This window comes from Zalophus californianus, chromosome X, assembly GCF_009762305.2.
Source record: "Zalophus californianus isolate mZalCal1 chromosome X, mZalCal1.pri.v2, whole genome shotgun sequence".
Taxonomy (NCBI): domain Eukaryota; kingdom Metazoa; phylum Chordata; class Mammalia; order Carnivora; family Otariidae; genus Zalophus; species Zalophus californianus.
The window spans coordinates 47,437,342-47,509,430 of record NC_045612.1 but is presented as its reverse complement, the minus strand read 5'-3'; the positions used below and the strand labels follow the sequence as shown (position 1 = coordinate 47,509,430).

Sequence of the window (72,089 nt, the reverse complement as noted above, 5' to 3'; positions counted from 1 at the left end):
TCAGGAGAATAGGTATTAATTCTTCTTTAAATGTTTGATAGAATTCCCCTGGGAAGCCATCTGGCCCTGGGCTTTTGTTTGTTGGGAGATTTTTGATGACTGCTTCAATTTCCTTAGTGGTTATAGGTCTGTTCAGGTTTTCTATTTCTTCCTGGTTCAATTTTGGTAGTTGATACATCTCTAGAAATGCATCCATTTCTTCCAGGTTATCTAATTTGCTGGCATAGAGTTGCTCATAATATGTTCTTATAATTGTTTGTATTTCTTTGGTGTTGGTTGTGATCTCTCCTCTTTCATTCATGATTTTGTTGATTTGGGTCATTTCTCTTTTCTTTTTGATCAGTCTGGCCAGGGCTTTATCAATCTTGTTAATTCTTTCAAAGAACCAGCTCCTAGTTTCATTGATCTGTTCTACTGTTCTTTTGGTTTCTAGTTCATTGATTTCTGCTCTGATCTTTATTATTTCTCTTCTCCTGCTGGGTTTAGGCTTTATTTGCTGTTCTTTCTCCAGCTCCTTTAGGTGTAGGGTTAGGTTGTGTATTTGAGACCTTTCTTGTTTCTTGAGAAAGGCTTGTATTGCTATATACCTTCCTCTCAGGACTGCCTTTGCTGTATCCCAAAGATTTTGAACAGTTGTGTTTTCATTTTCGTTGGTTTCCATGAATTTTTTTAATTCTTCTTTAATTTCCTGGTTGACCCATTCATTCTTTAGTAGGATGCTCTTTAGCTTCCATGTATTTGAGTTCTTTCCAACTTTCCTCTTGTGATTAAGTTCTAGTTTCAAAGCATTGTGGTCTGAAAATATGCAGGGAATAATCCCAATCTTTTGATACTGGTTGAGACCTGATTTGTGACTTAGGATGTGATCAATTCTAGAGAATGTTCCATGGGCACTAGAGAAGAATGTGTATTCTGTTGCTTTGGGATGGAATGTTCTGAATATGTCTGTGAAGTCCATTTGGTCCAGTGTGTCCTTTGAAGTCCTTATTTCCTTGTTGATCTTTTGCTTAGATGATCTGTCCATTTCAGTTAGGGGGGTGTTAAAGTCCCCCACTATTATTGTATTGTTGTCAATGTGTTTCTTTGCTTTTGTTATTAATTGCCTTATATAATTGGCTGCTCCCATGTTACAGGCATAGATATTTACAATTGTTGGATCTTCTTGTTGGATAGGCCCTTTAAGTAGGATATAGTGTCCTTCTTCATCTCTTATTACAGTCTTTGTTTTAAAATCTAATTTGTCTGATATAAGGATTGCCACCCCAGCTTTCTTTTGGTGTCCATTAGCATGGTAAATGGTTTTCCACCCCCTCACTTTCAATCTGGGGGTGTCTTTGGGTCTCAAATGAGTCTCTTGCAGACAGCATATTGATGGGTCTTGTTTTTTAATCCAATCTGATAGCCTGTGTCTTTGGATTAGGGCATTTAGCCCATTTACATTCAGGGTAACTATTGAAAGGTATGAATTTAGTGCCATTGTATTGCCTGTGAGGTGACTGCTACTGTATATTGTCTGTGTTCCTTTCTGATCTATGCTACTTTTAGGCTCTCTCTTTGCTTAGAGGACTGCTTTAATCTTTCTTGTAGGGCTGGTTTCGTGTTTGCAAATTCCTTTAGTTTTTGTTTGTCCTGGAAGCTTTTTATCTCTCCTTCTATTTTCAATGACAGCCTAGCTGGATATAGTATTCTTGGCTGCATATTTTTCTCGTTTAGTGCTCTGAAGATATCATGCCAGTCCTTTCTGGCCTGCCAGGTCTCTGTGGATAGGTCTGTTGCCAATCTAATATTTCTTCCATTGTAGGTTACATATCTCTTCTCCCGAGCTGCATTCAGGATTTTCTCTTTGTCTCTGAGACTCGTAAGTTTTACTATTAGATGTTGGGGTGTTGACCTATTTTTATTGATTTTGAGAGGGGTTCTCTGTGCCTCCTGGATTTTGATGCCTGTTTCCTTCCTCACATTAGGGAAATTCTCTGCTCTTATTTGCTCCAATATACCTTCTGCCTCCCTCTCTCTTTCTTCTTCTTCTGGGATCCCAATTATTCTAATGTTGTTTCATCTTATCGTATTGCTTATCTCTCGAATTCTGCCCTCGTGATCCTGTAGTTTCTCTTTTTCTCAGCCTCTTTATTGTCCATTATTTGGTCTTCTATATCGCTGATTCTCTCTTCTTGCCTCATTTATCCTAGCCGTTAGTGCCCCCATTTTTGATTGCACCTCATTAATAGCCTTTTTGATTTCGACTTGGTTAGATTTTAGTTCTTTTATTTCTCCAGAAAGGGTTTCTCTAATAACTTCCATGCTGTTTTCAAGCCCAGCTAGTATCTTTAAAGTCATGATTCTGAACTCTAGGTCCGACATCGTACTAATGCCTGTATTGAGTAGGTCCCTGGCTGATGGTACTACCTCTTGTTCTTTTTGCTGAGGTGATTTTTTTCATCTTGTCATTTTGTCCAGAGGAGAATAGATGAATGAGAGAACAAAATGCTAACAGGTTAACAACATCCCCAGCAAATATACTTTATACAAATCAGAAAAGACCTGAAACCAGGGGAAAAGAAAGGGAAAGAAAGAAAAAAGAAAGAGAAAAAAACAAAAAACAAAAAGAAAAAGATAAAAACAAAAACAGAACAATACAAAAAAAACCCCAGAATATGATCAAATATGATCAGGCTAGTGCATATATCAGTGCCACACACTAGATTCTGGGCGTATTTTGGTCTGTTAGAAAAAAGTGCTTCCTAAAATTTTAAAGGAAGAAAGACTTATATATACAAAATAAGGGTTGATACAATGAAGGGATGGAAGATGACTGTAAAGATGAAAATTATAAAAGATTTTATAAAAGGAATTGATAAGATAAGAGGTTTTGAAAAAAGAAAGAAGATTTAAAGAAAAAGAAAAAAAAGGGAGAGAATGTGATCAGGCAGGAGACTAGAACAAAGCCATACACTAGTGATTTAGGGTATATTTTGATCTGTTAGAAGAAACTGTATCTCAAAATTCTAAAAAGAGAACAACTTATATATATGCCAAAAATAAGGGTAACTACTATGAAGGGATAAAATGTGACTCTAAAAATGAAAAATAAAAAATGTTTTTTTTTTAAAAGGGATTGATAAGATGTTGGTTGAAAAAGGGAAAAAGAAAAATTAAAAAAAAAACAGTTAAAAAATTAACTTTGAAAAACTAATGAATCATGGTAAAAAAAAAGCCATGAATTCTATGTCCAGTATTCCCCTAGTGCTGGAGTTCTCCCATTCTCCTTGATTGGTAAACTTGATCTTGGCTTGCTGGCTGTTCCTGCTGATCTTCTGGTGGATGGGCCTGTTGCCGTGGTTCCCAAATGTCTTTGCCGGAGGCAGAATTGACCCGTCCTTGTCGGTCCGGGCTAAGCAAGCTGCTCGGGTTTGCTCTCAGGAGCTTTTGTTCCCTGCAAGCTCTGGTACAGCTTTGGAGGACCAGGGTGAAAATGGTGGCCTTTCAATCTCCACTCAGAGGAGCTGAGAACTCGGGGCCCCGCTCCTCAGTGCGCTCCCAGAGAAAAGCAGTCACTCCTGTCTCCCTGGTCTCCGGCCGCACTCCGTGCTCACCTGGTCTGTGACCGAGCATTTCTATCTCTGGCACCTGACCCCATGTGGAGTCTCCAAACCCAGCAGATCCCTGCGGTGCGCTCCCGCGCTGCTCCTCCCGGGGGAGGAAGGGGAGTCTCCCCGGATCTGCTGCTTGTTGGGTCCCTGCTGGAGGAGCAGTGGCCCGACTGTCACTGATCACAGTTCATGGCAACCCCGAGCTGAGAGCCCGCGCCTCAGCTCCGTCTCTGCAGCCAGCTTCCCCGTTCCGATACCTGGGAGCTCTGCTGCACTCAGGCACCCCCAGTCTTTCTGTGACCCCGAGGCTCCTGAGACCACACTGTCCCGCGAGGGTTCCACCCCCCGCTTAGCCACTGGAGCGACGTCCCTCGGCGGAGCAGACTTCTAAAAGTTCCGATTTTGTGCTCCGCGGCTCTATCACTTGCCAGAAGCGGCTGACGGAGGCCCCCTCCCCCGCCGTCTATCCTCCCGATATCGCCTTGGATTCACTTCTCCGCATGTCCTACCTTCCAGAAAGTGGTCGCTTTTCTGTTCAGAGAGTTGTTGCTATTCTTCTCTTCGATCTCCTGTTGAGTTCGTAGGTGTTCAGAATGGTTTGATCCCTACTCAGCTGAATTCCTGAGACCAGACGAAATCCAGGTCTCCTACTCCTCTGCCATCTTGCTCCGCCCCCGCAAATTTTTTATCTTTAAAATACTTCTTATTAAAGTAAAATAAATGCAGAGAAGTGCGAAACTCTTAAGCACACAGCTCAATTAAGTTTCTCAATTTGCAAATACTCATATAATAAGTAGATCAAGACACAGAAGAATAGCAGAATCCCAGAAGCTCTCCTGTGCCCTTCTTAATCTCATCCTGTGTCTCCTTCCCAAAGACAATCACTGCCTAACACCAAAGATTAATTTTTCTCTCCTTATAATGGAAGACTTCATATACAAATTTTGTGTGAGTGGAATTATATGATGTGTATTCTTTTGGGTCTAGCTTTGACATACTCGTGAAGTATGAGATTCACTCATGTTATTGCATATAGATGCAATTTGTTTTCATTGCTCTAGTCTCTTGTATGAACAGACTATAGTTTATTTATCCATTCTACTGTTGATGGACAGTTGGGTAGCTCCAAGGCTGAGGTTTTCATGGATAATTCTTGTACATGTCTTTTAGTACACAAATATATCCCTTGTTGGAGTATAGGGTATGTGTTCAAATTCAGCAGATACTGCCAAAATGTTTCCAATGTGGTTGTACCGGTATTTTCTTCAATTTAACCAGTAACAGTTCTGGCTGCTCCACATGCTTACCTACACATCATATTTTGTGTCTTTTTCTTTGAAATCATGGTATTATCATCTCATTTTGTGGTTTTCTAAAATTATTGAAGTATAATTGACATACAATGTTATAGTAGTTAGAGGTGTACAATATATTGATTTGGCCATTCTATATATTACTCAATGCTCACCACGGTAAGTGTAGTCACCATACAATATTATTACAATATTATTGACTGTGTTTCATATGCTGTACTTTTCATTCCCATGACTTAGTTATTTTACAGCTGGAAATTTGTACCTCTTAATTCCCCTCATCTATTTCACCCATTCCTCACCTCCCCCACTTTCCCTCCGGCAACCACCAGTTATTCTCTGTATTTAAGAGTTTGTTTTGTTTGTTTGTTTGCTTGCTTTGCTTTTTAGATTCCACATAATAGTGAAATCATATGGTATTTGTGTTTCTCTGTCTGATTTATTTCACTTAGCATAATCCCCTCTAGGTCCATCCATGTTGCAAATGGCAAGATTTCACGTTTTTTTAATGGCTGAGTAATATTCCACTATATATATACGTATATATGTATATATATACATATATATATATACACACACACACACACACCACATTTTCTTTATCCATTTATCTACGGATGGACGCCTGGGTTGCTTCCATATCTTGGCTATTGTAAATAATGCAATAAACATAAGGGTGCATATAGCTTTTCAAATTAGTGTTTTCATTTTCTTTGGGTAAATAGCCAGTAGTGGAATTACTGGATCATATGGTATTTTTATTTTTAATTTTTTGAGGAACCTCCATACGGTTTTCCACAGTGATTGCACCAATATACATTCCAACCAACAATGCACAGGATAACCTTTTTTCTACAACCTTGCCAACAAGGATGTCTTTGTTATTTTTTTAAAGATTTTATTTGTTTATTTGAGAGAGAGAGCATGAGAGAGAGAGAGAGAGCAGAAGCAGGGGGAGGGGCAGAGGGAGAGGAAGACTCCCTGTTGAGCAGGGAGCCCAATGAGGGACTCGATCCCAGGACCCCGGGATCACCTGAGCCAAAGGTAGGCGCTTATTTTTTAAATATTTTATTTATTTATTCATAAGAGACAGAGAGAGAGAGAGAGAGAGAGGCAGAGGGAGAAGCAGGCTCCCTGCCGAGCAGGGACCCCCTGATGCGGGACTCGATCCCAGGACTCTGGGATCATGACCTGAGCCAAAGGCAGATGCTTAACTGGCTGAGCCACCCAGGGGCCCCGTCTTTGTTATTTTTTATCTTTGATTCTAACTATTCTGACTGGTGTGAGGTGATATCTCATTGTGGGTTTGATTTGCCTTTCTGTGGTGATTAGTAATGTTGAATATCTTTCCATGTGTCTGTTGGGCATCTGGATGTCTTCTTTGGAAAATGTCTATTCAGGTTGTCTGTTCATTTTTAAATTGCCTTTTTTTTTTTTTGGTGTTGAGTTGTGTAAGTTCTTTTTTTTAAAAGTAGGCTCCATGTCCAACGTGGGGCTTGAACTCATGACTGTGAGATTCAGAGTTTCATGCTCTACCAACAAAGCCAGCCAGACACCTGAGTTGTATAAGTTCTGTATATATTTTTGGATATTAACTCTGGATATATCATTTGCAAAATATCTTTTCTCTTTCACTAGGTTACCTTTTTGTTTTGATGATGGTTTCCTTTGTTGTGCAAAAACTTTTTATTTTGGTGTAGTCCCAATAGTTTAATTTTGCTTTTGTTTCCCTTGCCTCAGGAGACATATCCATAAATATGTTGCTAAGGGCGATGTCCAAGAGATTACTACTTATATTTTCTTTTAGGGATTTTATGGTTTTAGATCTTATAGTTAGGTCTTTATTCCATTTTGAGGTGGGTTTTTTTGGTTTATGGTATAAGAAATTGGTCCAGTCTCATTCTTTGACATGTAGCTGTCCAGTGTTCCCAACACCATTTACTGAAACAAAAACTTTTGATAGGACACAAAAAGTACAAACCATAGCCAATAAATAGGTAAATTGGATTTATCAAAATTAAAACTACTGCTGTTTATAAGATGCTGTTAAGAAAACAAAAAGCCAAACATCAGGTTGGGAAAACATATTTGCAAATCAGCATAGCTAATATAATTCTGGACTTGTATCCAGAACATATATATTAAAAAACTCTCACAGTTCAATAATAATATAACAAACAACTCAACTGAAAAATCTGGGCAAAAGATTAGAATAACCACATCTATTAAAGTGGCTTTAAAAAAATGACAAAACCAAGTGCAGGTGAAGATTGAAGTAACTGGAACTTTCATATAATTCTGGTGGGAATGTAAAATAGTGCAGCCACTTTGGAAAATAGTTTTTTAGAGAGTTGAACGTATCCTTACCATATGACCCCACAATCCCACTCTGAAGTATTTACCCAAGAAGTAAAAACATAACTTCACACAAAGACTTGTATGAAAATATTTATAGCAGTTTCATTGGTAAATCACTCAACCTGGAAACAACCCAAATGTCCATAAACTAGCAAATGGATAAACAAATTGTGCTACATACATACAGTGGAATACTGTTCAGCAAGAGAATGGATCGGGTTATTAATACAAGTAAGAACAGGGACAAGCTCAAAAGCACTATGTTAAATGGGACTCAGACACTAAAAGTCTGATTCCATTTATATAGCATTCTGAAAAAAGCAAAACTAGAGGTACAGAAACCAGATAAGTGGTTTCCAGAGGCTGAGGTTGGGGATAGAAGACTGATTATAAGGGATACAAAGGAACATTTTTGGGATGAAGAAAGTAGTCCATATCTTGATTGTGGTGGTAGTTACATGAATGCATACATTTGTGAAAATTCACAAAAATTTACCTATAAAAAAGTGAATTTTACTGTGTGTAAATTTTACTGCAATAAACCTGACCAAAACAAACAAGCGAACAAACAAACCTGTGAAATTAAAAAAGGTTAGAAATAAACCATCAAAGCATCTACTTCAAGAAGCTAAGGAAAAAACCCAAACAAACTGGGTTAAGCTGGTGATGACATAATTCCTCTTTTGTAAAATTATACTTTTCCCCTCATGACAACCATCTGATGATTTGAACATCTATAGATGATCCTTGCCTGAATCAATTATTTCATTGAGGATCACACAGTGATAATTTCTGAATTCTATCATTCTTCTCTGCTTATTAGCTAACATTCTTCTAATCTATAAGGAAGTGTTTTCCCTCATTGACAGGGCTATTTTGTTACTTGAAATATGTTCCTGCTAGAGAGGTAGGTAAATGCCCAGTTCTTTTCCTTTAATGAAACAGATTGCTCCCAAGGCTTCTGTGCCTTGGTTTTGCTCAGTCTTAGTTCTGTTCAGTCTAATAGTTTTAGAAAATATAAGAAATTTGTTCCAGTTCAAACTGTTGCTTTGAGTGTCATTTAAAGAAGAATTAGCTTGATTGCATAGTGCTAAATTTATAAATTAATTTGAAGAAAAACATAGTACAGAAAAGTATGTATAAGATGACTTTTGTGTTTAACTTACATATTTTCATATAGATCCAAATATATGTGGAATTAAATATATGGTAAAGGTTGTACTTCAAATCAGTGGGACAAATACCATATGATTTCATTTATACGTGGAATCTAAAAAACAAAACAAATGAATAAACAAGCTAAGGCAAAGCAAAAACAGACCCATAAATACAGAGAACAAACTGATGTGTTGCCAGATGGGAGGGGTGGGGGGATGGGCAAAGTGGGTGAAGGGTGTAGAATATACAGGCTTCCACTTATGGAATGAATAAGTCACAGGGATGAAAGGTAGAGCATAGGGAATACAGTCACTGATATTCTAATCGTGCTGTGTGGCAACAGATGGTAGCTACATGTGTGTTGAGCATAGCATAATACACAGACTTGTTGAATCACTATGTTTTACATCTGAAACTAATGTAACACCGTGTGTAGACTATATTTCAATAAAAATATCAGTGGGAGAAAGGATAAACTCTTCAATACATACTTTTGGGAAGCTGGATATCTATTTGGGAAAAATGACGTCAGAGACTATCTATTGTCACTTATTAAATTCTACATTGATTTTTAAAATTTAAAACAGTATCATAACAATATATGAGAGTATTTTTCATAAGCTTTAATTGGGGAAGAAAAAAATCCATAAATGAAAAGATACATTTGATTACATCAAAAGTGAGAAATTTCTGTATGTGGAAACACAAGATAATATCAAAACAAGCTACAAACTGTAAGAAAATATTTATAACATACAAAACAGAGAAACAGGTGTTATCCACACCAAATGCAGCTCTTCTGCAAAAACAATAACAAAGATAATACAACAGGAAAATACGAAAAAGATGTGAGCAGGCAATTTGTGGGACTACAATGGCCAATAAACATGTGAATAGATGTGCGATCTCGCTACTTGATAGAAAAAATGTAATCTACAACATTGGTGTACCACTTCTCAGTTTTCTGATTGGCAAATTTTTCAAAAATAATTTTTGTAACATTGTTTGTTATTGTTAAAAATTAAAGAAAAGCTAAATGTCTATCAGTAAGGGAATGGCTAGGTAAACCTTACTATAGTCACACTATGGAATACAGTATAAGAGTTAAGAAGATCCACGTTTACTGACATGGAAAGAGCTCCAAGATATGTTGGGTGAGTGAAAACTATCAAGTTGTGAAACGTATGTACAATATGATGTCCCCTAACAATATTTCCATAGTACATATACGTATATGAAATTCACAGAAAAAGGTTTGGTATGTTATACCCAAACTAATAATACAACTCTTTCTGGGGAGGAAATTGGGATGTATTGAAGCATAATTTACATGCAGTATACCACGCATATCTTAAAGGTTCAGTTTGAAGAGTTTTAACAATTGCATATAACCATGCAAACACCACACAAAATAAGATATAGAACATTTCCATCATTCCCGGAAAGGTCCCTTATACATCTTTCCAGTTGATTCTCCACTATTCCCCAGACAACTACTTGCCGATTTTTATCACCATGGGTTGTTTTTGTTCTCATATTTCATTTAAATAGAGTCCTATAATACGCATTTGTGTCTGACTTCTTTCATTCAGCATACTGCTTTTGAGATTTATTCATGTTTTTGCATGTATCAGTATTTTATTACTTGTTGCTGAGTAGTATTTTATTGTATGTATGTACAACAATTTGTTTATCTTTTCTCCTATTGTTTTCCTGTCTTCGGCGATTATGAATTAAGCTGATATAAATATTCATGTACAAGTCTTTGTGTGGACATATGTTTTCATTTTTTCTTGATGAAATACCCAGAAATAAACTGGGTATTTCACCATATTATATGGTAAGTGAATATTAAACTTCATAAAAGGCTGTGAGAAAGGTCTCCAAAGTGTTTGTACCATTTTACATCCTTAATGGCAATGTATTAGAGTTCTGGTTTCTCCATTCTTACCAACTTGGTGTTGTTAATCTTTTAGCCATTCTAGTGAGTGTGTGGTGATCTCAGTGTGGTTTCAATGTGCATTTCTCTGATTACCAAAGATGTTGAGGATTGGATATCTTCCTCTGTGAAATTTCCATTCAAGTTTTTGCCTCATTTTACATTGGATTTTCTTTTGATTGATTTGTATGTCTTTATACATATGCTGGATACAAGTCCTTTGTCAGATATATGTACTGCGTATATGTATTTTCTAAGTCTATGGCATGCCTATTCATTTTGTTAATAATGTCTATAGATGAACAGAAAAATTAAATTTTGATAAGGTCTGATTTTCTCTTTTATGATTAATAGTTTTGTATCTTGTCCAAGGCATCTTTGCCTACCCCAATGTCATGAAGATATTCCCCTATGTTTTATTCTAGAAAACTTATGGTTTTGGCCATGTCTCCTGACATTGCCAAATGTCCCCTGGTGGATAAAATTGTCCTTGTTTAAGAAACACTGATCTATGGGGCGCCTGGGTGGCTCAGATGGTTAGGCATCTGCCTTTGGCTCAGGTCGTGATCCCAAGGTCCTAGGATCGAGTCCCGCATCGGGCTCCCTGCTCGGCGGGGAGCCTGCTTCTCCCTCTGCTTCTCTTTCTCTCTCTTTCTCTGTCTCTCATGAATAAATAAATAAAATCTTAAAAAAAGTTATATCTCAAAAAATAACTTAAAAAAAAAGAAACACTGATCTAAAAACTGATATGTGTTGGATTTCCTATTAATAAAAAAAGTAGCAAAAATAAATTAAAAAAAAAGAAAACTCTGAGAGGCTAGTATAAAGATGTTAACAATGATGGCCTCAAGGGTGATTTTTATTCTTTTCCTCTGTTCTAATTTTCCACAACAAACACATTGCTTTTCCAAAAAAATAATAAAGCAATTTTATATAACAAAAAAAGAAACACAGATCTAACACTGATATGTGTTACATTTCCTATTACTCTAAAATTGATAATTGTAAGTAAAATAAATAAATAATTGAAAATAAAATTAAAAAAATATGTCTAATAAAAATATTTGCAAAAGAAAAAATTTTCATGGCTGACAAAAAGGATGGAATAAAAATCAAATGTGATAGCCTCCAGACCACTATAGGTAAAATAAATTGATTCAACATAAAGCAGGGTGGGGAAGAGCAACAAAAAGCATGGTAAACAGAGAATATAAAAACAGGTAACAGAAATAAATCCAAACATATCATAATTAATCAATTAAACTAACTTAAAAAGAGAAAGAGACTCTCAGATTGTGTTGAACCTAAAAGTAAAGACCCACTTCTATATTGTATTAAATAAAAAGATAAATGAAGAAAAAACAAATAAAAAGAAAGCAAATGTAACATAATCTCAGGTAGAGTAAAACTTCAGACAGAAAGGGCAAAAAGGATCAAAGAGGGATATTTAATATTAACAAGCATGGTTATATCACCTAGAAAACACAGCAGTTACAATCTTTTGTGTAATTAGTCATATAGCTTCAAAATACATAATGCAAAATATAATTTAAATAGAAGGAAAAATTGTTACAACTACAGTCATAATGAAAAGCTAACCATACCTCTTTCAGTAATCCACAGATTAGCAAGTATATAGAGGATTTAGATTACACAATCAATAAACTTTAACTAATCTCCCAAATATAAACAACTTTGCACACAACAGAAAATAACATTCTTTTCAAGAGCACATGATTCACAAATTTTGTTCATGTATTAGAACATGCTCACTCAACAGTTAAAATCCACCAATTTCATTAAAAAGAAATGGAAATAATAATCATAGGGTTCATACTTATTGACCATAATTTATTTGTTCAGCAAATATTTATTGCGTGCCTATTGTATTCCAGGCCCTGTTTTAGGTACTGAAAATGTGGTGGTGAATAAGACAATGTTCCTGTTCCCAAAGAGTTTACATCTTAAAGAAAGGAATCAAATAATACCTAAACATATAAACAGGTGATAAATCCTTTACTGGAAATCCAACTGGATGACGTCGTAGAAGCAGGGGGGATATTTTAAATTGCATGTTTAAGGAAAGCCTAGAAGAGGAGGTGACATGATATGATGAATAAAATTTGACATTAATACAAAAAATTCTAACCCAACCCAAAACGAAAAACAACTTTTCTAAATGGCTCTTGGGTTCAAGAGGAAACAAAAATCAACACTTCTTATTATGTAGAGAAGAATGAAAATGAGAACACCATTTGTAATACCTGCAGGATGTGGTTAGAGGAATATCAAGAGGGTAATTTATAGACTCAAATACATATTTGAATACAAGAAAGATTTTAGATAAATGAATTAAGTGCTCAACTCAAGAATACAGAAAAGGGACAATAGACTGAATCCAAAGGAAATAGAAGGAAGGAAAAACAATAAAAATTGAAAACAAGATAAGAAACAAAACAAAAAGCACAGTGCAATTGATTGATAAAACCTGACCTTATTCTTAGAGAAACAAATTTGGCAAATCTGATTAAGAAAAGAAACATTAGGAACCGTAGTTGCAAATATAGAAGACATTTGGAAAAAAATATAAGAAAATGTCATAATTTTTTACCACAAATTTAAAATTCAGACAAAATAGATATTTTAAGAAAATATAAGTTATATGGGGCGCCTGGGTGGCTCAGTTGTTAAGCGTCTGCCTTTGGCTCAGGTCATGATCCCAGGGTCCTGGAATCAAGCCCCACATCGGGCTCCCTGCTCCGCGGGAAGCCTGCTTCTCCCTCTCCCACTCCCCCTGCTTGTGTTCCCTCTCTCGCTGTGTCTCTCTCTGTCAAATAAATAGATAAAATCTTAAAAAAAAGAAAAAAGAAAATATAAGTTATCAACATTGGTTCCAGAAGTAGAAAATTTGAATAGATCAATAACCAATGAAGATGTCAAAAAATAATTAAAGACCTACTACTTTAAAAGGAAAAAATACAATTATCATCTTCAGACTGTTTTCTAGCAAAGCTCTTCCGACATTCAAGGAGTAGAAAATTTTCTGGTTATATAAACTATTTCCAGAAAATAGACAACTTTCCAATTCATTTTACAAGGCTAGTGTAATTTTAGCAGCAAAAACTGGAAAAGGATGATGCACAAAAAAGGAAACTATCTCATCAACAAACATGTACAAAAAATAGGAATTCAAATACTAGCAAATTGAAATCCAGCATTGTATTAAAAAATAGCCGCTACCATGTGAGATTTATCCCAAGAATTCAAGTGCAATTTATTATTTGAACAGTTTTATTATAATCCACTGTAGTAAAATAATTTTAAAATCATGTAAAATAATACAAATTGGTAAAGTGATATTAAAATATGATTATCCCAATAGGTACCATAAGATCATTTGTTGAAATTAAGCATCCATTCCTGATAACAACTCTTAGCATTCTAGGAATAGAAGAGGTTTCCTTAATTTGGTGAAGGGTTTGTGCCAGAGATGTACAGAAACACTGTACTTAATGGTAAAAGACGAAGTATTCCCATTATAGTCAGGAGCTAGACTCTGGCTGTATGGATGTCTGTTACCACGTTTACTATTCAACATTATTCTGAAGTTCTTGTTCTGTGCATAAACTGAAAAGAAGAAATGAGCAATATAAAATATTAGAAAGGAAAAATCTGAATTGTCATTTACAGACAATATCGTTGTCTCTTTAAAAAATCAGAGAGAATCAACTGACAAACCTTTAGATCTAATAATAGAGATTCATTAGGGTGGCCGGATATAAGAGCAACATACAAAAATTGTAGCTTCATTTTGCATCAGTGTTGAACGACTAGACTATTAGACTAGAAGACGCTTCTGTGTTAGAAGAAAGACACTGATTGACAGAATCTCTCCCAATACTTGAAAAAATGCAAAACAAAGGGAGTAAAAACCCAGCAGGGGCGGAGTGGGAGTCATCATCAGCAACCAAACAAAGAAAGGGGCACATCCTAATTACACAAACTTCAAAAAGTCACAGGCAAGTAAAGAAACAGAAGATTGCAGAGCTGAGCACAGTGATGCTGAGGAGCCAGGTCCTTAACCTTGCCCTTGCCCCTCAGGAGCCATCTAAGATATGGCATGTGAAAAGCAAAGAATTGAAGGGAGAAAGAACATACCCCAAAGTACAGAAAGAAATTTCCAACAAGTACTTTAAGCTATGGAACAACTTAATAAGAATATAGACTTAATAAAAAAAAACCCAAAAGCTCAAAGATAAGATGATAAGACAGCAGATTTAGATAAAAAGGAGGATTGCAAACTAAGGAACCAATTAGGCCCAAAAAATTATCATAGAAGTAATAAATTATAAACAGCTGAACCAGAAAAACGTGGCTAAAAATTGAATTACAGACAGAAGAGCTTGAGATAATTACATTGACTAGAGATGAGAAAGACAAAAAAAAATTAAAGGAAATAAGGAGATATAACATATGTACACAGATATTAAGAATATACTTTTTAATTTTTATTTATTTTAACTTTTTTAGACTTATTTATTTTATTTGAGAGAGAGAGAAAAAGAGAGAGAGTGAATTTGAGCGGGAGGAGGGGCAGAGGGAGAGGGAGAGAATCTCAAGCAGACTCTGTGCTGAGTGCAAAGCACGAGGCAGGCAGGGCTCCATCCCAGGATGCTGAGATCATGATCCCAGCCGAAAATCAAGAGTCGGACGCTTAACCAGCTGAGCCACCCAGACGCCCCAAGAATATATTCTTTTTTTATTGTTGTTAATGATTTTTTAAAAAATTTATTTATTTCACAGAGGGAGGGAGAGCAGAGGCAGGGCGAGCAGCAGGCAGAGGGAGAGGGAGAAGCAGGCTCGCTGCTGAGCAGGGAGCCTGATGCGGGGCTCGATCCCAGGAGCCTGGGATCATGACCTGAGCTGAAGGCAGACGCTTAAGCGACTGAGCCACCCAGGCGCCCCTCCGACCCACAAGAATATATTCTTAAAGAATGAAATGCTCAGATCTAAAGAACATATAATCTTCCAGGAAGTTTAGTTGTTCTTTGAAAGTTTGATGGTTATTTCATGGCGTTGGAATGTGAGTGATGGTTTACCGTTCTTCTTTGTACTTTACTGCATTGAATCACTTAGTTATAATTAGCATGCATGATTTTTTAAAAAGATTTTATTTATTTATTTGACAGAGAGAGACACAGTGAGAGAGGGAACACAAGCAGAGGGAGTGAGAGGGAGAAGCAGGCCTCCCCCGGAGCAAGGAGCCCCATGCGGGGCTCGATCCCAGTATCCCGGGATCATGACCTGAGCCGAAGGCAGATGCCCAATGACTGAGCCACGCAGGCGCTCCAGCATGCATGATTTTTATAAAAACTGAAACCGTTTTCCAAAAAAACAAAAAAGAATATCACGTACAAAAAGCCACCATTCACAATGTTAACCAAAACTATAAAATATATGGGAATACAGCAAATAAGAAATATGTAAAATCTACATGAAGAAGGCTCTACAATTTTACTGAAAGGCATAAAAGATATAAATAAATTTAAAAAAGACCGGGGCACCTGGGTGGCTCAGTCGGTTAAGTGTCTGACTCTTGATTTCCGCTCAGGTCATGATCTCAGGGTCTTGAGATTCAGCCCTGTGTCAGGCTCCATGCTGAGTGTGGAGCCTGCTTGAGAGTCTCTCTCCTGCTCCCTCTGCATACCATCCCCCCTGCTCACACGCACTATGTCTCTAAAAAAATTTTAAAAAATTAAAAATAATAAAAATAAATAAAATACCATATGACTCTGGATGAAAATAATAATTTATTACTATGATTTTAATTATTCCCCAAGTTAATCTATAAATTCAATGCTATTGTAATAGAAGCCAAACAGGATTTTTTAAAAAATGGAACTTGGAACTTTACTTGAAATGCCCAAGCATATCCAAAAACAGTTAGAAAAAACAGAACAGTGAAAGATGTGTCCTCTCAGACACCTAAACTTGCTACAAAGCTATACCAATTCAGTGTGCTATTGAGGTAGTTATGTGTGTGTGTGTGTGTGTACACACATATACATATATATACACACACACATACATATATACACACATATACACACATATACACATATACACACATATACATATATACACACATATACACATATACACACATATATACATATATACACATATATACACACACATATATACACACATACATATATACACATGTATATATATACATATACACACATATTTATACACACATATATAGACACATATACATATATACACACACATATATATACACATATACATATATACACACATATAGACACATATATACACATATACATACACACATACATATATACACACACATATACACACATATATACACATATACATATATACACACATACACACACATATATACACATATACATATACACACACATATATACACACATATACATATACACACATATACATATATACACACATATACATATACACACACATACACATATACACACACATATATATATATATCAGCAGAACAGAAAAGTCAATCCATGAAACATGTCTGAGTATAAATGAGAGTTTAGCATAAGTCATTTTTTTATTTTTTAAAGATTTATTTATTTATTTGAGAGAGAGAGAGAGAGAGAGAGATCGCAAGTGGGGGGAGGGGCAGAGGGAGAGACTCCTCAAGCAGACTGCCCCACCCCCCCACCCTGCTGAGCAGAGTGTGGAGCCAGAAGCAGGGCTCGTGCCTAGGACCCTGATTATGACCTGAGCCAAAATCAAGAGTTGGGTGCTCAACCAAATGAGCCATCTAGGCACCCCTAGAGTAAGTCATTTTAAATTATTTGAGGGGTAATGGACTGTTACATGAATTGTACTGGAATTTCGCCCTATATTTGAGTATATTTATACACACATGTATATTGTATATATATGTATGTATGTATCTGTGTGTGCATATAGTCAAATATACATGGCTTACATAACCCAGAAGCCATACAGGAAAAAACTGATATATTTGACTACATCAAAATATAAAAATTCTGATATCAAAAAATACCATAAAATTAAGATGTCAGTGACAGGTTGGGAGAATATATGTGCAACTTATATAACAGAAAAATAACTACTGTAGAGATATGCACAAGGAACTACAAATAGTCAGAAAAATACTGTTGAATGAAAAAAATACTCAAAGGATATTAACAACTAATTCTCAGTGAAAAAATGCAAATGGCCAATAAGCATAGGCAATGATGCTAAAGCTTATAGATATTTAGGAAAATGTGAATTAAAAGGACAACAACCTCATACTTTTTTTTTTGCTTCTTATATTGACACTAATTGCTAATTTACAGTGTGCATGAAAGCATGGGGATGGAGTGCTGTCATGTGTTTGGCAGGAGTATAAATTACCCAGTGTCTTTGGAGGGCAGTTTGGTGGTATACCTGTTAAATATATAACATCTCATCTCCTTCCTTGGGCAGTATTGAATGTATAAAATCTCATACTCTTTACATACCCATACACTACAAAATGTAAATAAATTTTATTTATATCAGAATATCCTAAAGAAATCCTTCCATCTGTGGGTACCAGATTTTTCACTGTAGCCTTGATTTTATTAACCCAGACCCAGAATAATTTTATGTTCATCAGTGGGGTGTTGGGAAATGAAATTAGATAAACAGTAGCATAACCAAGCTATGGAATAGTATATAGCAGTTAAAAATAACAAAACATATTTAATTGTACTGGTATGTGGGCACCTGGGTGGCACAGGTGGTTAAGCGACCGACTCTTGGTTTTGGCTCAGGTCCTGATCTCAGGGTTGTGAGATTAAGCCCCGTGTTGGGCTCTGCACTCAGGATATAGTTTGCCTAACACTCTAGCTTCCTCTCTATCTGCCCCTCCCCCTCATGCATGCTCGTGCATGCTCTCTCTGTCTCTCTATCTCAGATAAATAAAAAAAAAAATCTTTAAAAAATAAATGTACTGGCTCCCTGAGATGTAATTTAAATTTAAATGTAGAGCTCTCTGAGATGTAAATTTAAATGAAAAAAATGAGTTGCAAAACAGTATGTTAAATATAATCTCACTTGTATATTTAGTAAGATATGCATGTATATATAATGTATAGAAAATAATTTAACATAGCAAATTTATAACAATGGGGAGGTAACTGTGCTTTGGATGAGGATGGTGGAGTTAAAGTGGTACAAGTGTTTTTCCTGGATTTGACTCTTATACTAGAATGTATTCTTGTGAAATTTGCCTGTAATTACAGAAAATAAAGAGCAAATAATAAAATACCTTAAGTATATTTCCATCAGGATACATAGAACTAAATCTTTCTTTTTTATCAACCATATTGTATATTTGACATAATGTATTTAACCTTTCCCTTTATGTTTCTTCAGTGTTTTTTTTAACCTTTACAGGTACTGCAATAGAAATCCAATAGATACCCTTTGTGAAATATGCACATATCTTTGAGAAATTGTGTAGGTATATACACTGGTTAAATTCCTAGTGATAACATTGCTGGTTCAAAGAATTTGTGTGATATTATATTTATCATTTAATAGATTTTTGCCAACCGAAAAAAGATTGCATCAGAGTATCTGCTTCTAACAGTGTGCGAGTGCCCATTTCCCCACAAACCAATCAACAATATTATCAAAATTATCTATATATATTTTTTATTTTTTTAAGATTTTATTTATTTGACAGAGAGAGACACAGTGAGAGAGGGAACACAAGCAGGGGGAGTGGGAGAGGGAAAAGCAGGCTTCCCGAGCAGGGAGCCCGATGGCTCGATCCCAGGACCCTGGGATCATGACTTGAGCAGAAGGCAGACACTTAACCAACTGAGCCACCCAGGCGCCTATATATGTATATATATGTGTATATATATATATATATATATATACACATATATATATATTTTAAAGATTATTTATTTGAGAGAGAGAGAGAGAGAGTGTGCGTGGGTTGGGGCGGAAGGAGAGGGAGAGAATCTTAATCAAACATCCTGACATCATGACCTGAGCCTAAACTAAGAGTCAGATACTCAACCAGCTGAGCCACCCAGGCATCCCTCACATTTCTGTATTCTGACAAACTCCTATCTGAAACAAGATAAGACATAGTTGTTTGGATTTGCCTTTCTTTGAAGTTGAGCACCTTTTCATATGTCTATCAGTCATTTGTATTTCACTTCTGTGAACAAATCCATTCAGGTCTTTGGCACATTTTTCTATTCAGTTATCATTTTACTAGTGATTTGTAAGTTTTTAGATTATTACAAATTAGTCACTTGACATCCTATGCTTATGGGTTTTATATTTTACTTTCCTAAAGTTTTAAATGTTTATGTAATCGATTTCTGAATCTTTCCCTTCGATGGAGAATATAAGTTGGTCACAGGCAATTGAGTTCTGAAAAGTCATTACATTAGTAAGGTTCTTTGGCACTCTGGGCACCCTGGCTCCCTTCCTAGAGGGGCCTCCCCCACACAGGGGCCCCTCACAGGGGGAGCTTCCTGCTGGAGTGTCAGATTTCAGCATTCAAAGAAAGAGGCTGCCTGAAAGGTCTATATTTAGAGTATGACTCCCTATCAGGGACAGCTGAATATCTGGGAACAAATTTCTGCATACTTTGTCCCTGAGTTCTGGGATTATTCTGAGGGGCTTGTATGGGTGGTGCAGTGAACTTGTAACAGAAGGCAGGGAGTGAAAAGGCCTCTTTCAGCTGGTGGTGACTGCTTGGCAGCCTGTAAACTATGCTTTTCGTGAGGGAAAAATGATACCGATTTCAGGGGTGTTGCAGTGATTCACAGTCACCCACAGACCCTCACCACTGTCTCCACTGGAAGATGCTGAGCACTAGGGGCTGCTGGGGATGACAGACATATAGTACATGAACAACAGATCCCGGAGATATCTCACCAGTGTCACGATTAAATGAAAATTCCACCCGCTAAGCCTCATTTCTATCAGTGGGAGAGCAGTTGGTCCTGTCCAGCATGTGATGAGACCGATTTGATCACACGCTTACGTAAAATCCAAATAAAGTCCCTTGAATGGAAAGCAGGTTAATCTGGGAAGTCACCAGTTTTCAGGCACTGGGTTCATCAGGAGTTGGGTCTTCATTCAATCATCCAGGAGTCATCTGTGAGGAAGTTCTCAGACACCTGACACAAGACCACAATAAGTTCAGCCAGAACTTGAAAAGGTTGTAAATTGCTTGTGGGAAATTGCCAATTTTAGAAACCTGAATGTCTTTCCGCAGATTAATTTACAGATCACATTGAAAACAGCCTGGTTTTGTTTAGGAAAATTTTGTACATACAATGTCAATAATTACTAGTATGTGTTGAAAACTGAAATCGTTAATAGCAATTAATGTGGCACAAAATAATGTGAACAAATGAGTCTTTTGCTATTTTTACGACCTAATTTTTAAATGTCGGATGAAAATGGCTTGCCTGCATTTCCCAATGACAAAAACACTGAATGCGATGTTAAAAGCGGGGCGGGGGGGGCGGTGGAGAACATTAAAGAAAGAAAGTTAAGCATCTACTCGCACTCTCTGCTTCCTTTCCGGATACCCCTTCCCTAGCCCATTTTGGTGCAGCAACACACCTGATGGGGAGTGTTAGTCTCATAGCCTAAGAGAGAAGGAGAGGATTCCTCTAAGAAAAGGCCAGAGCCAAGGCCTGAGGGAGGGTGATATGCAGACCCTCCCCAGTAACCAGAGAAGGGCAAACCTCAACCGCAAAGAAGTGAGGCCACTCGCTAGTCGGCCCTCAGATTGGAGAGGACAGAGCTGAGCGACCAGGCGGTGCGCTCGGGGGCTCGGGTCACAGACCGGTGGAGGGGCAGTTGGGGCGGACGGAGGTGGGGGGCAGGGTCCCGTAGAACTCCCCGCAGGCCGGAGGGTGGGGTGGGAGGGGAGAGAGAGCGTTGGTGACGCGCGCCCCCACGTGACCTGGAGCTGCAGAGCGACGCAGCCTTCGGTGCAGTCGTCACTCCCGTCTGGGTACCGGCTCCCCGCGGTCCTGCGCCGGGCGGGCTGGCGTCGGGCCCGAGGAAAGCGGAGCAGGTGAGGACTCCGGGGCCCGCGCGCCGAGGCCAGGTAGGCAGCTGTCGGCTTACCCCGGAGGCCGGTAGCCGGTTCGGGGATGGGGGACAAAGCGGGCTTAAGTTCCAGGAGCCTTCGCTGTGGTTCTCCCGAGTCCCCTCCCCCTGCCTCCGTCCGTGCTGGGGAACCTTGGGCTCTGACAGCGGATGGTTGGGGGTGGAGGGGAGTGGCTCTAGAGGGAAATGCAGAGATTGAGATGTCCCATCCTCTCTGACCCTAATCGCCGACCGCACACGTCCGCCCAGCTTCCTGCACATTTCAGGGGAAGGGACATGCCACCGTGGCGTTTACAGAGAAAATGGTGGGCCTTGGTGACTGGACGGTGGAGTTGGTGGGGGTGGCGTCTGGGAATGCGGGGAGGGACGTTTGATAACCGGAATCCTGAATTCCGAAAGGTGAGTACTGGGATCTGTGTCCTGGGTGTTGGCCCAAGCACTCAGTGCCTTTACTCTCTCCTGTCTGATGGACAGTAGTTCCGTGTGGCACTGTTTGTGGCGAGGCAAGGGAAGAAGGAGAGAAGAAAACTGCACAGGATCTGTGGAGGTTAGTGTGAGCACGGCCCGGCCTCTGAATAGTTGAAGTTCGGTAGGAATTCTCTAGGACAGGAACTTAGGCGCCGCTGTCCGGTTGGGATGTGGGGTGGGGCTACCTAGGGGACTTTCCCTAAACTGCGTTTACTTACTAAGCTTAGGGTTTTTAACTTAAATTGTATGTTGAAGACCAGTAAAGACAGCGAACTTTTCCATGGATGCTTTCATTTGCACTTCAGATAATATTAAGAAAATACAAATCGTTGTATCAAAGAACATTACTTGTTTTTTGAGATAGGCTTTGCCAGGAGGGATAGTGATTTTGCAGAAGAAAAAGCCTTCCCTCACTCCTTGTGTCTTCTGCTGGGGACTCTTAGAGATGGATTTAAGGGGAAGTAGATGGCAGTAGGCTATGTTTGATTCTAGAGTAGGGGACGGGGGCCTCCATCTCTCTCTCCGTTTTCCAGTTTTCCAGATTTCCCCCGCCTGTCTGAGCACCTTGGTGAAGGAAATGATGGACTTTTGGGAGAAACCTTAGAATCCTACAGGTGGTTTTAAAATAATTTGCCCCTGTCTCTTCCCTTTTATTTCTCCTGCCTCCCTTTTACACTCTGCCCATTTCAGTGCTGGGGAAGCCCCAGGTTCTGCTAGCCAGAGAATGTGTCTCTAGATCTAGTAAGGCAGGTACTGGGACCCCTGTTTTAGATGCTGGGATGTCACAAGCCCTCAACAGTTACCCTCCCCTTTTTCTCTGTTTTTTTTTTTTTTTTTTCCTAGGTCTTCCCATAGGCCTACAGTAGGGCTGGAAGCCAGGGAAAGGGGGAGACTGGCCTGGAACCATGAAGGTTGGTGTGAAGGTGGGCAGCGCCTGGGGATAAAAAGAGGGTGAGCACAGAAGGGGGCTGAGACTTGAGAGGGTCTCAGGGGAGGGTACTTCTGCCTCTCCTACACTCTGCCCGATTTCCACAGTGTTGCTACATCCCCTGCTGAGGCAGGTACTGGGATCCGGAATCAGGGCGCTTGTCTGTTCTGTGAGGACTTGGTGTCTATTACCTCCTGTTTGTTTGCTTGTCCATAGATCGGCCTGCAGGTCTGCTGTAGGGCTTGAGATTACTGGAAGCAAAGAAACAAGGAGGAAATTGCCCCTGATCAGTATAGCCTGGTAAGAGGATGGGAACTGCCTGGGTAGACCTCTAGGGTGGGTTGGTGGAGATCAACATGCATCCTGTGTGGTCAAGGTCCAGTCTGGAGTATCCTCAGCCCCTCCCTTTCCCACCATCCCTGTCATGCTCTCACCTTTATTTTGGTACAGAGAGTGGGGTGAACTGAGGGAGATAGAAAGGTAGTTTGATAATATGCCTGTCACATCAAGAACAAAATCCCCAGTCCCATCTGTCCCTCCGTCTGTCTGTCTGTCTGTCTCTAGGTCCACAGATCTCATGAGTTAATAGATCTACTTTAGGGTATATCACCAATCAAGAGAAGGAAAGAGGAGGGAACTGCCTTGATCATTACAGGTTGGTATGAGGGTGGGGACCTTTGGGAGTGGTGACAAGAGTTGGTCCAGTAAAAATCAAGGTCTGAAGGCTTCTCAGTCTCTCCCATTCATAGTCAGTACCCCCCCCCACCATCTTTTCCATTATTCATTTGGTGTAAGGAAGTGTGTATGGATGTACCTTAGGGGAAAGTTGTTGGGCACTGGGGAAAATGGGAGGGGAGAAAATAAAAGGGATGGAGAGAGAGTTGGCTCATCATCCTCTTCTCCCACCATGCACATCATTTCTACACTTTCCTGTCCTTCGTGTATCTATCTGTATGAGGCACAACATTAGAAGAGAAATTTTAGTCCATTTCCTTCCTCCACTTCTAGGTCCACCTCCAGTGGCAGCTGTAGTGGCCTTTAAGTGGCTGAAGACCAGCGCCCTCACAGGCCTACACCCAGACCTACTACCCTCTTTCCCCATCCTGATCGAGCCCCCTGTACCTTGTTCGTGCCTTCAGTAGGGGTGATTACATGGGTCGAGTTCAGGAAGTGGGCTGGGTGACTGCAGGACTGGTGGTTTGGGCTGGTACCTGCTACTACCTTTACAGATTAACCAAGGGAAGAGCGCAGAGTGTGAGGACACTTGCCAAAAATGGGTCCAGAGTCAAGATGGGGACTGTGGTTGGGGTACAGAAGCAGACCTTGGCCACGGGTGAAGCCATGGCTGGGACAGAGACTGAGACTAGACCCAAGGCCACATCTGGAGCAGAAGCTGAAGCAGGAGGTAGGGCTGGGGCTGAAGTAGAGATTACCACCACTGCTAAAGCCAGACCCAAAGCCAGCTCTCAGGCCATGACAATGGCTGAGGCGGAGGCAGCGATACAATCTGAGGCCAAAACAGTGGCCAGAACAGTGGGCACGACAGAAGCAGTGACTCTGACTGAGGCCCAGGTCAAAGCCGGGGAAGTGGCTATGAAAGAGGCTGTGACCCAAACTGACTCTGAGGCTGGGAGAGTAGTCAAGAAAGAAGCTGTGACCCAGACCAAGGTTAAAATTTGGGCGCTGGCTGCCAGGGCAGAGACCAAGAAAGAAGTAATGACCCAGACCAAAGTGGAAGCTCGTATACTGGCTGAAAAAGAGATGAAAAGAATAATGGTGACACAGAGTGAGGCCTTAGGAGTGATCAGGGAAGTGGCCAAGATCAGTGCCATAAGTAAGACTGGAACCGTGGCTGAGACCAAGGCAAGAGCCCTGGAAGAGATTGTGAGTGTGGCCAAGACTCAGTCTGAGGCCAGGCCTGGTAACACAGTTGATGCTAAGGGAAATCCTAATACCGTGTCCAGGGCAGAAGTTGGAGTGGACATGAGGTCTTGTGTACCATCTCAGGCTGTGACCAAGATCCAGGTTGACACCATGCCTGGTGCTGGGGTTGAGGTCAAGGGGAATCACAAAACCATGTCTCGGGCAGAGTCTAGGGCAGACATGAGGGCTCCTGCCCAGCCTCAGATTATAGCCAAGACCCAGGCTGAGGCTATGCTTGGGGCAAAGGTTGATGCTGGGGGTAATACAAATGCCATGTGTAAGGCAGGGACAGGGGCAGATATGAGAGTTTCTACACAACCTCAGACTGTGGCCAAGAAACAGGCCGAGACAATGTTTGGTGCCGGGGTTGATGATAGGGGAAATGCTGATGTCACATCTAAGGCAGTGGCTGGAGCTGATGTGAAGGTTGCTGCTCAACTTCAAGCTGCAGCCAGTGCTCAGGCTGAGGCTATGCTTGATGTCAAGGTTAAAGGAAGAGGCAATTCCAATGCTATGTCTAAAACAGGGGCCAGGGCAAACTTGAGGGCCAATTCCCAGGCTGAGGCCTTGCCTGATGCCAGGGTTAAGACCAGAGACAATCCCAATGCCATGTCTAAGATGGGGGCTGGGACAGATATGGAGCTCTATATGCAGCCTCAGCTTGTGGCCAATGTCCAGGTTGATGCCTTGCCTGATGGTAGGATTAAGGCTAAAGGCAATGCCAACACCGTATCTAAGGAAGGGGCTGGGACAGACACAAAGGCACAGTCTCAGGCTTCCACCAAGAGCCAGGTTGAGACCTTACCTGGTACTAGAGGTAAGACTAGGGGAAAAGGCAAAAGTAAGCATAAAGCAGGGGTCGGGATAGAAATGAAAACCTGTGCGCAGCCTCAGGTTGGGGCCAAGACCCACGATGATGCTTTACCTGATTCCAGGGTTGATGGCAGGGGTGATCCTAATGCCATTTTTAGGTCAGGGGCTAAGGCGGAACTGAGGGCCTGTGGTCAGCCCCAGACTGAGGCCAGTTCCCAGGGTGAGGCTTTGCCTGGTACTAAGAATAAGGTCAGAGGCAATCCCATTGCTGTGTCTAAGGCAGGGACTGGGCCAGATATACTGGGCTCTGCCCAGCTCCAGGCTGTGGCCAATTCCCAGGGTGAAGCCTTGTCTGGTAATAAGAGCAAGGTCAGGGGCAATCCCAATGCTGTGTCTAAGGCAGGGACTGGGCCAGATACTATGTGTTCTGCCCAGGGTGAAACAGATACAACAGGCTCTGCCCAGCCCCAGGCTGTGGCCAGTTCCCAGGGTGAAGCCTTGTCTGGTACTAAGAACAGGGTCAGGGGCAATTCCAATGCTGTGTCTAAGACAGGGACTGGGCCAAGTACAATAGGCTCTGCTCAGCCTGAAGCTGTGTCTAATTCCCAAGGTGAAACCTTGCCTGGTACTAAGAATAAGGTCAGAGGCAAGTCCAATGCCATGTCTAAGACAGGGGATGGGCCAGATACATTGGGCTCTGCCCAGCTCCAGGCTGTGGCCAATGCCCAGGGTGAAGCCTTGTCTGGTACCAAGAATAAAGTCAGGGCCAATCCCAGTGCTGTGCCTAAGGCAGACGCCAGAGCAGATTCAGTGGGCTCTGCCCAGCCTCAAACAGATACAATAGGCACTGCCCAGCCCCTGGCTGTGGCCAATTCCCGGAGTGAGGCCTTGCCCAGTATCAAGAATAAGGGTAAGGGCAATCCCAGTGCTTTGTCTAAAGCAGGGACTGGGCCAGATATAGTAGGTTCTGCCCAGCCTCAGGTTGTGCCCAATTCCCAGGGTGAGGTCTTGTCTGGTACTAAGAACAAGGTCAGGGGCAATCCCAGTGGTATGTCTAAGGCAGAGGCCAGGGCAGATGCAATGGGCTCTGCCCAGCCTCAAACAGACACAACAGGCTCTGCCCAGCCCCTGGCTGTGGCCAATTCCCAAGGTGAAGCCTTGCCTAGTATGAAGAATAAGGTTAGGGGTAAGTCCAATGCTGTGTCTAAGATAGGGGCTGGGCCAGATACAGTGAACTCTGCCCAGCCTCAGGTTGTGGCCAGTTCCCAAGGTGAAGTTTTGCCTGGGACTAAGAAGAAGATCAGGGGTAATCCCAGTGCTGTGTCTAAGGCAGAGGCCAGAGCAGATACAATGGGCTCTGCCCAGCCTCAAACAGACACAACAGGCTCTGCCCAGCCCCTGGCTGTGGCCAATTCCCAAGGTGAAACCTTGCCTAGTATCAAGAATAAGTTTAGGGGCAAGTCCAATGCTATGTCTAAGACAGGGGCTGGGCTAGATACAGTGGGCTCTGCCCAGCCCCAGGCTGTGGCCAATTCCCAGGGTGAAGTCTTGTCTGGTACTAAGAACAAGGTCAGGGGCAATCCCAGTGCCGTGTCTGAGGCAGAGGCCTGGGCAGATGCAATGGGCTCTGCCCAACCTCAAACAGATACAACAGGCTCTGCCCAGGCCCTGGCTGTGGCCAATTCCCAGGGTGAAGCCTTGCCTGGTATCAAGAATAAGGTTGGGGGCAAGTCCAGTGCTGTGTCTAAGATAGGGGCTGGGCTAGATACAGTGAACTCCGCCCAGCCCCAGGCTGTGGCCAGTTCCCAGGGTGAAGCCTTGCCTAGTATCAAGAATAAGGTTGGGGGCAAGTCCAGTGCTGTGTCTAAGATAGGGGCTGGGCTAGATACAGTGAACTCTGCCCAGCCTCAGGCTGTGGCCAGTTCCCGAGGGGAAGTCTTGCCTGGGACTAAGAACAAGGTCAGGGGAAATTCCAATGCTGTGTCTAAGACAGGAACTGGGCCAGATACCGTGGGCTCTGCCCAGCTCCAGGCTGTGGCTAATTCCCAGGGTGAGGCCTTGCCTGGTGTCAAGAAAAAGGTCAAGGGCAACCCCAGTGCTTTGTCTAAAGCAGGGACTGGGCCAGTTACAGTGGGCTCTGCCCAGCTCCAGGCTGTGGCCAATTCCCAGTGTGAAGCCTTGCCTGGTGTGAAAAATAAGGTCAGCAGCAATCCCAATGCTGTGTCTAAGGTAGAGGCCAGAGCAGATATAACAAGCTTTTCCCAGCTTCAGGCTGAGTCTAAGTCCCAGGGTGAAGCCTTGCCTGGTGCCAGGAGTAAGGTCCGATGTAATCTTAGTGCTGTGTCTAAAGCAGACACTGGGCCAGACACAATGCGCTCTACCCAGCCGCAAACTGTGACCAATTCCCAGGGTGAAGCCTTGCCTAGTGTCAAGAATAAGGTCAGGGGCAATCCCAATGCTGTGTGTAAGATAGAGGCCAGGGCAGATGCAGTGGGCTCTGCCCAGCCTCGAGCAGATAAAACAGGCTCTGCCCAGCTCCAAGCTGTGACCAATTCCCAGGGTGAAGCCTTGTCTGGTACTAAGAGTAAGGTCAGAAGCAATTCCAATGCTGTATCTGAGGCAGAGGCCAGGGCAGATATAACAGGCTCTGCCTGGCCTCAGGCAGTGGCCACTTCCCAGGGTGAAGTTTTGCCTGGTACTAAGAATGTCAGGGGCAATCCCAATGCTGTGTCAAAGGCAGAGTTTGGGGCAGATACAATGGGCTCTGCCCAGCCTCAAACAGAAACAACAGGCTCTGCCCAACTGCTGGCTGTGGCCAGTTCCCAGGGTGAAGTCTTAGCTGGTACTAAGAATAAGGTCCGGGGCAATCTCAGTGCTGTGTCTAAAGCAGGGATTGGGCCAGATTCGGTGGGTTCTGCCCAGCCCCAGGCTATAGTCAATTCCCAGGGTGAAGCCTTGCCTAGTGTCAAGAGTAAGGTCAGAGGCAATCCCAATGCTGTGTCTAAGGTAGAGGCCAGAGCAGATACAGCAAGTTTTGCCCAGCCTCAGGCTGTGTCTTATTCCCAAGGTGAGACCCTGTCTGGTGCCAGGAGTAAGGTCAAGGGCAATCCCACTGCTATGTCTAAGGCAGGCACTGGGCCAGATATAATGTGTTCAGCTCAGCCTCAAACAGATATAACAGGCACTGCCCAGCCCCAAGCCATGTCTAATTCCCAAAGTGAAATCTTGCTTGGTGCCAGAAATAAGGTCAGGGACAATCTCGATGTGGTATTTAAGGCAGGGGCTGGGCAAGATAAAATAGACTCTCTTTCACCAAAGGCCGTGGCCATTTCTCAGGGCGAGGCCCTCCTTGGTGCCAGAAGTAAGGTCAGGGGAAATACCAATGCTGAGTCTAAGGTAGAGGCTGGGGCACATATGATGGGTTCTGGTCAGCCTCAGTCTGCAGCCCATTCCCAGAGTAAGATCTTGTCTGGGACAAAGGACAAGGCTATACCCAAGCCTGAGGCAGATGAGGGCTATGCAAAGCCCAAGGCTGAGGCCACACCCACTGTTGAGAGTGGGGGTGGGACAGGCACTCAGGCCTGCAGAAAGACTCGGCCTAGGGTCCATGACTACTACTGGAATGGGATTGGTATTCAGGATTGGATTGCTTCTGAGCGATGGATCAAATTTAGGTTTCAGGCCAGGGATGGATACTGGGAGAATAGCATGTCCTGGGCTGATGATGAGAATGAAGCCAGTATTGAGTCCTGGAGTGGGGCTAGTGATAAGTCTGATATTAGATCCTGGGCTGGGGCTAAGGCTGAGAATGAAGTTGGTTTTCCATCCTGGGCTACAGCTCGGGACCAGGCCTGTGGGGGGCTCTGGGTTGGGAGTCAGGCCAGTGGGGGTTCTTTGTCAGAGGCCGGGGACATGGCCATTGGAGCATCTGGAATTGGGGCTGAGAACCAGGCCAGTGGGGTGTCTTGGGCTAGCACTGGGAACCAGGCTACTGGGCAGCCCTGGGCTGGAGGTCAGACCAGTGGCGTGTCCTGGGCTGGGGAAGATGCCATTGGAGGGTCCTGGATGGGAGCTGAGGAACAGGACAGTGGAAGGTCCCGGGATGGGGCTGGGATTCAGGCTAATGGAGGGTCCTGGGCTGAAGCTGGAGCTGGGAATGTGGCTAGTATTGGGCACTGGCCTGGGGATATGGACCAGGCTAGTGGAGGGTACTGGGTTGGGACTGGTGACCTGTCTGGTGGATCCAAGCCTAGATTTGAGGATCAGGCCAGTGAAGATATGTCCTGGGCTGACACAGCCGACCAAGCCAGTGGAGGGTCCAGGCTGAGGTCTGTGGACCAGTCTGGTGGTGAATCCTGGGCTAGGGCTGGGGAACGGGCCAACAAAGGTTCTAGGCCAAGGTTTGTGGACCAGTCCAGTGTTGGGTCCTGGGCTAATACTGGGAATCAGGCCAGTGGAGGATTCTTGGTTGGGACTATGGACCGGGCCAGTGGGGGGTCCTGGTCTGGGACTGGTGATCAGTCTGGTGAGTCCAAGCCTGGATTTGAGGATTTGGCAAATGTAGAAGTGTCTTTGGCTAGGGTTGGTGGCCAGGCTGGTAGAGGGCCTAGGTTGGGGCCTGAGGACCAGTCCAGTGGAAGGTCCTGGGCTGACTCTGGGGACCAAGCCAGTGGAGGGTTCTTGGTTGGGGCTGTGGACCAGGCCAATGGAGGGACCTGGGCTGTACCTAGGGATCAGGCTGGTGGTGGGACAAAGCCTAGATCTGAAGAGCAGGCAAGTGGAAGAGGGTCTTGGGCTGATAATGGGGGCCAGGCTGGTGGAGGGTCTAGGCTGGGTCCCAAGGACCAGTCCATTGGAGATTCCTGGGCTGGCACTGGAGACCAGTCCAGTGAAGAATGTAGGCCAGGGCCTGAGGATCAGTCCAATGGATGGTTCTGTGCTTGCAGTGGGAGTCAGGCTAATGCAAGTGGGTCCTGGGGTGGGGCTGGTGGCCAGGTTATAGGAGGATCTAGACTAGGACCCACGATCCCATCCAGTGGTGGGTCCTGGGCTGATGCTGGAAGTCAGGTCAGTGGAAGGTCTTGGGCTGGGACTGGAGATCAGGCTAGTAGTTGTCCCAAACCTGGATTTGAGGATCAAGCCAATGGAGGAGGGTTCTGTTCTAGTGCTGAGGACCAGGCTGTTGGAGGGTCCAATCCAGGGCCTGCAAACCAGTCCAGTGGTGGGTCCAGGCCTGGCACTGGGAGTCAGGCCTGTGGAAGGTCCTGGGCTGGGGCTGGGGGTCAGGCTGATAGTGGTTCCAAACCTGGATTTGAGGACCCAGCAGGTAGAGAAGGCTCCCAGCCTGGCACTGGGGATCAGGCTAGTGGAAAATCTTGGGCTGGGTCTAGGCCTGGTAATGAAGCCAGTAGAGGGTCCAGGCTGGGGCCCAAGGACCAGGCAAGTGGAGGGCCCTGGGCTACGGCTGGTGACCAGGCCAGTGGAAGACCCCAGATCAGTGCTGAGATGGAGGCCAGTGAAAGATCCTGGTTTGGGACTGGGGGTGAGACTAGTACAGGGTGCTGCTTCAGGAGAGGGGAAGAGGCTGGTATTGTATCCAAACCCGGAGGTAAAAATGAGGCCAGTATTGAATCCAGATCAGGGGCTAAAGAGGAGGCCGCCATTAGTTCCAGATCTGGGGCTGAAGATAAGGCCAATATTGGGTCCTGGATCAGATCTGAAGAGGCAGACTGTATGGATTCCTGTATGGGGGCTGAGGCTGGGGCTGGGGCAGAGGTCAGGAAGGAGTCTTGGCTTTGGGATGGAGATGCAGCCACTACAGGGTCTAGGCTTGGGGCTGAGGAAGAGGTTTGCATGGGGTCATGGACCTGGGCTGAGGATGTAGATGAGGATGAGCTAAGTAGAGCATCTAGCCCTGATATTGAGGAGATCAGTTTAAGGTCCTTGTTTTGGGCCGACAGTGAGAAGAGTAATGAGTTCAGATCTGAGAGGGAGAGAAATGTCAATTTTGAGTGTGGAGCTGGAGATAAGGCCAGCGCCAAGGATAACTTTGAGGCACCAACTGCCGGTGGAGTTGATGAAAGGTCTTGGTTCTGGGATGGTAATGAAAACACAAGTGAGGACAAATCTGCACCTAAGACTAAAGCCAAAAAGTCAGCTGAGTCAAGAGGCACATATCCATCCATGGTCCCTGGGGCAGGAATGGGGTCATGGGCAGGAGCCATGATCTGGACGGAAATGAAATTTCCATACCAAAATAAGTCCTGCTTCCCACCTGAAGATGAGCTAAGAAAGCAGATCAGGGATGAGGAGAAAACTCAGCCCTGGACCTGTCGCTGTAAACGTGAAGCTAATATGGATCCACGAGAGCTTGAAAAACTCATTTGCATGATTGAGATGACTGAAGATCCTTCTATTCATGAAATAGCCAATAATGCTCTTTATAACAGTCCCGATTATCCGTTTTCCCATGAAGTCATTCGAAATGCAGGTAGAATCTCAATTATTGAAAGTTTGCTCAATAATCCCTATCCCAGTGTTAGGCAGAAGGCTTTAAATGCACTTAATAACATCTCAGTGGCTGCTGAAAATCATAGGAAGGTGAAAACATACTTAAACCAAGTATGTGAAGACACAGTCACCTATCCCTTGAATTCGAATGTCCAGCTAGCTGGACTAAGACTGATAAAGCACTTGACTATTATTAGTGAATATCAGCATATGGTTACAAATTATATTTCAGAATTTCTTCGTTTGTTAACTGTGGGAAGTGGAGAAACAAAAGACCATATTTTGGGAATGCTTTTGAATTTCTCTAAAAATCCATCTATGACAAAAGACTTACTCATTGCCAATGCACCAACGTCACTGATTAATATCTTTAGCAAGAAAGAGACAAAAGAGAATATTCTTAATGCTCTTTCACTATTTGAAAATATAAATTATCATTTTAAAAGAAGGGCAAAAGTGTTTACGCAGGACAAGTTCAGTAAAAATTCCCTTTATTTCATATTCCAACGACCTAAAGCATGTGCCAAGAAACTCCGAGTCTTAGCAGCAGAGTACAGTGACCCTGAGGTGAAAGAAAGAGTTGAGCTATTATTAAGTAAACTCTGATTAGTTGTATGTTCCCAAACAAATCTGAGTAATATTTTGGTTTTGCAGTCTGGAAGTAATGCATATTGTAAATTGCATTACAACTTTGAAACTGATGTTACTTGTGATGGTCTGTAGCTGGATCGCTTTATGAACACCAAATGTACTGGAAATACATGTGTTGATTATTACCTTGTCTGGATTGAGATATTTTTAGTATGCTTCATGAGCAGAAACGACCTGATTCTTCATAAGTAAGGTAATTTTTGGTCCTTTGTGTGGACTTATGTTTCTATATTTGAGACTTTATTTTTATGTTATCAATAAAGTTGTGTGTTTTAAGCAGAAAAAAAGAGACACATCCTTGTCCTTGAGTTTATGATCTATTTGGAAAGGCAAGATGTATGGAAACAAAAATACACTAACAAAGCCACAAGCCTCTGATCATGACCAAACCCTTCCCGTCAGTGCAGAAACTTCTGCAGGCAGCAGTGCTCAGGCAATGCTGTACAGAGGAGGGGGACACTTAGGTAAGCTGGGCTTGAAGGATAGGAAAAAAATAGGGCAGGAGAGCATTGGAGGAGGGAGGAGTGGTGGGAAGAAAGGCTTGGAGGCGGGAATCCTGCTTCGGAGAGGAGGCTGGCCTGCCTCGAGTTCCAGGTGTGGGAGGGGAATGATGGGAAATGTAATCCATCAGTCTGGGTGAGCCCCTTCATGCAGGATCCCTTATTGCTAAACTGAGGTGTCTGATGTTACTCCATCCACCCCTGGGAGACCCCAAAGCCTTCTGTGACCAGAGGAATGAAAATGAAAGGACAGGGATGTAGCTGATGTGTGTGCAGGATGTGTCAGAGTTTGGGGTGGGGACAGATGTGGCCACTGGAGATTGGAACAGCAGTTAGGAAGTCACTGTCATGGTCCAGGCACGAGATGATAAAAGTGTGAGACTTCACTACCAGCCGCGAGAATGGCAAAGGGAAGAAGGAAGTGAGAGGCTGTTTGAACAAAGAAGTGATAGAACATATCTTGAGGGCATACAGAGAGGTATAATTTTATTTTAGGGTCCTGGTGGCATTTAATTCGAAAACGTTCTCTTTCTGGGCCAACTCTGGGGTCGATGTAAGTAAATACATTAGGTTATTATTTTGAAATAATAAAGTATAATAGAAGAAAGAACAACGTTTAGTGCTTCTATCAGATTTCTTTTAGAAGGTTGACTGAGGCAGGGCTTTGTGGAACCATTGAGAGTGGTGTTGGCATCAATACTGTAGAAGACCCACCTTTCTCCCACCCTAGAGTGTGGTGAGGGTATGGTGGGAGGGGCGTTCTCAAACTGGGCTGGTGGGAGCATACATTGGTACAAGGTCCATTTGGATACATGTTCCAGAAGCCTTAAAGATGTGCATACTCTTTGAGCCAGTAATTCTACTCGTAGAAATTTATCTATAGAAAATGATCACATAGTTGGCTTGTACAAAGCTGTGCATCTTCATACTGTTTTGAAGAGTGGAAACATGTGAATGACCCAAGGGTTTCAGAATAGGCACTTGGCTGAAAAATTAGGGTGTGTCTACACAATGAAAAAACATCTTGCAGCAATTGAAAATGGTGGTGGGCATCTACACTCATTTACTTGGAAAAAATTCAGCATATAATCTTAAATGGGGAAAAGAAGCTGTAAGAGCACACGTTATACTTTTTATAAAGAAAAAGTGTATATTTAAATTATCTCATGTATAAGCTTTGGCGTGTACTTTGAGGTTAATAGTGTCCTATGGGTGTTAGGTTAATGGGTAATTTTACCTGTTTTTTACTCATCTGTATTTTCTGATTTTTATATAATACACAACAAGAATTTTTACATAATTTACCAAGAGGAAATGGATGGGCTTGGGCTAAGCAGACCGGTCAGTAGCATTTCAGGGAACCAGAGCAAAAGTATAAATGGAGGCTCACATATTGATGTCTAGATATTTGGAAGGTATAAATTAAAATTTTAATAAATAAATATTTAAATAAAGCTGTAAATGTACGTGTAAATGTTTGAAAATTTAAATCTTACTCACCGTTTTAAAAGTATAACTGTTGTCAATTCTATTATTCAATGGCCACTAAATTTCTAGTGGAAAAAAATGATGTCGTACTTGTGATAGTTTCTGCAATCTGCTGCCCTAATCCTCCTTCAGGAATAAAGAGGTTATTATTTACTTGCTAGGAGTGCTGCCAACAGACAGCCCTCAGCTGTCATCCCTTTTCAGGAACTGCTTTAACTGGAAAGTCACCTCCTCCAAGGTTATACCCTCTTCCTGGGGGTACTTCCATCTGATGGCTGATTGACATGGCCCTTCTTGCCCCAAAAGGGACAACTTAACTTCTCCCTCTGTCCAATCCTGCTTCCTTCTCTTCCCTTCCACAGATTTTGATCTCAAGAGCATTCCCTAGTAAAAGCCCTTCATGCTGAACTCTGAGTCTGCTCTCCAGGAAGCCAACCTACAACAGTTGGTATGAGGAGTAGTTCAGGAAAACATACACTGTGATGAAATTTTGGAGATGAATCACCTGCTGCCCAGCTGGCAATGAGGACCCCATCACTGATGGTAGGTGGAGTAGATAAGCACCTGGGACAGGTGACAGAGGAAGTGTTAGAGCTTTCACTGATAGCAAACTGGGACGGCACTGCTGGAAGGGAAAGCATTAACCAGTTCTATGTAGCAGAATTTTGAGAAATAGGTGGGAAATATTAAATATAAGGAAGGCCAGAAAATTGGGTAGCTATTTCTATGCTTGATTGACTTCTAGAAAAAAAATAATGAGAAGCCAACTTAAATTATTCAACAATTAAGTGCTGTATGTGAAAGCCAGAGGGTTTCATTCATAGCATATAAAAGAGGCCCTCCTCTTTTCCAGGTAGAGGGTAGAGAAATCTGAGGACCAGGCCCAGGACTTACTGAAAGCAAGCTTCAAAGGAAGTTAAAATCCCAACCAAGACAAGTCTGCTATGCCAAGATCAGAGCCCTGGTTAGGAAGGCGTGGGACCCTGGCACATGGGATGGGGGCTTCTGGATTAACATCCCTAAAAATCTTGTATCTTCAGATTTTCCTGGACACCTTGAACATTCAGAAGGGTCCCACTCCTTCCTATTAAGGGCTAGTGTTTCATCTTGCTTGATCCTGCAGAACTCTTTCTCCTGTAAGATAATATGCATTTCCCTCAGAATCTGCCCCACTTCCCATCTTGGCCACTGGGCCTATATATAAAGTTAAGTCACAGCATAGCTTCACTGGGGATGTGCTGGGCCTAAGCAGGAAGGAAAGGGACTACCCCAAGAAGAAGCTATAGGACCTAGCCAGCATGTACTAGCAGGTGCTGAGGGGGGAAGCACGGGACTGAATTCTGAGGGCCTTGATCAGGGGAGCTGGAATATAAAATTGAATAAGGGAAAATTAATTGTTTTGAGAGTTCTCTCCCAAAATACAGTATTTAACCCCTCCCCCTGGGAAAGACCCCAGGAGATCAAGTGAACTCAATACTAGAATGGCTTCTCAGAGTGCGGGAGGAAAAAAAAAAAAGAATTAAGTAAAGTATAAATGCCAAAGTTGTCATAGCAGACTGGGGAGAAAGGATTAAAGGCTCAGGGAAGTGGGAATGATAGAATAAATATGTATGTCCAGAAAACGCTCTGGAGGACTAGGTTCTGCAGGAGGACCCAAAAGGCACACTATTTGCTAAAGCTGCAAGGAATGCACTGGTGAGAGGAATGGCAGCATTGCTAAGAAGTTCAGTGGTGGCTTGCCTTTGCAGGCCAGGGCTCAGAGTAGGAGAGGATGTTAGATGATGAAGGATCACTGATAGAACGGTGATGTCCTAAAACAATAGAGGCGGGATGATGGCACATAACCATCAGAAGTCGGTTGGATGCAAATATCATAATGCACTGCAGGGTCAGAGTGAGAGGCAGGGGGCCTGATCTGCAGAGACCTGTGGGGAGGGTTAATAGAACACAATGCTCCTGGTGAATAGATGGTTAAGAGGTAGTTAGTAGATTATGTGGTCAATATAACACAGTGCCCTGGGGAAAATAAGCAGCCAACAATCTGTACTCAATGTGAACAACCAAAAGAAATCAAAGATGGTCAGGAGTCTGAAGGACAGTGCCTCAGTAAAAAGTCACAATTCCTTGCTCAGCTTCTGATCCTAAGCCAGTTTTTGAACCAGGGCGCACTGTTTGAAGGAGGGGCTGCAGGAGAGGCTGGGGTGCCCAGGAAGAAGAACCCTATAACATACGTGTAGTAATGATTTGTCTAATCCTTCTATTTATGCATGCAAGTGTATGCAGGGGAAAGAGGAATACCCAAACATTTTGAGGCCCAATAGACACTGGTTATGAGTTGATAGACCCAGATACCTAAAATGTCATCATGTCCCCCTTCTTAGAGTAAGGGCAGATGGGAGCCTGGTATTAAATGGACTCCTGGCCTGTGTTGGGTTCAGAGTGGTTCCACTGGGTCCACAAGCCTACCTAATGGCTATATTCTTGGTCTCTGAATGTAGAACTGGAATAGACATTTCGGTAGTTGGTACAAACCCTATATTGGTTTCTTGACTTGTGGAGTCAGAGCTAAATATTTGTAGGTGAAAAGCAGAAGTTTCTGAGATTGCCCTCGCCTTCCTCAGCCAAGATAGTAAATGAAAACATATAGCATCTCGGGGAGGATGGCAGAACTTAGCGCCACCTTTGAAGACCTAAAGATTGCTGGGATTGTGGCCCCTATCATATCTACATTTAATACACCAGCTTGGGCCCCTGCAAAATGTGGGCAGAGCCTGGTAGATGACAGACCCTTGCAAACTCAACCAAGTAGTGATACAAGTGCAGCCACCATGTTAGATGTAATATCTTTGCTAAAGCAGAATAACATGACCTTAGATACCTAATAATTAGCTATTGCTTTGGAAAATGTAGTTTCATATCCCTATCAGAATAAAATGTCAGAAAGTGTTCATGTTCAACAGTATGCATTTATAGTTTTTCCTCAAAGGTCTACAGCTCTCCTGTCCTCTGTTATATTATAGTCTGGAGATAGCTGGACCATCTGAATATAATACTAGTCCACTATGTTGATGACATCATGCTAATTGGACCAAAATGAGTAAGAAGTGGTTAGTGGGTTGGAGGCCTTGGTGAGACACATGTATTCGCCATGATGGGAGGTAAACCCTACAAGATCCATGGGCTGGCTACATTAAGTGCAGGGTTTAGAGTTTGAATGATCAGGGGGGTATGCCAGGAGATCCCCACCAAATTAAAGGACAAATTATTGCACTTTTCACCTTCCCCACAAAGTGGGAGACTCAATGCCTGGTAGGCTTCTTTGGGTTCTGGAAACAGCACATTTCACACCTGGAGTTACTGTTTCTACCCATATACTGGGTGACACAAAAAACTGCCAGCTTTGTGGAGGCACCTGGGTGGCTCCGTCGTTGGGCGTCTGCCTTCGGCTCAGGTCATGATCCCAGGGCCCTGGAATCGAGCCCCACATCGGGCTCCCTGCTCAGCGGGAAGCCTGCTTCTCCCTCTCCCACCCCCCCCGCTTGTGTTCCCTCTCTTGCTGTGTCTCTCTCTGTCAAATAAATAAATAAAATCTTTAAAAAAAATCCCTGCCAGCTTTGAGTGGAACCTAGAGCAAGAGAAGGTCCCATAGCAGGTCCAGGCTGTGGTTTCAAGTAGTCCTGCCACTTGAGCCATACAATAGACAGACCCTATGGCATCAGAGATATCTGTGTTGGCAAAAGATGCCACATGGAGTTTTTGATAAGCCCCAGTGGGAAAGTGAGAACTTAGTCCAGAATTTAGGTTCTGGAGCAAACCATGCCATATACGGTGGAGAATTATATATCTTTTAAAAACAGCTCCTCACATGCTACTGCATCCTGAAAGAGATGGAATGCCTGGCCATAGGACATCAAGTGACCATGCAGCTAGAACTGCCCATCATGAACTGAATGCTGTCAGATCCTCTAGGGTATAAGGGCGGGCAGGCCCAGCAACCAGAAGGAAGTTTTACACACAGGATCAAGCACAAGCAGGACTGGAGAACACAAGCACCTACACAATCAGCAAGAGTGGATCCTTCATGATAACAGATCCTCCACTGATGCACTAGCATCATTCATTCACCATGCATGCGTGGCCCCCTGGGAGATCTCTTTTTTTTAAGATTTTATTTATTCATTTGAGAGAGCGAGAGAGCGAGCACACAAGTGGGGTGAGGGGCAGAGGGAGAAGCAGACTCCCCGCTGAGCAGGGAGCCCAATGTGGGGCTCCAGGATCATGACCTGAGCCGAAGGCAGACGCTTAACCGACTGAGCCACCCAGGCACTCTGGCAGATCTCCTGACAAGCTGACTAGGAAGGAAAAGCCCAAGCATTGTTCTTAGATTGGTGGGCTTGGTGTGTGGGTATCAGCAAGTATAGCAACTCCAGCCTGAGAAAGCCATGGTGACCAGGAATGAGGGTCTGGGTCATACCACCAGGCAAACCACCAAAACCTTAAGACTGATGGGGGTCTATAATTGTTAGTGGGAGGGGAAGTGGTTATTTGCTGCTTTGAGACCAGCTGAAGTATTGAGGGTGGTAGTTTGTCCTAAGTTTCTCCTAGGAAGAGAGGCCCATCAGACTCCTAGAAGAGCTGATCCCAGAACTTAGTGAAGCAGATCCAGGAGGCACAAAGGGTGGACTGTGGTGGGCACTGCAATACCTTGCCCAGAGCTCGCTTTAGCAATCGAGGCCTTATTACTTCAGTTGTTAGGAATGCTGCCATCAGAAAGTCCTTGGCTACCAGCCCTCTTCTGGGATTGCATTAGCTGAGAGTTATCTTGTTTCAGATCACATCCCATTCTCAGGGTGGCCCACATCCAATGATTTATTGATGCTGTGTATAAAGGCCTGGCCCTCTTGCCCTTAACTGAGATAGTTTTGGAGTTTCATTTTGTCTTCATAATTCACTCCAAAGTATGCTGAGGCATTCCACTGATAATGGGCTAAAATTTGATTTCTCCTTTTTTCATTCCTGCTGCTTTCTTCCCTTTCCTTCCATAAGTGTTGATCCCAGGAGTACTTCCCAATAAACCTTCTATACTCTAATCTTTGTCTCAGAATCTGCTTCCTGGAACAGCCAATCTGTGACAATGCTTTATGCATGTTATATCTATCATCTATCTATCTATCTATCTATCTATCTATCTATCTATCTATCTAATCCATCCACCCTAAAATCAAGAGTAATATGAGTTGTTTAATATTGTGAAATGTCCGTTAGCCTCTCTGTGCAACTTTTGCAAATACTGCACTAATTTTTTATTACCTCTGGAGCTGCAGACTGGAAAATAGGCAAGAAAATGGGCACTATTGGGGAATGATAGTTTGTTCAACAGAAACCTATTGCATTCATGTATCTGAGAAGGCTTTGACAAGTTAGCTCCCACTGCTTGAATCTTCCCTGCCTTCTGAAATCGGGTCTGTCTTTTGGGTCAGCAGTGGCACAATCCACAAATGGTCATGGCATTTGGACACAGTTGCCTTTTATTTAGAAGATAAAGGGAGACAGATGTGGAGAAGCACGTTCCTGGAGCCTGAACAGTACTAGTCAAAGTGCAGATGTTTAGGGTTATAAGTTACACTGTGCCAACAATGAGCACCAGATCCTGTATGACACAGGCACCCATGTGTTATTTAATGTGTGTGTGTGTGTGTGTGTGTGTGTGTGTGTGTGTGTGTGTGTGATATGCAGGACCCTTCAAAACATAGGATTTAGAGGGGGTCCCTCATGTCCAGATCTAAGGGTAGGGCTGAGTCTAGGACAGCAGTGGATGACATTCAGGTCCCGATTCTTACTCTAAGGTTGTAGCAGACTCAGGGCTCAGGGGTTGGTTTAAGGTTTTGGGTATAGTGGCCTTGCCGGGTCATGCACATATGAGGAAGAGTTTAACATCACTTTTTGAAAATGAAAATGCTGTTCTTCTTGGGAAAAAAGCCCATTTCTAGAAAACACATAAACCGATTGACCCTTAAGGCAGTGTACTATAGGGGAGAGAGTGCAATCTGGAATAGAGGATGAGGCAGCAAGAGTATTAACATTTCTCTTCCCCTTTTATTTTTCAAATACCAGAGTACAAAGAACAGTCTGGTATTTCTTCTTATAAGGACACTAATCCTATCAGGTCAGGGACCCACTCTTTTTTTTTTTTAAGATTTTACTTATTTAACTGACAGAGAGAAAGAGAGAGAGCACAGTTTATTTTTCAAACTCCTCAAAAGGAGCAGATTTGAGAGGGAAAGGGAATGAATCTGGTTTAAACTATCTGAATTTGAGGTGCCTATGGAACTTTTTTTTTTGAGAGAATCTTTTTTTTTTTTTGAAGATTTTACTTATTTATTTGACAGAAAGATAGAGAGCACAAGTAGGCAGAGGAGCAGGCAGAGGGAGAGGGAGAAGTAGACGCCCCGCTGAGCAGGGAGTCCCATGCGGGGCTCGGTCCCAGGATTCTGGGATCATGACCTGAGCCAAAGGCAGACACTTAACCGACTGAGCCACTCAGGCGCCCCCTTATGGGACTTTCAAGAGGAGATGTTCAGTGTTTATTTGAAAAGTGTGGATCTAGAGCTCAGAATAAAGGTCTGACTAGAAATATGTATTTTAGATGATAACTGAAGCCAGAGAGTGAGTCAGGTAGCCCCAGCAAGGGATACAGATTGAAAAACTGAGGACAGAATGCTGAAAAGGCTCAATACATGTGGGACTTTGGCAGAAAGGAGTGCAGAACTGAAGTGGAAGATATGGCCTCCCGTCAATATTATAACACGTATCTCTATACATTCTTTTTTCTTCCCTTTTAAAAAATTGTGGCAAAGTACACAAAACATTTGCTACCTTCACCATTTTTAAGTGTACGGTCCATTGACATTAAGCATATTCACATTGTTGTGTAACCATCACCACCATCCATTTCCAGTATTCTTTCCATCTTTCCAAACTGAAATTCTGTACCCATTAAACACTAACTCCCCACGATCCCCTCCTTCAGCCCCTGACAACCACTATTCTACTTTCTGTCTCTATGAATTTAACTACTCTATGCATTTGATTACCTCATGTAGTGGAATCATACAATGTTTGTCCTTTTGTGACTAGCTCATTTCATTTAGCATAATGTCCTTGTATTAGTCCACTTGGGCTGCTAAAACAAAATACCACAGACTGGGTGGTTTAAACAACAGAAACTTACTTTCTAACAGTCCTGGAGGCTGAGAATTCCAAGATGAGGTGCTGGTAAATTTGGTTTCTGTGACAGCTCTCTTCCTGGCTTGTAGATAGCCACCTTCTTGCTATGACCTCACATGGCCTTTCCTTGGTGTGTGCACCTAGAGAGAGAGTGAACACTCTGGTATTTCTTCTTATAAGGACACTAATCCTATCAGATCAGGGACCCACTCTTTTTTTTTTTTAATTTTACTTATTTGTCTGACAGAGAGAGAGAGAGAGAGCACAAGCAGGGGGAGCAGCAGAGGGGGAGGGAGGAGAGGCTCCCCGCTGAGCAGGGAGCCCGACATGGGGCTCAGTCCCAGGACCCTGGGATCATGACCTGAGCAGAAGGCAGATGCCTAACCGACTGAGCCACGCAGGCGTCCCACAGGGACCCCTCTTATGACCTCATTTAACCTTAGTTACTTCCTTAGAGTCCCCATCTCCATACACAGCCTATACTGGGGGTAAACACTTCAACGTATGAATTTTGGGGAGACACACACATTCCGTCGTCCATAATAGTCCTCAAGTTTTCTGTACATTATTTACATAGAATTGGAGTCCTATTCTATGTTTAGTTCCAGAACCTTGTTTTTTAAAATGTAATTTTCGTAGTTATAGAGTACTGTAAAGCCTAGAGCAGCAACAAGAAAAATCCACTAGAAGTTTGCTTCATCCTTTCCCAGGCCAGATTTCTGTTACTCAGAGACAATCGCTTTGAAATCTTTTAACTGTTTCTTCTGGAATCACCTCCATATTTCTAAATAACCTATTTATACTTTTATTTCTTAATTTTTAATTTTTATACATCAGTTATGACTTCCTACAATGGAAGGATTCAGTTATCTTATACCTCCCACTCCATATATAACCACACTTCTCCTACATTCTCCTAATATATTGTTGTTACTTCTCTGTATTTTATTGAATCAATATTAAGTGTTTATATTATGTCTATGTAAATATTACTCAAAGCTGAACCATAAGAAGGGGTAATTAAGAGCACAGAAGCCCCTGGACAACTTCACTTCAAATCCTGGTTTTGTCACTTAATAGCTGTACAATCTTAGGCAAATCTCTTAATCTCTCTCTGCCTCGCTTTCCCTATATTTAGAATGAAAATAACAATATCTATTTTATTTATTTATTAAAAGATTTTTTATTTATTTATTTTTGCCAGAGAGAGAGAGAGAGAGAGAGAGAGAGAGAACAAGCGGAGGAGGGGTAGAGGGAGAAACAGACTTCCCGCTGAGCAGGGAACCCAACACGGACTCAATTCCAGGACCCTGGGATCATGATCTGAGCCAAAGGCAGACGCCCAACTGACTGAGCCACCCAGGCGCCCCAACAATATCTATTTTATAGGATTGCTGTGATAATTAAATGATTCAACACTCAGTAGTACTTATAAATTAGCATATATTATATATTATTTTTATTCCTTATATATATTTTATTTCCCTTCAATTCTGTTTTTGCTTCATGTATTTTGGGGTTTTGTCATTAGGTCCATATAGATTTATAATTGTTATATCTTCTTTATAGATTGACATTTTCATCATTATAAATGGCCCTTCTTAGTCTCTAATAACAATGTGTGTCCTAAGGCCTAATTTTTCTCATATAAATATAACCATTCCAGGTCCCTTTTGGTTACTGTTGCATGGTACAACTTTTTTTTATCTTTTGATTGTCAACTTACTTGTGTCTTTGATTCTGAATGTCTTTTATAGGCAGCATAGATCTTATTTTAAAAATCCATTCTGCAATCTCTGCTTTTAAAATGGAGTGTTTAAGGGGTGCTTGGCTGACTCAGTCAGTGGAGCATGTGACTCTTGATCTTGGGGTTGTAAGTTCGAGCCCCACATTGGGTGTAGAGATTACTTAAAAATAAAATCTAAGGGCGCCTGTGTGGCTCAGTCGTCAAGCATCTGCCTTTGGCTCAGGTCATGCTCCCAGGGTCCTGGGATCGAGCCCGCCTCGGGCTCCCTGCTCGGCGGGAAACCTGCTTCTCCCTCTCCCACTCGCCCTGCTTGTGTCCCCTCTCTCACTGTGTCTCTCTCTGTCAAATAAATAAATAAAATTAAAAAAGTAAAATCTAAATAAATAAATAGGAGTGTTTAATACATTTATATTTAATGCAATCACTGATAAGGTAGAATTTATATCTGCCATTTTGTTATTTGTTTTCTTTCACATTAACATTTTATTTTTAGTCAATTAATTTAAATTCAATGAATTAACATATAGTGTAATATTAGTTTCAGAGGTAGAATTCAGTGATTCATCAGTCTTACATAACACCCAGTGCTCATTACATCACCTGCCCTCCTTAATGTCCGTCACCCAGTTACCCCATCCCCCCACCCCCCTCCCCTCTAGCAGCCCTCAGTTTGTTTCCTATGATTAAGAGTCTCTTATGGTTTGTCTTCCTCTCTGGTTTCGTCTTGTTTTATTTTTCCCTCCCTCTCCCTATGATCCTCTATTTTGTTTCTTAAATTTCGCATATGAGTGAGATCATATGGTAATTGTCTTTTTCTGATTGACTTATTTCGCTTTGTTATTTGTTTTCTATATGACTTATGTCCTTTTTGTTCCCCTATCCCTCCACCATTGCCTTCTTTTATGTCAAGTAGACATTTTCTAGTGTACCATTTTCATTCCCTTGTCATTTCTTTTACTATATTTTAAAATATATTCTCTTGGTAGTTGTCCTGGGAATTACAATGAACAACTTAACTTATAAAAATCGAGTTCAGATCAATACCAATTTAATTTCAAATCTTTGCTCCTAATAGCTCTATCCCCTACCCACTCCTTTGCATTGTTATTATCATACAAATTACACCTTTATACACTGTGTGTACATCAACATAGATGTTGCTTTATAAAGTCTTTTAAATCAAATAGAAAAAAATAGAGTTACAACAAAATACATTTATACTGTCTTTCATGTTTCCTATAAGTTGTGGTACGTATTTTAATCCTTTGTTGAAAGCTGGACATTTAGGTAATACAGCAACCCGGGATACTGATGCTTCTCTCAGTGGTCATTTGTTTATTTGTTTGTTGACTTGGTGGGACTAATTCTGGGAAGTTTATTCCCCCCACACACTCAAAGTGTGCATCTCTGATGTCCCAGCTCAGATCTTTTTCCCTTGTTTTTATCTTTTAGCCTGGCTACTTGGGTTTTGCCTGTAGGTTAGCATGTCATTTATTGGTCAAAGGTTGTGCTTAAGTTCCCTCAGTCAGTTAGATATTTACCCTTTATCATTAGATAGGTGTGTAGCTGCTCTCACATTTCAGTGAGTTTACATATTTTGCCTCTCTCCCATTCAGCCAGGGACTAGTAGCTTGGAGGTTTCTTCTCTGATTGTTCCTGAAAGGATATAGCCTTGGACATTCGCACATTCTTTCAGACTGCCAAGGATGACTGTGACTTTATTTTTAATCTCGGCTTTCTAGGATTTGTCCCTGGGTCAGAGTAGCTTATGATTTAGTCAGTGCTTGGTCAGAGGTTGTGTTTAAGCTCTTTGTGCCAGTGAGGCTTTTGCCCTATGTTTATGGGTCTCTGTGTGGCTTGGGGAATCCTTTCAAGCTTGTTCCATGTCTTTCTCTAATTTTCCTAAGAGGATGCAGCCTAGCATATACACACAGTCTTCCTGATCCCCACAATTTTATGTGATCTCAAGAGGGCTTTTATTGTTTGTCTCTTTCCCTGGTTCTTTCTAGGAAACTTGTGACTGTTCTGACATTTTTCTTATATTAGTGGTACTAGCCTCTCCACCAAGATCTCCATTGTTTTTTTGACAGTGCCTGTCAAAATGCATGGAATTTTCTACTACCTTTTCCAAATTATTTCAGTCCCTTCAGGCAGAGCTGCAGCATTCCTCATCTTTGTGTCCTGCCTTTCTTCTTGGGGAGAACCCTTGAACCACTGCACCAGAGCTGAAAGCAGGCACCTGCTTTTACCTGAGTAAAACTCCTGCTCTGTGAGATGGTGCTGGGAAGGGATAGCAGTTCCTGGTCTTTTGGGCTTGCCCCTCCTAGAATAGAAAAATTATTTGAGGATATAATTGTTAAACATTTCCCAGATTTTTTGAACATCATAAATTTACATATTCAAGAAGGTCAATAAATCCCAAGCAGGATGAACTCAAAGAAAAGCATGCCTAGACACATCTTATCTAACTACTAAAAATCAAAAGTAAAGAAAAAACCTTGAAAGTAGCTAGAGGAAAATAACACATTACTTATAGGGGAACAACAATTTGAAAGACCGTGGTTTTCTTATCCCAAACAACGAAGCTCAGAAAATAGTGGAATAACAACATCTTTAAAGTGTTTAAAGGAAAGAATTGCCAAACCATAGTTATACTTCAAGAACAGAGATGTAATAAAGATGTTCTCAGATGAAGGAAAACCAAGAGAATTTGTTGCCAACAGACGTGTTGTAAAAAAAAAAAGATGCTAAACGAAGGTCTCCAGCCTAAAGGGAAATGATACCAGGGGGAAATCTGGAATTCAGGAATGAAGGAGAAGCAGTAGAAATGGTTAATATCTGGGTAAATATAAAAAACTTCTGTTTTTTGAAAACAGTAATGACATCGTATTAGTTCCTTACTGCTGCTGTAACAAGTTATTGAAAATTCAATGGCTTAAAACAAGACACATTATCTTACAGTTCTGGAGGTCAGAAGTCTAAAATGGGTTGACAGAGCTATGTTCCTTCTGGATGCTCTAGTGGAGAATCCATTTCCTTGCTTTTTCCACCTTCTAGAGGCTGCTTGAATTCCTTTGCCCATCGCCCCACATCACTCTGATGTGTGATTCTGTCATCACATCTTATATGATACTTCTGCCCCCCTTATACGGACCCTTGTAAAAAAATTTTTAAAAAGGACCCTGTGATTATATTGGGCCCACCCAGCCAATCTAGCATAATCTTCCTATCTCAATATCCTTAATTTAATCACATCTGCAAAGTCCCTTTTTCCATATAAGGTAACTTAGTCACAGATTCCAATATGTAGACATCTTTGAGGAGACATTCTTCTTCCTACCACAACATCATCAAAGATCCACAAATATTTAAAAATAATTTAAAGTGTTCTAGAGCATAGGGAAAGGTGGAAATCTACCCCATTAATTCTATAAGGTTTCATAAGACTTACACCAAAACAAAGAGGACTAGAACTAAAACAGTAAACCAGAGGTCACACTAAATTATAAATATAAATGCAAAAGTCCAAAAGAAAATATTATCAAATTCAATATAGCACTGTAGTAAATAGAATAGTGATAATGGTCCCTATTCTTTGTGCTATCTGTATTAGATTAGCATCAATGTTATGGAGGCTATGCATGGGCTGAATAACATGGACTTCCACTCACCAAGGTTGATCTTGTGCTAACACTGCTGAGTGCCCAAACTGACAACAAAATAAGATTATGAAGAACAATTCAATACAATAAGACAGTATTTCCTGGGGATACCAGTCAGCCCCATGGTGGTAGGATTATTATATGGGACACCACTCATCATGGTGAGAACATTTTTCCTTATGGAAATAAATATTCTGGACACACATTTATCTTCTTTGCTCATGATGATTCTTCAGTGCCACCATCCATTGACTTCCAGAATGCCTTAATCATCATTGGGTTATCCTAGGTAATAGTATTGTCTCTGACCAAGGAACTCATTTAATGGTAGATGAAGTACAATAATGGAGTCATATCCAAAGATTCACTAATCTGTATTACTTACTCCATCATGCAGAAGCAGCTTGCCTGATAGAAAAGTAAATGAATTACTGAAAGCTTAGTTATAGGATCAGATGTTCCATGCTGAGAGTGCAATACTACAAGAATACATGGTTGCTTTAAAACCAGTGACCAGTATATGGTGGTATTTCCTTCATAGTGAGGATACACGAGTCTGGGAATGAAGGGATGGAGGAGGGAGTGGCCCCTCTCACTATCACACCAATTAACCCAGTAGGAAAAAAAATATATTTTTGTCCCCACAACCTTGGGCTCGGCAGGTTTGGAGGTTCCATCTTCCAAGGGATGAATGTTTCCCACAGGGAATAAGGCCATGGTTCCATTAAATTGAAAGCTGAAACTGCAGCCTGGCCATTTTGGTCTCCTTATGCAATTGAACTGACAGGCAGAGAAAGGGGTTACTGTACTGGCTGGAGTGATTGAATCCCATTACCAAGGGGGAGTAGAGTTGCTGCTATACAATGAGAACAGGAGAAGTTTGCTTGGAGCCCATTAGGGCACCTCTTAGTGCTCATTTGCCCAATAGTCCTCGTCAATGGGAAAATGCAAAAATCCAATAAAGATAGGATTGAAGGTTAGGGTCACTATATCAGGGAAAGAACTATGAAAAGCTAAGGGGCATATGAAATGGATTATTGACTTTCGCCTCATGACCAGCTACAGAGGGAAGCTGTGGCAGCTAGGCGTATCTTTGTTGATAATTTTTTTCCTTCCTTTCTGTTATATATGAAAAATACTGGAGATGGTTGTTCTGAATTAGGTTTCAGGTGGAGAGCATGAATTGACATCACTCAATGACAGTACAGAGGCTGATGGGTCTTTTTGTCCCTTCTTCCCTGTTGGAGATGAGTTTCTTCATTTGAGTAAAGGGCAAGAATGGATGCTGAGTGGCTAAAGGGGTGAACCATGTTGGCTAAACTTTATTTTACCTCACCTCCTGATCAATTTCCTGCCCCTTGGTCCTGTTCTATGCCCTGGGAGGCTGACTCCTATGGACTGTATTCCCTAAGCACCTTTCCTAGTTGGAGTCTCTTTGGATTTGGCCAATGGAATACACTTACAGAACTTTGGAAGAACAGAGAAGACAATTTATTTTCTTTCCTGTTTCCTCACTGATTTGGGCTGTGTTTTATTGGCAGTGAGTGCCAATAAGTATACTGGCGGTGATGGGCCAAGACTTCAGCTCCTGCAGAAAGTCCCTCTTCCATGGCCTTAGTTCTGATCAAGAAGTCCCAAACACCAGAAGCATTCTCATAAAAATCAGGAAAAAGACAAGGATGCCAGTTTTTTCACAATTATTTAACACTGTTCTGGAAGTACTACTTAATGCAATTATCTGAGAAGGGAATGTGATATTCATATTGGAAAGGAGGAGACAAGATGATCATTACTGCAAATGAAACAAATCTAAGAGAATCAACTAAAAACTATTTGAAACCTTAGGAATTCCATAAAGAGGCTGGCTATAAAATCAACTGCAAAAACCAACCACTTTCATATATAAAAACGATAAACAGAAAATGTAAGATAAAGAAACGATTCAACTTACAATAGCCACGGAGAAAAGTAAGCTACTTAAGAATACCCTTAACAAAAAATCTGCAAGACATACTCATTAATTCAACAAGTATTTATTAATAATCTATAGTGTGCCAGGCAATGCTCTACGAGTTATTATTATTTTTTTAATTTAGAAATGCCGTTGAGGAAAAAGAATGAAGACTAGAAGAAATAGGTTCTTATATAGAAAGATATTCTTTCTTCCTCAGTTTTATTGAGATATAATTGACATATAATGTTATGTAAGTTTAAGGTGTACAGTGTGATGATTTGATACACACATATTGCAAAATGATTGTCACAATATGGTTAGTTAACACATCATCATACCATATAATTACCACCTTATTTGTTGTAGTTGTTGTGGTGAGAACATTTAAGATCTACTCTCTTAGCAACTGCCACGTGTACAGTACAGTGTACTGTTAACTATAGTCACCATGCTGTTCATTTAGATCCCCAGAACTTATTCATCTTATAACTGGAAGTTTGTACCAACATTGCCTCATTTCTCTTTTTCCCCAGCCTCTGGCAACCACCAATCTACTCCCAAGTTTCTATGAGTTTGGCTCTTTTAGATTCCACATGTAAGTGATAATCATACAGCACTTGTCTTTCTTTGTCTGACTTATTTCACTTAGCATAATACCCTCCAAGTTTATCCATGTTATTGCAAATGGCAGGATTTCCTTCTTTTTATGAATGAACAACAACACATTTATATTCATATATAATATATAAATATAATATGTTTATTTTAATTCAGTCATCCATTGATGAACATTTTGGTTGTTTTTATGTCTTGGCTATTGTGAATAATGCTGCAATGCACATGTGGGTGCAGATATCTCTTTGACATAGTGATTTCATTTTCTTCAGACAAATACCCAGAAGTGGAATTACTGGATCGTATAGTATTTTTCTTTTTAATTTTTTGAGGATCCTCCATACTGTTTTCCCTGGTGGCTGTACCAATTTACATTCCCACCCACAATGCACAAGGGTTCCCTTTGTCTCTACATCCTCACCAGCAATAGTCCTCTATTGTCTTTTTAATGATAGCCATTCTGACCTGTGTGAAGTGGTAAGATATTCTTATAAAGATGCCTGTTATCCCTCAGTTAGCTTATAAATTAAGTGTAACCTAAATTGGAATAGACAGGATTTTAAGGGAATATAACAAGATAATACATTTCATGTCTAAATAAACACACGTGAATAGGCAGGTAAATTATGAAAAAGAGTGATTAAAGAGGCTTTATCCTCCCAGATATTAAAACATATTATAAAGATACTATAATTAAAACAGTTTGGTATGTAAAAAGAAAAAAAAATAACAGATTCAAGCAACATAATAAAGAATCAAGAAATATATCCAAATATACGTGGATATTCAGCTTACGATAAAGGTGACATTTTATTTACTTATTTATTTTTTGTTTCAAGTTTTTATTTGAATTCTAGCTAGTTAACATATAGTGCAGTATTAGTTTCAGGAGTAGAATTTAGTGATTCATCCCTTACGTATAACACCCAGTGCTCATCACAGCAAATGCTTCCTTAATACCCATCACCCATTTAGCCCATCCCCTGCCCACCTCCTTCTATTAACTTTGTTTGTTCTCTATAGTTAAGAGTCTGCTTTATGGTTTGCCTTTCTCTCTCTGTCTTCTTTTTTTCATAAAGGTGACGTTTTAAATCAGTGAGCTAGAGAAAGATTATTTGATAATTGGCACTGGACAATTTCCTAACTATTTGGAAAAAAAATTATTCCATGTGTTCAATAAAGGGGGAGAAAATGTATTTACAATGACATTAGGAGGTTACTTGCTTTATTCACCATGTTGACATTTATACAAATGGTTCAAAAACAATGGTGAGGAAAATTACTGGTGCCTTACTGGTAACAAAGGCAATGCCACCAAAAAAATTCCATATGAGCCAAAAATCTAAATACTAAAAAATGTACATTAAAAAATGTACAAAAACATTAGAAGAAAATACAGATCTTCCTAACCAGGGCACACAACCCCCAAAATGTAAATAAATAATTGATAAATTTTGTATCATAAAGATTTAAAAATTCCATATTGCAGAAGTCCAAAAAATTATAAACTGAGAATATATTTATGACACTTATGATAGTCAAAGAGCTCATTTCCTTGATATACAGAAAGTTCTTATGTATTAATAAGAAAAAGATGAAAAGCTTAATGGAAAATGGGGAAAGGCAATTCATAGAAAGAAATATACAAATGGTTAACAAACCTATGAGAAGATGCTTAATCTCACTTATAATTAAACAAATTGAAAAATTTTGGAGCAGAACATGGAATATATATACATCAAAATTTAAGAGGTGAAGTTGGCAGCATCTACTTTGACCCAGTGGTTTCACTTCCAGGAATTTATCATAAGAAAATAATGCCACAATTGTCAAAAAATATGTGTATTAAGGCTTCCACTTTAGCATTTTTGTAATAGACCAAGATTGGGAAGAGGCTAAATATCAATCAGTGATAGATTGGTAAAATTTTGGTAAATCCATACTGCAGAATATTATTGTATCTGATAAAATAACATACATGATATATTAGTTGAACAAATAGTTGCATTCTATGACCCAAAATTATTTTTAAAAGCTATATGTGTATATACACTCACATACAATGTACCTACTTATATATGTGTATATATATATGTGTGTGTATATATATATAGTGGTTGTTGATGATATATATAAAACAACAGCAAAACCTGGAGAGTCAATTGAAAAGTTAACAGTGATTTTCCCAGGATTTATCCTAGGATTGAGGTATATGGGTTATCATGGTGGTTATGAGAAAGGTGGAGAATTTGAACATTCTTATTTTCAGCTCCCTTCCTTTCCTAGTTAATACTTGCTTTTCTTCATCTCAGCTCAAATTTTCACTCCCTTTCCCCCCACAAGGAAGTCTTCTTTGATCCCCAGACTCTGCCACTTCTTTTACTATATTAATAATGTTCCTTTCATTCACAATATTTTTTCGGTTTGTATGCATGTGTGATTATTTCATTAAGGTCTTGTTTCCACTATGAGAGCAGAATCAGTGTCTGTTTTTGCTCACCAACATATTCATAATAAGCACAGGATTTATGGCAATTCTCCTTGGTCCCCTCTCCCTCCCAATATTGTGATGTGGACAACTGAATTTTTCTCGGTCTTATATAAGGGGTTATGAAATTGCAGCTTTAAATGATTTTTAAAGATTTTATTTATTTGAGGGGGGAGGGAGAGGACATGAGCAGGCAGAGGGGCAGAGGGACAAGCAGACTTCCCGCTGAGCAGGGAGACCAATGGGGGGGTGTGGATCCCAGGATCCTGAGATCATGACCTGAGCTGAAGTCAGATGCTTAACCAACTGAACCACCCAGGCACCCTAAAAGTGCAGCTTTTATTTATTTTTTTAAAAAAGATTTTATTTATTTATTTGGCAGAGAGAGACACAACGAGAGAGGGAACACAAGCAGGGGGAGTGGGAGAGGGAGAAGCAGGCTTCCCCCGGAACAGGGAGCCCCGATATGGGACTCGATCATCATGACCTGAGCCAAAGGCAGACGCTTAATGACTGAGCCATCCAGGCGCCCCCCCTTTTTAAAAGATTTTATTTATTTATTTGACAGAGAGAGACACAGCGAGAGAGGGAACACAAGCAGGGGGAGTGGGCGAGAAGTGCAGCTTTTAGACATCACCCCCCACTCACACAAAAACAGAAGGAGAACACATTGGAAACAAACAGCAAACTCACACTAAATGGTGAAATATTAGGGGCATTCCCATTTACTTCAGGAACAAGGTTGGGAGGCCCTCAATCACCATTATTCACCGTTGTTCTGGAGGTTCTGGTCAATGCAGTACATCCAGAAAATGAAAGAATAAGAGATATAAATATCGGAAAAGAGGAAATTAACAAAATCATCATTTGCAGATGCTAGATGTATCAACTGAAAAATTATCAGAAATACTAATTATTTTTCCTTAGGCAATAACCTAGTACAAAATATAATCATAAAAGGAATGTCATCCTACAAAACAACAAAACAATAAACTACCTAGGAATAAACTTAGCAAGTAATGAGTATAACCTACCTGAAGAAACAAAATTTGTTGAAGATCATAAAAGTCGACGTAGAGAGACTCAATTTTTAAAGATGTCAGTTCTCAAATCAAAGTGCAGATTCATTACACTTTATGTCACTAAATGTCAACCATCTCACTCTGTGTATTGTTGTTCAACCTGGAACTGGACACATGCATACATATACTTTTTGTATTTGCATGAAGAAAGGTGGAAATTGTTAAAAGTGGTTGGTGGTGGAACAAGAGTTGCAGGGCACTTTCACATTCTACCTTATACATTTCTGCATTGTTTGCACATTTAAAAAAATAAGAAATGTGTATAATGAGAGAGACAGAGGCAGAGAGAGAGATTGAGACAGAGAGAGAAAGGAAGAGATTGATTTCTACTCAGGGGATATATCTTTTTTCCTAGGCAAGTAGTTCATTATTTTGTTAAAGTCATAGATGCCCGTGAGAATCTGGTGAGACCGATGACCACTCTCTCCACTAAAATGAACATATGTGCATAACGTTGATACAATTCCAGGTACAGCACAGAAGTGGTCAGTTGAGAAAGCCCAGTCTAGGTTAATCAGTTTGCTCAGTGGGGAGACTTTCTGGGGCCCCCGCATACATTTGGCTGAGGGGGCAGCAAAGGGGGCGTGGGCTGCAGGCAGTGACCCTGCAGCAAGGCTAGGTTCTCCCGGGGTGCCCTGTGGCGAGGAGGCCAGAGGTAAGAGGCCCAGCTGGCTGAACCTCTCAAGCCAGGTGATAGCAGCCGTGGTGTTAGGAGCCATGTTACCCAAGGCGCCATGGATGAGGGCAGAGCAGGCCGACCTGGGGGCTTCCCCCAGGCAGCAATCACTTCTTCATGGAAACCCACAGCTGCAGGGCTATGTGGGAACAGCAATCCCTTCTATGTATCCCTGAGTCACATCCCTGGGAATTTGGGGGGAGGGAGGGAGAAAGGGAAGAAGCAAGCCAGAAACAATGGCTCAGGTTGGTCCCCTGAGTAAAGGTGGCCGTTTACCATCTTGGTCACCTGTCCATGTGTACTTTTAGAGCGAGCAACAGAGTCAAGTGGCTGAATGCAGGGAATAAGAGGCTCTGCAATACGGGGGGAGGTGGAGGGTCAGCACCTTCCTCCCCCACTTGACAAAGCTGAGAGATCAGACCATTTCTACATTCCTCACACCCTCGGCTGCCTCTGTCTTCGTGGACTGGAATGTAATCCAGGGGCAGGTCTCAGAAGAGCCATCAAATCACAACAGGTTCCTGCAGCATTCGTCGACTTCGGGACAGTAAATAGACGTCTTTCTTTAATCAAACAAGACAGGATTGTGTTGCTTTTGTTTTATCAAATTGTAAGTTGATCCCAAAGTAGAAAAAGTAGTAGATCATTTACATTAACTGGCCAAACTTAGACGACTAAGGATTAAATCTCTTTGTGGACTAATTCATAGATCGTATGAAAAATTTGTTTTCAATTTTAAAACGGGTTAGTATGTTTCGAAAGCTGCCATTTTGTTATAACCAGTAGAAACATTTTTCTTGTACTATAACAAAATATAACATAATTAATGAGGCCTTTTGGGTCCCCCCTTAAATGAAAATAGCATCATTTTATTTTCTCAATATAAAAGTAATGCAGTACTGATTTTAAGAAATGAACAGAAAAGTTTAAGAAAGTAAGAGACTCCCACTACGTATAATCTTTTCTGAGATCTTTCCTCCCATTTAATAGAGGGGTGCAGGGAAAATGCTGGCCCTTCATGGCTGGGGGTGCGGGGGAGTGAGAGAAGGGGAGAAGCAATTGGACAGGGAGTAGAGAAGGGAAAATAAACTATTCCTCAAAGAGGAAGAAAAGACCAACGGACAAGGGAACAGATGCATCTTCTCCCTGTTAACCAGAGAAAGGCAAATTCCGGCCACAAGGAGAAGCTCTCCTCAGTCTCTGGGATTGGCAGAAGAAAATGAGTGGCAGGACCCGATGTAGCTGGGAAGGAAAGGGGGGGTGGGCCAGCTCCTGACGCACTGCTGGTGGGAGTGGTAATTGGGGTCTTGAACTCACGGGTGACGTGGCCCTCACGTGGGCAGGAGCCGACGTTTGCAGACGTCCTTCTAATCCTGATCCTGGTTTGGTCCGGTTACCAGCTCCCTATTACCCCCAGGGCGGGCCTGTGGCCCGGGACGGACGAGGAGGTAACTGCCGGGATCCCAGCAGGTCTGTGTGCGGATGGGCGCTGCCTGGGGGAATCCCTGCGGTGCGGGGAGTGGAGGGTGGAGACCAAAGAGGGACGAGGCCTGCTTTCTCCACAGCCTTGCACTATCCCTGGCCCTTCCAAGAACAAAAATGGTGGACTCTGGGGTGCGGCTTCCAGGGGCGACCCCAGACCAGGAGGGAGGAAATCTGCAAACTTTGGCATCCAGGGCCTTGAATCGGGAAGGGCAGATAGTAAGATTCTTGCCCTGGGTGCTGGTCTGTCTACCAAGCCAGAATCTTGGTGCTGTGCGTCTGTAATTCCCCACGTCTTTCAGTAGGGCGCTGTACCACGCAGAGGAACGAATCTGCCCCAATCCCTGCAGGTTTGGGTAGAGGTGGGATTGCCCCGCAGTCCCCGGAGGGGTGGGGGTGGCTGCGGTCTCTGACTTAACTTGGGCCCATTTCTGACTCCAGCTGCCTTCCTGTTATTTTATGTAGGAAGAAGGATGTGACAGTACCCACAGGGAAAATGGCTGTCGTGGGGGGTGGAAATGCATCGGGGAGGGGGCTCTTCTTTTGCTCCTCAGGTTTGCCTTACTCCCTCGCCCCGCCTCCTCCCTTTCCAGTTGTTCAGAAGGGGTGTGGTTTTTGCTGGGAAAATGGCCGACCAGTGAGGGTGGGGGCTGCGGGAGTGGGTGAATGGACGCCGGGCAGGAAGAAGGCTGATGTCAGCAGAGTCCTGAGAAGTGGGGGTAGGGGTGAGAGACCAAAAGATGAAATCCGTTGGACAACCAGGATCCTGAATTTGGAAAAGCTGGTATTGGGACTCTCTGAAGTGCTGTCCTGTCCGCCCAGCTGTCTGTCTCTGTCCTGTCGTTTGTGTGTCTGTGGATCTTGCACTTTAGGGCCAATTCAACCCTAGAAAGCGAGCAGAAGAGGAAAATTGTTCAGAAAAAGTAGGTCAGAGTGAGGGTGGTGGCACTATTCGGGGACCCCTGGGGTGGAGAATTGCGAGGACTGCAAACCCGGGGGAGCCCATGGACTTCCTCCGCATCCCCCTCCTTTCTTCCTCTTTATTCCATTTCAGAGCTTTCAAAACAAAGTGCTCTGCAGGTAGACGACAAAGAAGGAAGTGGCTGGGGGGGCGGAGTGTCACGAGAATCCTGAAGTGGGGGTGGAGAGGCTCTTGCTCCAAATTACTCTTCTTCGGAGTACAGTGTCCTGGGGTTGCTCTGTCGGTCAAGCACTCAGTCTCAAGAGTTACCAGTCCTTAGATTTAGTGGAGGAGGCGGAAACTGATATGAGGGAGGAAGGAAATTGCTTCGGAGCAGTGGAGGTTGGTATAATGGGTGGAGGGAGGAGTGTCCTGGTACCTCTGAGATGGTGGGGGTGGCGGAGGCAAGGGCCAGTTGGAAACCTTTGTGCATTTTGCTGTTTGTCTTCCACACTCGCTCCACCACCATCCCTTTTATTACAGGGAAAGGGAAGTGACTGACCAGGGTGGGGTGGAGGATCGAAAGAGATAAAGGAGATGGGGAAGGGAGATAACTGAATTTCCAAGCCACAGCTCTGTGACTGAGGAGTGGAGGGTTGGGCTACGCAGAACTGGGACCAGAGATTCCGGAGAGGGAAGTGTGTCCCATCCAGGGAGAGGTTCTTCTTCTGTCCCTTGAGCGTTCAGCACCCTCCTCCCCACCCCTTTGTATGCAGGTTTGCGGGTCGCAGTGGACTCCCAGGCAAGGAAGAGAAGGAAGAAACTGCCTGGACCTGTGCGGGTGTATGTGGGGGTGCCGCTAGCCCCAGGACATCTGGAGGGGTAGGGGAGGTAGGGAACTGATTAGATGCCTTGAATGTAACGGGCTGGGGTGGGATGGGTGGGATGGTTGAACGTCAGGTTGGAGAGCCTGGAGGTGGAGGTGGGGAAAATTTTCCAAAATTACCTTCCCCGTAGAGGAAAGGAATCAGTGATCCAGCCCCGAGTCCCTGTCACGTCCCTGTCCGTTTGTTGGTCTGCAGTTCAGTCTGTCCGCATGCAAAGGCACAAAATGGGGAGACTGACGCCTTAAATCTTTCCTTCATTCCTAGGTTCTGCTGTTACCTGCAAGCTGCCACAGGGCCCGCCAGCTGTCGCTGAAGACTCCGCCCCCAACAGGAGCCCTGCTCTGGGCCAGAGCAGTTCCACTCCACCCTGGTTAAGAATTTGGTTCAGACTTTCACCCCAGCATGGGCCGTACTCGGGAAGCTGGTTGTGTGGCCGCTGGTGTGGTGATCGGGGCAGGCGCCTGCTACTGCGTCTACAGACTGACCTGGGGAAGAGATGAGAGTGAGAAAATCTGGGACGACGATGAAGAGGACGATGAGGAAGAATCTAGTGATATTGTAGAGACTGGGGTCGAGACTGGGAAAGGAGCTAAGGCTAATGCTGGGGTAGGGGCTGGGGCTCGACTTCAGGGTGAATCAAAGGTCAAGGCTGAGGTGGGCATGGAACTCCAGAGTGGTTCGGATGTAAAGGCAGAGGCCCACTTGGGGGCCCGGAGTGGAGGTGGCCTAGAGGCCAAAGCCAAAGCCCTTTTCAGCACTCTGAAGGAACAGGCAAGTGCAAAAGTGGGCAGAGGAGCCCGGTTGGGCACTATCTCCGGGAACAGGACTCTGGCACCCAGTTTACCCTGCCCAGGAGGCAGGGGTGGAGGCTGCCACCCCACCAGGAGTGGGGCTAGGGCTGGAGGTAGGGCAAGTGGAAAAACCAAGGGAAGAACCCGAGGGAAGAGCACCAGGACTCCAGCCACAGCATGGCCTGTTCGCAGGGGCAAGTTCAACTTTCCCTATAAAATTGATGATATTCTGGGTGCTTCTGACCTTCAAAAGGTTCTTAACATCCTGGAAAGATCAAATGATCCTTTTATTCAAGAAATAGCCTTGGTCACTCTGGGTAACAATGCAGCATATTCTTTTAACCAAAATGCCATTCGTGAGTTGGGTGGTCTTCCAATTATTGCAAAACTGATAAAAACGAAAGATCCTATTATTAGGGAAAAAGCTTACAATGCCCTTAATAACTTGAGTGTGAATGCTGAAAATCAGGGCAAGATTAAGACGTATATCAGTCAAGTGTGTGATGATACCATGATCTGTCGCTTGGACTCAGCTGTGCAGATGGCTGGACTAAGACTGTTAACCAACATGACTGTGACTAATCATTACCAACATTTGCTTTCCTATTCTTTTCCAGACTTTTTTGCTTTGTTATTCCTGGGAAATTACTTCACCAAGATTCAGATTATGAAACTAATTATAAACTTTACTGAAAATCCAGCCATGACAAGAGAGCTGGTCAGTTGTAAAGTACCGTCAGAATTGATTTCCCTCTTTAATAAAGAATGGGACAGAGAGATTCTTCTTAATATCCTTACTCTATTTGAAAATATAAATGACAACATAAAAAACGAAGGGCTTGCATCATCTAAGAAGGAATTCAGCAGAAGTTCACTTTTTTTCTTATTCAAAGAATCTGGAGTGTGTGTTAAGAAAATCAAGGCATTAGCAAATCACAATGATCTGGTGGTGAAAGTAAAAGTCCTAAAAGTATTGACCAAACTCTAATTGGGAGTAGGTCCCAAACAATCTCGAGATAATTTTTTAGTGTGCACTGGGAACAATGCATTTTGTAAATTCTTCGTTTTCCACTGTGCTTACATGGCAAGGAGATCCTTTCAGCTCCTACTCTGGAATAATGGATATCAAGGGTCATCAACAGTGATGTTACTTGTGGTGGCTGGTTTTAGTCTGGACCATTGTAATGATTTAATGAATCCTAGAGCTTGTATAGAGAGCATTTATTGATTCCATCTTGCTACCTAGATTGAGATATTTTTTACTCTTTACCTAAACTGACAGCAGGCTAATCATAAATAAGCTACACTTTTTTGGTTTCCATTTGTTAATCTTAGACTCGTGTTTCATCAATAAAGTTGTGTGTTTTAACCAGCAAAAAAAAAAAATTGGATCACATCCTTGAGTTTATGATCTCTTTGGAAAGGTAAGATGTGTGGAAACAAAAATACGCTACCAAAGCCACAAGCCTCTGATCATGGCCAAACCCTTCCCGTCAGTGCAGAAACTTCTGCAGGCAGCAGTGCTCAGGCAAAGCTGTACAGAGGAGGGGGACACTTAGGTAAGCTGGGCTTGAAGGATAGGAAAAAAATGGGGATGTTTGGAGACCCAACTGGTGACTTGGAGACAAATCTCGTGTTATGTTAAATACTGTCATGGCACTAAGTAGCACTACGGTATTCACTGGTATTAGATAGACTTCTTCCCCCCATAGTGTGGTATCGCTGAAGTTATGATGCATCTTACAGTTGAAGGCACCTTAGCATTGTTCCATACTTTAATTAGAAGTATTGTTTTCCTTTTGTAGTGGTATGTAAAATAATGATGCATCTAAAAATCAGAGGCATCTTAGATCAGTGAAATTCTGTTTCTAGTTACCGAGAAAAATGTGAAACTGTGTTAATACTTTTAAAGGGTGTATTTGCTCCATAATAAGTACATCATTTTGTACTGATAGAGGTTTTGGGGTAGTTTGAGTTTAAGGAAATTGGCAGAGGGTTGAGGAGGAGTCATCAAGCTCCCCCTACTGAAGGAATGTTTAAATCAAGGGAATCTGTGCTGTTGCAACACTACCGTATTCATATTGCAGATAGTGATTTAGAGCAAACAAAGCAACATTTAATCAATGTCATTAGTGTTAATTTAAATGTTTTTTTTTTTTTAGTTTTATGGCTTGGTTTATTTTTAATTTGTGGGTTTGTTTTGTTTTAAACTTTATATGAGAGTGAAGGTTGGTAGAATATACCGCCCCCAAATATGCCCCTTTGGCATAAGGATTATTTTGAGCTAAAAGCATTTGGAAGGGCCCCTGGGTGGCTCAGTTGGTTAAGCAGTTAAGCGTCTGCCTTCAGCTCAGGTCATGATCCCAGGACCCTGGGATCAAGCCCTGCTTCAGGCTCCCTGCTCAATGGGGAATCTGCTTCTCCCTCTGCCCCTCCCCGCTGCTCATGCTCTCTCTCACACACACAAAAATAAATAACATTTAAAAAAATTAAAAAGTAAAGGCATTTGGCAAATAGGTACAAGAAAGGCACTCTGACCTGCTCTTTTCTTCCTGAAGGCAGGAGATAAAAATCCCATGTGAAAATTGTCTTCCCTATACCAGGAGGAAATTCAAATTCTTATCACCAGAGATGGGGAGTTGAGGCTGAGAGAATTTTGTACAGACAGATCTTGTTAAAATAAATTTTACCTTCCCTTGGTTTCCCCATATTTTAGTTACTTTTACACAATTGTCTGCCTTCCTTCAACCTACTATATAAGCACTTAGATTTTGCCACTTGTTTGGATCTTCATTTCCTTACAAGGGTTCCTATATCACATAAAACTGATGTTAAATAAATTTCTATGCTTTTCTCTTGATTAAAGTGATAATTTCAGGCAAAACTAGAAGCCCTTGAGTTTTCTCTTTTTTAAAGAATAGTATTACTCAAATTTGATAAGCAACACATTTATGTACAAGACATGTATATTATAGAAGAAAAAAGTGTGTGGTACCTAATATTTTTCAGACACTGATTGGCATTTTATATAGTTCCTAACCCCTCCACTTAATCTTCTCAATGATCCTGTCAAGTCAGTTTTATATTTTTACTGCAGAAGAAATGAGACTTGGAGAAGCTAAGTAAGTTTCCCCAAGATCACTTTATTAGTAAGGGCTAGAGCCACTAGCCTTCCAAACTTGAGCAATTGGTTGCTTTAAAATTGCTTTGTATGGAAACAAATGTCTGTATAATGCCTCTATTAGATACTCGACACAAAACTCTCCTTGATGAAGACACAGATGAAGATGATATTCTTTATGTCGAGTCCATAACTTTATAGATACCCACATAGCAAGGTGTAGAAGAAAGAGTAAACTCTTGGGAGTTTCTCTGTTTCTCAGATGAGAAACAGAGAAGATAATATTTATCCTGATGCTCCTATATGTCAAGTAGGATGAACAGTTTGGGTGTTGAGCAAATAATAATGACCTTTGTATTGATTTGTTCAAGTTTGGGTGCTGAGTGACTTTTATAAAATTAGATGATATTGTAACTAAATTTTTGGGGCCTGATTAAAAATTTTTCTAATTTTCTCCTAAAAAGTAATCATTGGAGATACTTGAGAAAATAGAGACAATGAGACTGGTTTTCTAACCCAGATGTATAGCTTGAACATCTAAAAAAACATTCATGGGGCTCCTGGGTGGCTCAGTCAGTTAAGTATCTGCTTTCAACTCAGCTCATGATCCCATGGCCCTGGAATCCAGCCCCCTGCGTCGGTCTCCCTGCTCAGTGGGGAGTCTGCTTCTCTCTCTCTCCCTCTGCCTCTCCCCCTGCTCCTACTCTTGTGTGTGTGCACACAAGCTTTCTCTCTCTCTCTCAAATGAATTAAAAAAAAAACCTTAGAAAATATTCACATCAAGCCATGTTGAATTTGGGGTGCTGAGTGATCGCTTAACCTCATTTTAAATGTGGGTAAAAATGAGGTTAAGTCATAAAAAGCCACCATGTGGCATGGGCACAGGCCTGACCAGCCTTCATCGGCTCTCAGCAGATTTCTCCTCCTTTCCTTCCTTGCCATTTTTTTCCCCTCTCCCTGCCTCCCGCTTCAGTCTTGATTTCCTCCTGCTGGGGGATCACTGGCTGTAGTCTCTTTGTGCTTCTGTGACCATTTAATCCCCATGACACCAGGTCACGCACCAGTAGGCATTGAATACAGAGTAATAATTGTCATTGCTGTGGTAATGTGGTGACCCAGGGTGTGACTGGATGCCAAACATTTTCTGGAAGTCTTGTAGAACAGAGACTGAGAAGGAACTAGTCCTAGCGTGGCACAGCCCTAGGTGCACTGCCTGTACTTGGGATGTCCCATGCCTGGTGTTACTTGGAACCAAATCGCCTGGACTTTGGGAAGTGCTGTGTGAGACAGATGTGTGACAGCCTGGTCCAGGCAGGCCACATGGCAGGCCTAGCCACATGCTGATGTCCTGATGATGGCAGCTCCTGGGAAACCGAGGAAATTAGAAACTGGGAGGATAGTTTGGTTTTGTTCTCATCTAAAGGTTTTAGGAATTTGAGTCTACCCTAGTCAAATGTGTTCAAAGGTAATTTTACAAAAATAGAGTATAGTTCTCTTATAAATTGTCACCCAAAGCGGCTTTCTTTTTTTAAATTCGTGTTTTACTTGCCTTGTCTCAATAAACATCCTAAGTGTGGGTTTAGCAAATTGCTGTGGTTCAGGCAAATTTTGTGTTTATACCTCTTTTTTGGTTAATTCTCTGCCAAGTTCACCCTGTGGGGTGGGCTTTGAGCAAAGGAGACTACTCAGGAGAGCTGACAGATAAATTCTTTTCCATCCTTCCACTTACATAGACTGTGCTTAGAAACAGTAATTTTATGTACCCTTACTGAAGACATCATGTGATATAAATAATCAGCTGTGTTTTTGTTGCAAAGTTCTGTCCAGATGGGTAGCTAACCCCCGTGTATCTGCTTTCCTTCTTTCCTTGCCTTGCTTCCCTTTTCCCTCACACTTGTTTCCTTGTATTATACATCTCAAGGTAAACTGTTGCCCCAGGCCCTGTTTTCTAACCTTGAGCTAAGAAACCACCCAAACTGTTCATTCTATTTTTAAGAAAGTGAGTTCTGTAATATAAGACATTACCAACAGCAGCTCAGTGTACCGTGCCTCAAAAGTACCAAACATAAAAATAATGTGTCTCCTTATGGAGAAAATTAACATTTTGGAGGTAACCAAGAACTAACAGAATATAAAAAGTCCTTCCACAAAGTATGCTGTCAGAAAAAGGTAAGCTTTGAGAATAGGCACCTACCTCATAATACATACAACTGTATATAACAGAAAACTTAAAATGGAAAACATTGAAATGTGTTTATAAAAAGCTTGAAGGGAACAAAGAGTCTATTTTTATAACCTAGAGAGAGGTAGGAAGGATCTTCCTCAGTGTGATCAAGTATCTAGAAGCCATAAAGGGAAAATATGAAAGATTTGATTACCTATAGTTGATCATCTATATAGGGAAAAAGATGAGCAACACTAAATGAATTAGATATCCACATACTTTGACAGCACCAACATCTAGCTAAGTCAGCTTGCCCCGATTCCCTGAGCACCAAATAAATAATCGTCTTATAATAATTTGGTTTCTGATGTAGACTGATCATAGGGATTGTTCTAAGTAGCGAACACTAAGAATCTGGTCTATTGGTAATTATTTTTCTCATAGTAACAGAAATTATCATTCTTTTTTATTTTCAAAAAGAAATTCTACCCCACTTGATGATGTGTTATTTCCTCTGCAGACTTACAAATGTTCAATAAATAGGGGACTCTATGCCCAAACGAAGGCCTTGTATTATTACACTTACCCTTCCAATGGTCAACAGGGCCAGAGAGTTACACTAAGCCCAGTCTCAATGGTGGACTGAATTATATGTGCATGAACCTGTAAGGATGAACTTATCCCTCCAGTAGGGCTTCCTGCTCTCCCCACCTCCCTTCTCCCTCCCCCCAGGCCTATCCGCAAACATACACATTGTCCAAACCCTTAACACAAGGCCTGAGAGGGACCCAATGGACAAGATCAAGTGTGGAAGTACACCATTCTGAAATATAAATATCTGTTATCCTGCTTAAAACCACAACTCAGAGCAGGGCAGACCAGGGGCCATTATCCTAGTTCTGTACCCTAAGATGGTAGCAAGATAGTTCTGTTTTAAAGGCAAGGAAGAGCCACAGTTTGGAGAAACCGGAAAAAACCTGTAGCTTGGGATGTGATGTAAAATGAGTGTAAAAAGGTAACATTGAAAATAGTCATAATCAGGGGCGCCTGAGTGGCTCAGATGGTTAAGTGTCTGCCTTCAGCTCAGGTCATGATCCCAGGATCCTGGGATTGAGCCCCGCATCGGGCTCCCTGCTCAGTGGGGAGCCTGCTTCTCCCTCTGCCTCTGCCTCTCTCTCTCTCTCTCTCTCTGACTCTCATGAATAAATAAATAAAACATTAAAAAAAAAGAAAATAGTCACAATCATTCTTAGAAAAGCCGTTATTGAGGGAACGTAGCTAGTCTCCATTTGTCAAAGTTCAACCCTTGGAACATTAAGTCCACTGTGTTTTCATGTGTGTAGTTTGGCTAGTTTGCAGCAGTAGTAGTCTATTCTTTTTTTTTTTTAAGATTTTATCCATTTATTGAGAGAGAGAGAGAGAATGGTAGAGAGCATGAGAGAGAGGAAGGTCAGAGGGAGAAGCAGACCCCCCGCTGAGCAGGGAGCCCGATGCGGGACCCGATCCCGGGACTCCAGGATCATGACCTGAGCCGAAGGCAGTCGCTTAACCAACTGAGCCACCCAGGCGCCCCAGTAGTCTATTCTTGTTAGGTGATGCTATGTTAGGTCATTCCTCAAGCTGTGGCTTGAACAACAGTGACAATGGCAGCAGCAGAAATAGCATGGGTCATTGCTGTATTTCTTCTGGATTTCAAGCGAGGCAGTTGGCAGGGCCCAGGAATGGCGAGGGGAAGTGGTTGGGCCAAGTGGAACTTCGATGGTATATACGTTGAATTGGGAAATGTGATACTAATAATTGTGGTATGAGTCCATTGTGAAGGATGCTAAAGCACCATGGGGATAGGGCCATGCAAATTCTACAATTTGAAAATGTGGTCTGGACCAAAAATTCTGAGTCAGCAGGTAAAGTGCTCATAATGTCTTCTGTCTCAGGATATATGAAAATGAATGAGTTAATCAGTGCATTTAAGCATTTTCAAATCTGTTGCTTAATTCTGTTGTTCAAGGTATTACATATTGTCATCTTGCCTTGCAACCAAGGACAAGACATGCTATTAGATCTTGCACACATGAGCAGTACTAATCAAGACATCTTTGCCAACACCTGCAAGGGGGAGTGATATCCTCTTTGACAAAGTGGGTAAAATGCAGATAAAACTTTAAACAAGTTTTCAGTACAAATAGAGAAAATAATATAAGGATAAAATGAAGTAAGTGTAAGAGGGACATTGGGACTGAGACAATTGTTTGAATTATTACTGTAGCAATTGATTGATTTGTCATGGTGTAGTATTTCTTTTTTTTTTCTTAAGACTTTATTTGTCAGAGAGAGAGCACAAGCAGGGGGAGTGGCAGGCAGAGAGAAGCAGGCTTCCTGCTGAGCAAGGAGCCTGATGTGATGCAGGACTGGGACTAGATCCCAGGATTCTGGGATCATGACCTGAGCCAAAGATAGACACTTAACCGACTGAGCCACCCAGGTGTCCCCAGTATTTCTCTGCCATGCTTCTGGATTGTATTTATTATTTTGATATTTTGAATTTTTGCATATACACCATTGGTGGGATTAATCCATAGTTTTATTTTTATATCACCAAGTTTTTTTAAGTTGAAATATGATTGTTACACAATGTCACATTAGTTTCAGGTGTACAACAGTGATTCAAAAAGTCTATACATTACGCTATGCTTACCACAAGTGTAGCTACCATTTGTCACCATACAATGCTATTACAATACCATTTACCATATTCTTGATGCTCTTTCATCCCCATGATTAATTCATTCCGTGACTGGAAGCTTGTGCCTCCCACTCCTCTTCACCAATTTTGCCCACCCCCCACCTCTCCCTCTGGCAACCATCAGTTTGTTCTCTGTATTTATGGTTTCTGCTTTTTTGTTGGTTCATTTGTTTTGTTTTGTTTCAGACTCCATGTATAAGTGAAATCATATGGTATTTGTCTTTTTCTATCTGACTTATTTCACTTAGCATAATACCTTCTAGGTCTATTCCTATATCATCAAATTTTGATATTAAGATTGTGTGGCTTATTTTCCACTTACAAAATAGTTTTTATAAAGAAAAAATTATCAATATTTTCCTTCATTTTTAAAAATATTTTTTATTAATATATAATGTATTATTTGTTTCAGAGGTACAGGTCTGTGAATTAGCAGTCTTACACAATTCACAGCACCCGCTATAGTACTTACCCTCCCCAATGTCCATCACCCAGCCACCCCATCCCTCCCACCCCCCTCCACTCCAGCAACCCTCAGTTTGTTTCCTGAGTTTAAGAGTCTTTTATAGTTTGTCTCCCTCTCTGGTTTCATCTTGTTTCATTTTTTCCCCTCCCTTCCCCTATGATCCTCTGTCTTGTTTCTCAAATTCCTTATATCAGTGAGGTCATATGATACTTGTCTTTTTCTGATTGACTTATTTTGCTTAGCCTAATACCCTCTAGGTCTATCCATGTCGTTGCAAATGGCAAAATTTCATTTTTTGATGGCTGCATAATATTCCACTGTGTGTGTGTGTGTGTGTGTGTGTGTGTGTGTGTGTATGTATATATGTATATATATTATATATATATAACCACATCTTCTTTATCCATTCATCTGTTGATGGACATCTAGGCTCTTTCCATAGTTTGGTTATTGTGGACATTGCTGCTATAAATGTTGGGGTGCATCTGCCCTTCAGATTGCTACATTTGTATCTTTGGGGTAAATACCCAGTAGTGCAATTGCTGGGTCATAGCGTAGCTCTATTTTCAACTTTCTGAGGAACCTCCATACTGTTTTCCAGAGTGGCTGCACGAGCTTGCATTCCCACCAACAGTGTAGGAGGGTTCCCCTTTCTCCACATCCCCGCCAACATCTGTCGTTTCCTGACTTGTTAACTCTGGCCATTCTGACTGGTGTGAGGTGATATCTCATTGAGGTTTTGATTTGGATTTCTCTGATGCCGAGCGATGTTGAACACTTTTTCATGTGTCTGTTGGCCATTTGGATGTCTTCTTTGGAAAAATGTCTGTTCATGTCTTCTGCCCATTTCTTGATTGGATTATTTGTTCTTTGGGTGTTGAGTTTGATAAGTTCTTTATAGATTTTTGGATACTAGCCCTTTATCTGATATGTCATTTGCAAATATCTTCTCCCATTCTGTTGGTTGTTTTTTGGTTTTGTTGACTGTTTCCTTTGCTGTGCAAAAGTTTTTTATCTTGATGAAGTCCCAATAGTTCATTTTTGCCCTTGCTTCCCTTGCCTTTGGCGATGTTTCGAGGAAGAAGTTGCTGCGGCTGAGGTCGAAGAGGTTGCTTCCTTTGTTCTCCTCAAGGATTTTGATGGATCCCTGTCTCACATTTAAGTCTTTCATCCATTTGGAGTCTATTTTTGTGTGTGGTATAAGGAAATGGTCCAGTTTCATTCTTCTGCATGTGGCTGTCCAATTTTCCCAACACCATTTGTTGAAGAGACTGTCTTTTTTCCATTGGACATTCTTTCCTGCTTTGTCAAGGATTAGTTGACCATAGAGTTGAGGGTCCATTTCTGGGCTCTCTATTCTGTTCCATTGATCTATGTGTCTGTTTTTGTGCCAGTACCATACTGTCTTGATGATGACAGCTTTGTAATAGAACTTGAAGTCCGGAATTGTGATGTCACCGGCTTTGCTTTTCTTTTTCAACATTCCTCTGGCTATTCGGGGTCTTTTCTGGTTCCATACAAATTTTAGGATTATTTGTTCCATTTCTTTGTGTAGATTGCTCTAGGTAGCATTGACATCTTCACAATAATTGTTCTTCCAATCCATGAGCATGGAACGCTTTTCCATTTCTTTGTGTCTTCCTCAATTTCTTTCATGAGTATTCTATAGTTTTCTGAGTGCACATCCTTTGCCTATTTGGTTAGATTTATTCCTAGTTATCTTACGGTTTTGGGTGCAATTGTAAACGGGATCGACTCCTTAATTTCTCTTTCTTCTGTCTTGTTGTTGGTGTATAGAAATGCCACTGATTTCTGTGCATTGATTTTATATCCTGCCACGTTATTGAATTCCTGTATGAGTTCTAGCAGTTTTGGGGTGGAGTCTTTTGGGTTTTCCACATAAAGTATCATATCATCTGCAAAGAGTGAGAGTTTGACCTCTTCTTTGCTGATTCAGATGCCTTTATTTCTTTTTGTTGTCTGATTGCTGAGGCTAGGTCTTCTAGTACTATGTTGAACAGCAGTGGTGATAGTGGACATCCCTGCTCTCTGTTCCCGACCTTAGGGGAAAATTTCTCAGTTTTTCCCCATTGAGTATAATATTCACTGTAGGTTTTTCATAGATGGCTTTTATGATATTGAGCTATGGACCCTCTATCCTTATACTCTGAAGAGTTTTGATCAAGAAAGGATGCTGTACTTTGTCAAATGGTTTTTCTGCAATCTATTGAGAGAATCATATAGTTCTTGTTCTCTTTTATTAATGTATTGTATCACAATGATTGATTTGCAGATGTTGAACCAAACTTGCAGCCCAGGAATAAATCCCACTTGGTCGTGGTGAATAATCCTTTTAATGTACTGTTGGATCTTATTGGATGGTATTTTGATGAGAATTTTTGCATCCATGTTCATCAGGGTTATTGGTCTGAAGTTCTCCTTTTTGATGGGTTCTTTGTCTGGTTTTGGGATCAAGGTAATGCTGGCCTCATAAAATGAGTTTGGAAGTTTTCCTTCCATTTCTATTCTTTGAAAGAGCTTCAGAAGACTAGGTATTAATTCTTCAAATGTTTGGTAGAATTCTCCTGGGAAGCCATCTGGCCCTGGGCTCTTGTTTGTTGGGAGATTTTTGATTACTGCTTCAATTTCTTTAGTTGTTATGGGTCTGTTCAGGTTTTCTATTTCTTCCTGGTTCAGTTTTGGATGGGTCTGCTGCCAATCTAATGTTTCTACCATTGTAGGTTACAGACTTCTTGTCCCGAGCTGCCTTCAGGATTTTCTCTTTGTCTCTGAGACTTGTGAGTTTTACTATTAGATGTCGGAGTGTTGACCTATTTTTATTGATTTTGAGGGGGGTTCTCTGTGCCTCCTGGATTTTGAAGCCTGTTTCCTTCCCCAAATTACGGAAGTTCTCCACTATAATTTGCTCCAGTATACCTTCTGCCCCTCTCTCTCTTTCTTCTTCTTCTGGGATCCCAATTATTCTAATATTGTTTCATCTTAGGTATCACTTATCTCTCAAATTCTGCCCTCATGATCCAGTAGTTGTTTATCTCTCTTTTCCTCAGCTTCTTTATTTTCCATCATTTGGTCTTCTATATCACTAATTCTCTCTTCTACCTCATTTATCCTAGCAGTTAGAGCCTCCATTTTTGATTGCACCTCATAAATAGCCTTTTTGATTTCGACTTGGTTAGATTTTAGTTCTTTTATTTCTCCAGAAAGGGACCCTCTACTATCTTCCATGCTTTTTTCAAGCCCAGCTAGTATCTTTATAATCATCATTCTGAACTCTAGTTCTGACATCTTACTAATGTTTGTATTGATTAGTGGCCCTGGCAGTTGGTACTGCCTCTTGTTCTTTTTTTTTTTTTTGAGGTGAGTTTTTGTCCAGAGGAGAATAGATGAATGAGAGAACAAAATGCTAAAAAAAATGCTAAAAGGGTAACAACGACCCCAGAAAAATATAACTTCCAGAAAGTGGTTGCTTTTCTGTTCAGAGAGTTGATGTTATTCTTTTCTTCAATCTCCTTTTGAGTTTGTAGGTGTTCTGAATGATTTGGTAACTATCTAGCTGAATTCCTAGGACCAGATGAAATTTAGGTCTCCTACTCCTCTGCCATCTTGCTCCAGGATCTATTTTATTCTTTATAAAGAAATTCTCCCATACTGCAAGGTCATGAAGATTATCTTCTAGAAACTTTATTGTTTTGCCTTGTCTCATTTAGATCAACAATTCACCTGGAATTTATTTTTATATATGGGGTGAAGTAAGGGTCAAGATTCCATTTTTTCCCCATAAGGATATCCAACTGACCCAGCACCATTTCTTGAGAAGATCACTCTTTCCCCTCTATGCTACAGTGTCACATTTGTGATAAATTGTTGCCATATATGTATGAGTCTGTCTCTGTACTTGCTGTTCTGTCCATTGGTTTCTTTGTTTATCCTTGCACCAATGCCCTGGAATCCTATCATAATTACTATAGCTTTTAATACATCTTAATATTTGGTAGTATGAATCCTCTTTATTGTTTTTTTTCAGAATTGTCTTGGTTATTCTTGGTGATTTGCATTTCCATATTGATTATTGAAATAAGCTTGCCAATTTACACTCATATTAGTTCAGATTTGTACACATTTTGTTAGAATGACTCCTAGGACATGTGGTCTTTCAATGCTATTTTAGACAACCTCATTTTAAAATTTTCATTTTCTAATTGTTTGCTCTTGGTATATAGGAGTAGAGCTGATTTTAAAAAGTATATTTACTACTGGGCATTTACTCCAAAGATAAAGATGTAGTGAAAAGAAGGAGCACATGCACCCAAATGTTCATAGCAGCAATGTCCACAGTAGCCAAACTGTGGAAGGAGTCGAGATGTCCTTCAGCAGATGAATTGATAAAGAAGAATGTGGTTCATATATACAATGGAATATTACTCAGCCATCAGAAAAGATGAATATCTACTATTTATATCGATATGGATGGAACTGGAGGGTGTTCTGCTAAGTGAAATAAGTCAATCAGAGAAAGACAGTTATCATATGGTTTCACTCATATGTGGAACATAGGAATAGTGAAGAGGACAATAGGGGAAGGGAGGGAACACTGAATGGGAAGAAATAAGAGAGGGAGATGAACCATATGAGACTCCTGACTCCGGGAAACAGAATGAGGGTTGTGGAAAGGGAGGTGGATGGGGGATGGTGTAACTCAGTGATGGGCAATAAAGAGGGCACGTGAAGTGATGAGCATTGGGTGTTATAGGCAACTAATGAATCATTGAACATTATATCAAAAACTAATGATGTACTATATGTTGGCTAATCGAATTTAAACAAAAAATTTTAAAAAAATTTAAAAAACTATATTGACATTGTGTTGAGTGGACTTGTAATCATTTATTAATTTTTATAGTTTATTTATAAATTCTTTTGGATTTTCTACATATGCAATCATTTTGTATGTGAATTATGATTGTCTTTTTTTTTCAATTATTGTTCCTTTTATTTTTTTCTTCCCCTTATTGTACTGTCTAGCATCCCCAGTATGGTGATGAATAAAAGTGGTAATAGTGGCCATAATTTTCTTGTTAACTAATCTCAGGTGGAAAGTTCTCAATATTTCAATATTAACTATGATATTTGTTTTTGTAGATAATATTTATCAAATTATAGAAGTTCTCTTTTATTCCTGGTTTTCTAAGAGTTTTAAGTCATGAATGGGGTTGAATTTTATCAAATGTCCCTTCTGCATCCATGAAGATGTTTATGTAAG

General features: G+C 41.6%; 1 protein-coding gene across 41 annotated transcripts; it reads left to right on the top strand.

The window, feature by feature from the left end:
- The first annotated feature begins 21,389 nt into the window (after positions 1–21,389).
- Positions 21,390–60,662, top strand: LOC113930563 (armadillo repeat-containing X-linked protein 1). 41 transcript variants are annotated; one of them, XM_027607685.2, is made up of 8 exons: positions 21,451–21,519; positions 21,996–22,068; positions 22,833–22,900; positions 23,134–23,217; positions 23,482–23,572; positions 35,165–35,345; positions 57,413–57,527; positions 57,788–60,662. In XM_027607685.2, exon 8 carries the CDS (start codon positions 57,926–57,928, stop codon positions 59,300–59,302), a length of 1,377 nt encoding a protein of 458 aa, XP_027463486.1. In that variant the 5' UTR covers positions 21,451–21,519; positions 21,996–22,068; positions 22,833–22,900; positions 23,134–23,217; positions 23,482–23,572; positions 35,165–35,345; positions 57,413–57,527; positions 57,788–57,925; the 3' UTR covers positions 59,303–60,662. The 41 variants fall into 41 exon arrangements, with proteins under 41 accessions (XP_027463479.1, XP_027463478.1, XP_027463483.1 ...); XM_027607686.2 differs by lacking the exon at positions 23,482–23,572; XM_027607690.2 differs by lacking the exon at positions 35,165–35,345.
- The last annotated feature ends 11,427 nt before the right edge of the window (positions 60,663–72,089 follow it).

Coding starts and splice junctions, on each gene's coding strand:
- LOC113930563 (XM_027607678.1), top strand. CDS start 24,070: ATGGGTCGAGTTCAGGAAGTGGGCTGGGTGACTGCAGGACTGGTGGTT.